Genomic DNA, 72,089 nt, shown 5'->3' on the forward strand with positions numbered 1-72,089 from the left:
CAACGTGACTTAATTGTTCAGTAAAGTTCATAATATTATGTTTTATAAAATTTTGTCTTTATTGTTTTAACGTATTTATCTTTATCAGCATCATGATGGAGTCTACCGCCACAACACGCAATCATTAGCACTAAAAGTTTGCTAAAATTTGTACTTAAAATTGAAAAGGTTAGATATGATGAATTGTAGCTCACTTGGTAGTGGCTCTTGTTTCTTAGTGGGAGGTCTTGGGTTCAATCCCAAGCAAGGTGTAGTTCGGAATTTGGTGTAATTTAGAAGATGTAAGATTTGCCATTCAAAAAAAAAAAAAGATATGATTAATTTATTTATGATGACAACTTTATTTTTTGGGATTTATATTTCGATTGCTATAACGAGTGAGTGTTAGTATTAGACGGATATCGTAATTAACCGAAAATTACGAAAATTACTACTCTTCGTCGGATTCCACCAATAGGTGGGGTAAATCTATTCTTCCGAGATGCTCAACGAGATCATGTCTTAGTCTCCAATGCGTATCTTCATCCATAAACTCGTTTAACACACTGTCATCGAGAGCGGGCTCAACTGGAGGATCCCGAATGTGTACCGGTGCTATCGCGTTTCCATCGTCTTTTAAAATCATGTTTGTTTAAAACTGGTTGGGTTTATATAGTTTAATTGTATAAAAATCATCTTTTAATATTAACGACTATATAGCTGTTACATTCAAACCTTCCACCCACCAACGGTCATATTACAACGCGGTGAAGAGTCCCCGCTTTTTGATGATGTCGTGCGGTGAAGAGGAACGACGGTGATGTTCTCCGCGTGGTGAAGGGGTTTACCGCCCTTCACCCCGCACCCGTCCCGTTCACCCTTACCCAACATTAACCATTGTTTAATCTTCACGACGTGATGCCTATCAAGATACTTGTGGCTATCACAGTTTCGATTGCCTAATGGCGAGATTTAGGAGCAACGTTGCTCCATATAGTTTTTTATTAACACCAATGCTTCGAATAAGTTTCTAAGGTTGTCGTCTCTTCAAAACGTTGTTTGCGCTTGGATATATTGTCGATGATTTGATAAGTTGGTAACCACACCAAACTTTGTAATAAAGCTAAAATCTTGTCATAATAAAAGGTTCCTACTATTTCACACCTCAAAAAATCTTATTTTTACACCCCTACACCTATACGACCCATATAGAGTTATACAAGTCGTATGGGAGAATGTTGCACAAAAAATGTTAGAGAATGTTTTTTGTCACCATCTATACGAGCCGTATAACATTATACGACCCGTATAGAATGTTATACGATCCAACCCATATAATGTTATACTACCAATATAATGTTATATGACCCATGTAGAATATTATATGACCCAATATTTTATCCATCTATATTAGTCGTATAGCATTATAAGAGTCGTATAACATTATATGACCTAATATTTTTCTGATTAAAATATTATATACGAGTTGTATAACCTTATACAACCTGTATAAAGAGTATGAAAAAAGGATTTAAGTATCTCATTTTAGAGCATTCACATCTATTCCACCAAATTGTGTGTAATATAAAGAGTATAAAAAGTAGATGTGAGTGAAGGAGAGAGAAAATGTTACTGTTCATCTGTATATTTGAGGGGTGTTGGTGCAGTTGCATTTTCAGCAGATACTTGACTGAAGATCGATTGCATCTGCATTTTCAGCATTCGATAACAACGGACAAGGGGGAATTTGTTGGTGTTGTTTTTGTTTTTGTGTCTGATGCTGTTCGAATAGATTAGATTACATTTTATGCTGATTATGTAATAGTTAGTGAAACGGTCAAACGAATGTGTTTAGACCCTTTCGTTTGTCAAACGAAAGGGTTATTCGTTTCACCGTGTGCGTTTGCAAGTGACCTTCCAGATGAAAGTGGATTTCCATGGGAAGGTGGTGTGACTATAAATACCACCCTTAGGTCATTTGCAAGCTTGTAAGGTTTTAGATTTGGGGGAGAGATCACCACTTGATCTCTCCCAGTTTCCATGATGTATCCTCTTTCGGTATTGTTAGGATGGTTTATTATGTGTCGGTTTGTAATGTTATGTTCAGTACAAGAAAGTTGTTTATCAATATCTCTAATATTCCGTCTTTGAACAAATCTCACACTAATCATTGTTATTGTTTTCGATCCGAAACATGAACTTTCAAGGGGACACTAGTTACTCCCTGTAATTTTTTAATATATTTTGATAGTGGTTGTGAATGGAGGAGAGAGAGAAGGAAATGATAAATCTATAAAAAATATTATTTAATTTAAAAGAAGATACAAAATACATTGTATTTTAATGTAATTAAGGGTGAAAAAATGGTAGAATGGATGTGAATGCTCTTATCAAAGGCTTCCACTATTTCGTGTACAAATTTGGATGGGATCAAAATGTGAGATTTTCATGTAATCTTTCTTTAATCTCACATGTTTCAAGTCATCAAACATATGTATTTAATTTAAGATTGAATTTCAAATTTTTTCCTTTATTTTTATACCACTTTTCAGGCGGTTTCCTTTATCTTTAAAATCGACGAGTTTTACACTTTATGTTTTCAAATCTTGCACGTTATGTCCTTTTGGCCTAACGCAATTATTTTTTTTCTTTTAAATCTGATCACTTAAGGGCAATTTAGTCTTTTTACCAATTACTTTAAAAACATGTTAATAAATAAAACAAAAACAAATTTAAAGTATGTTTGTGTTTAAATAAATCATAAATCCTTGACTTTTTTTCAAACCCTATCGTGGTCCCTTCTCTAACCAGATGACCATGGTGAAGACCATTAAAATAATCTTAAACTGCAACAACAAAGCATCCACATTATCAGCAACCATTAATTCCTCTCCTTCTCAACCATTTGTCCACCACCCCCACCTGCCACCACCACCCACCCCTTACAACTAGCCACCACCACCTCACCATCACAACCCCTCTTTCTCGCTACATATCTCTCTTAACCCCTTTCCACCACCACCAACAACCGACAACATCAACCATCAAGAACCACCACTGTCTCTACAAACCAGCACCTCCCCTGTATCTACTTATCTCTCTACCCCTCTCCACCACCACCATCAACCATAAAAAACTACCACTGTCTCCACCAACTACCACTACCCACCACTGATCCACCTGCCGCCATTGATGTAGACGCACCAACCACAATCATCCCCGGTGAACAAAAACAAAACATGAAACCCTAAAACCATTATCTCCGACCACCTTTATATTCGGTTTTGGGTTCTTTGAAACGGGAACGAGCAGTCGGTTTTTTATTTTTTTCAATTTGCGGATCGGTGTTTGTGAGCCTGTAAATTGATGATGATTTTTTTAGGGTAAATTACTTTTTGAGTCCCTGTGTTTTAGTGGTTTTAACTAGTTGAGTCCAAAAGCAAAAAGTTTAACGACCTGAGTCCCTATAAGCATTTTCATTAACCATTTGAGTAATTTTAAGTCCAAATTTTAACCTTTTGAGTCCAATTTTTTGGACTCAAATCGTTATAAAATGAACAAAATTGGACTCAAAACGTTATAAAATAAATGGCTAGGGACTCAGGGCGTTAAACTTTTTGATTTTGGACTCAAGGGGTTAAAACCACTAAAACACAGGGACTCAAAAAGTAATTTACTCTTTTTTTTTTTAATTTGTAGATCTATGTGAATGTAAGTGATGTTTATGTCTTGGATTATATGATGAGATGCCAAATTGAGTGTGAAATTTAGGGTTTTAACGGGGATGTTAATACGAATTTATTTATTAATCGAAGTAATTTTTATGTTAGTCAGATTTGTGGTGGTGTTAGAAGGAAGTGATGGTGGAAGGAGGTAGTCATGTAGAGGATGAGCAGAGAGATAAATAGTGGGTTTTTGTTTAGAGAGAGAAAGACAGAGAGAGATAAATGATATATAATATTTCATTTTGTTTGACATGAGTTTTTAAAGAAAAGGGTAAAATGACGATTCTACCCTCACGTGCATTGCACATGACCGGATTTAACAGAAAACGCTAACTAGGTTAGGGCTAAAGGACATAACATGTAGGATTTTAAAATATTAAGTACAAAACTCATCAATTTTAAAGATAAAGGACACTGCCTCAAAAATGGTATAAAGATAAAGGACAAAATTTGAAATTCGCTCTTAATTTAATTTATGAACAAAACGGGTATGATATCGGGTCGGGAGTCCACAGTTTAGGACCACCACATCCCTATCAAATTAAAGCCGCTTATTTCTTTCTTCATAACTCGTGGTAACTAACCATTGGTCCATGCACCCATCACAAATCAAACTATACATGTCGATATCACCACCATAAAGATTTTGTTTCCCCATCAACGTCTCAGATTCCATCTTCAACTTCATATTTCTACGTCATAACGACTTGTATATAGCTTCCTGTGATAGTGACGGGATGCTGCCCGTCCCCACAAGTATAATAATATCCCAACTTCAACACCGTCAACTAGCGGTGGAGGTCAAGGAAGACGGCATCGAATGGAGATACAACAGCCTAAACTCATCACCACTGCTGCCTCAAGCATAATTTCTCTACCGGAAAACAATAGAAAGCGACGAAAAGTCGAAACTAGTATATAAAAACCGCACGAAAACGAAGTACAACCATGTTGTACATCAAAGAGTTTTCGAGATGATGTTTTGGAGAAGGAGAGTTCCAAATTCGGTTTGAATGTTGTGTGTGGAAGGAGGAGGGATCTAGAAGATGTTGTTTCGGTAAAACCGTCGTTTTGTAAAACGAATGCTTCGATTTACTTTGATCTACACTTTTATGGTGTGTTCGACGGCCATGGCTGCTCTCATGTAACATCCAAAACCATTATATATATTATTGTTTTACTCTATAATGTTGTTTGCGCTTGGATATGTTGTCAAAGATTTGATAAGTTGGTAACCACACCACTGGTAGAAAAGCTAAAACTTCTTACACCAGTTTTCGTAGGAAATGCGTCATAAAACTGGTTTTCCTACGCATTTATGACAAACACCTGATGTAGGAAAACACCTGGTAGGAAACTTCGTTTTCAACGCATTTCCGACGCAACTTCCTACACATTTCCTACAAAACTACTACGTCGCAAATTGCTACGAATCTCTTACAATATATTTAATTATTAGCTTTTAGGATTTATTTTTTTTATCTACACATTTCAAAAAAAAAAAAAAACAAAAGTAACAAATTTTAATGCAACATTATTTGTAACCAAGTTCCGACAAATAAATTAGAAGTATTGTTACAAATTTCCGACACAAAAAACAAAAATTAAAAATAAAAATCACATACTTTTGTAACTGTTTTCCGAGTATTTTCACATTGTAATAAAGCTAAAATCTTGTCAAAATAAAAGGTTCCTACTATTTTCACACCTCAAAAGATATTATTTTTACACTCCAACACCTATACGACCGGTATTGAGTTGTACAAGTCGTATGGGAGAATGTTGTACAAAAAATGATAGAGAATGTTTTTTATCTCCTTTAATACGATCCGTATAACATTACATGACCCGTATAGTAGGGATGAGCATTTGGTACTGGGTATCGATACCATACCGGTACCGGGACCGAATTTCCCGTACCTACTTTTTGGCATTTTCGGTATCGGTACCGGTAAAATACCAAATTTTACCTTCAAATACCGGTACCGTACCGTACAGAATATATCGGTACCGGTACCCAGTTTTGACGGTTTTCGGTATCGGTATTTTCTGTACTGGTACCGGTTCAGTACGGTACCAGTACCACGCTCATCCCTACCGTATAGAATGTTATACAACTCAACTCCATATAATGTTATACGACCCATATAATGTTATATGACCCGTGTAGAATATTATACGACCCAATATTTTATCCATATATATTAGTCGTATAGCATTAGAAGAGCCATATAACATAATAAGACCTTGTATTTTTCTGATTAAAATATTATATACGAGTTGTATAACCTTATACAACCATTATAAAGAGTATGAAAAAGGATTTAAGGATCTCCTTTTAGAGCATTCACATCCATTAGACCAAATTGTGTGAGTGAAGTTTTTATAATATAAAGAGTATAAAAAGTGGTTATGAGTGGAGGAGAGAGAAAAAATAATGATAAATATATTAAAAAATATTATTTAATTGAAAATGAGATAGAAAATGTATAATAGAACCTCTAAAATTTAATACTCGATAAATTAATAACCTCGATAAAATTAATAATTTGTCCGGTCCCAACTTGAGATCAGTACAAAATTGGAACCCAATCGATAAAATAATAAGATAATATTTTTTTTAAATCCCAAGGTAAATATGTTGGTCCTAGCGAAACTATAAATAAATAACTACTAAAATAATCCAAAATTCTAGGATCATTTAGTAAAAAATAAAAAATGAATCTATAGTCAGTTTTTTTTTTGGGGGGGGGGGGGGGACTTCAAACCTATGTACATTGAACTTGACAAGTTCATTAATGTGTGAATGTACATGGGAATTTTGAACGATAGATTTTGATGTAATCTTTCTTCATTCATCATGGTTTCAAATCATCCAATATCTGGCCGGGAGTCCATAGTTTAGGAGCACCAAATCCCTATCAAATAAAAGCCGCTTATTTCTTTTTTTTTCACAACTCATGGTAACTTCCTATTGGTCCACGTACCAATCAAAAATCAAACTATACACGTGGACCCTTACGATATTACCACCATAAAGATTTTATTTCCCCATCAACGGCTCAGATTCCATCTTCAACTTCATATTTCTAGTCATAACGACTGTACATCTTTGATGCAGTAGCTTCCCGTGATAGTGACGGGCAACTGCTTGTCCCCACAACTCTTCTAGCAAGTATAATAATATGCCCTCTTCTCCATCTCCTTAAGTGTTTTATTTCTGATCTCATCTTCTCCTCATACCGCTTTCACCTTACAATTTTATTGAATAAAAACTTCAAAAGTTTGTGAAAATAATCGATAGATTTATCAATGGTAGGCATGTGCTGTGGTGAGACGACGTCGTATAGAGATTCAACATCGTCAAATAGCGAGCCTAGCGGTGGTGGTCAAGGAAGACGACGTCGTATGGAGATACAACAGCTTAAACTCATCGCCACTGCTGCCTCAAGTACAAAGTCGGAGCAAGTCGGTTGTTCTACAACAACCGTAACTACATCCAAGAGTTTTCGAGATGATGTTTTGGAAAAGGAGAGTTCCATTTCCAAATTTGGTTAGACTGTTGTGTGTGGAAGGAGGGATCTAGAAGATGCTAGTTCGGTAGAACCTCTATAATTTAATACTCGATAAATTAATAACCTCGTAAAATTAATAATTTGTCCGGTCCCAAATTAGTATCAGTAGAGAATTAAAGAATTGGACCCCAATCGATAAAATAATAAGATAATATATATGTTTTGAAATCCCACTGTAAATATGTTGGTCCGAGCGAAACTATAAATTAATAATTACTAAAATATTCCAAAATTCTAGGATTATTTAGTAAAAATTGAATCTATAGTCACTTATTTTATTTTTGTGAACCTCAAATCTATGTGAACTTGACAAGTTCATTAATGTGTGAATGTACATGGGAATTTTGAAGGTCCTTGTTTCTGTTTTATTCAAATAGGTTAAGTGAGCGGACATAGAAATTTTGAAGATCGATGCATTAATTTGAGAGTTGCTCACGAATATAAGCCAACTCTTTAAATTAATAATTTATTAATTTATTGATATAATAATATGTTGCTAAATTAATAAAATATCCTGGTCTCAATATCATTAGTTTATAGAGATTTTACTGTAGTGTATTTTAGTGTGAAAAAATGATGGAATGGATGTGAATGTTCTTATCAAAGGCTTCCACTATTTCATGTACAAAGTTAAATGGGATCAAAACGTTAGATTTTTATGTAATTTTTCTTCATTCATTGTATCTCACATGGTTTCAAATCATTCAAAATAAGATAATAACTTTTTTGAAATCCCACTATAAATATGTTGGTCCCAGCGAAACTATAAATTAATAATTACTAAAATATTACAAAATTCTAGGATTATTTGTAAAAATTGAATCTATAGTCACTTATTTTATTTTTGTGAACTTCAAATCTATGTGAACTTGACAAGTTCATTAATGTGTGAATGTACATGGGAATTTTGAAGGCCCTTTTTTCTGTTTTATTCAAATAGGTTAAATGAGCGGACATGGAAATTTTGAAGGTCGATGCATTAATTTGAGAGTTGCTCACGAATATAAGCCAACTCTTTAAATTAATAATTTATTAATTTATTGATAATAATATGTCGCTAAATTAATAAAATATCCCGGTCCCAATATTATTAATTTATAGAGATTTTACTGTAGTGTATTTTAGTGTGAAAAAATGATGGAATGGATGTGAATACTCTTATCAAAGTCTTCCACTATTTCATGTACAAAGTTAAATGGGATCAAAACGTTAGATTTTTATGTAATCTTTCTTCATTCATTGTATCTCACATTGTTTCAAATCATCCAATATCTGGTCGGGAGTCCACGGTTTAGGAGTACCACATCCATATCAAATAAAAGCCGCTTATTTCTTTTTTTCACAACTCGTGGTAACTTCCCATTGGTCCACGTACCCATCACAAATAAAACTATACACGTGTACCCTTACGATATCATCACCATAAAATATTTTATTTCCCGGCTCAGATTCCATCTTCAACTTCAGATTTCTACGTCATAATGACTGTACATCTCTAATGCAGCAGCTTCCCGTGATAGTGACGGGCAGCTGCCCGTCCCCACAAGTATAATAATATCCTTTCTTCAACACCGTCAACTAGCGGTGGTGGTCAAGGAAGACGAGGTCGTATGGAGATACAACAGCTTAAACTCATCGCCACTGCTGCCTCAAGTATAATTTATCTACCGGAAAACAATAGAAAGCGACAAAAAGTTGAAACTAGTATATCAAAACCGCACGAAAACTAGTATATCAAAGAGTTTTCGAGATGACGTTTTGGAGAAGGAGAGTTCCAGATTCGGTTTAACTGTTGGATGTGGAATGAGGAGGGATCTAGAAGATGTTGTTTCGGTAAACCGTCGTTTTGTAAAACGAATGCTTCGATTTGCTCTGATCTACACATGTACGGTGTGTTCGACGACCATGGCTCCTCTCATGTAACATCCAAAACCATTATATATATATTATTGTTTTACTTTATAATGTTGTTTGCGCTTGGATATATTGTCGAAGATTTGACAAGTTGGTAACCACACAACTACTAGAAAATCTGAAAGTTTTTACACCATTTTTCATAGGAAATGCGTCATAAAACTGGTTTTCCTACGCATTTATAACAAACGCCTGATGTAGGAAAACACCTCGTTGGAAACTTTGTTTTCAACGCATTTCCTACGCAACTTCCTACACATTTCCTACAAAACTATTACGTCGCAAATTGCTACGAATCTCCTACAATATATTTAATTATTAGCTTTTAGGAGTTTTTTTAGCTACACATTTCCGAAAAAAACAAAAAAGTAACAAATTTTAATGTGACCCACTTCCAAAAAATAAATTAGAAGTGTTGTTACAGATTTCCGACACAAAAAACAAAAATTAAAAACAAAACTCACATAATTTTTTAACAGTTTTCCGAGTATTTTCACATTGTAATAAAGCTAAAATTTTGTCATAGTAAAAGGTTCCTACTGTTTTCACACCTCAAAAAATATTATTTTTACACCCCTACACCTATATGACCCGTATAAATTTGTACAAGTCGTATGGGAGAATGTTGCACAAAAAATATCAGAATGTTTTTTGTCTCAATCTATACGGGCCGTATAACATTATACGACCCGTATAGTAGGGATGAGCTTTTGTTACTGTGTACCGCTACCGTACCGGTACCGAATTTTTTCGGTACCGGTACCGATACTGATTTTTTTTCGTACCGGTACCCACTTTTTGGCATTTTCGTATCGGTACCGGTTCGGTACGGTACCGGTAAAATACCGAATTTTACCTTCAAATGCCATTACCGTACCGGTACCATATCGGACTAAATATATCGGTAACGGTACCAATTTTTGATGAATTTCGGTATCTGTATTTTTGGTACCGGTTCAGTACAGTACCGGTACCACCCCATCCCTACCGTATAGAATGCTATACGCCTCAACCCCATATAATGTTATATGACCCGTGTAAATTATTATACGACCCAATATTTTGTCTATCTATATTAGCCGTATAGCATTTGAAGGTCGTATAACATTGTACGACCTAATATTTTTCTGATTAAAATATTATATACGAGCTGTATAATCTTATACAACCTGTATAAAGAGTATGAAAAAAGGATTTTAGGATCTCCTTTTAGAGCATTCACATCCATTCCACCAAATTGTGTGAATGAAGTTTTTATAATATAAAGATTATAAAAAGTGGTTGTGAGTTGATAAGAGAACTAAATGTTATTGTTCATCTGTGTATTTGAGAGGACATTGTTCATCCCCTATAATTCTTTTTAATATATTTTGGTAGTGGTTGTGACTTTTGAGTGGAAAAGAGATAAAAGGTAATGATAAATGTATAAAAAATATTATTTAATTGAAAAGGATATAGAAAATGTACAGTAGAACCTCTATAATTTAATACTCGATAAATTAATAACCTCGATAAAATTAATAATTTGTCCGGTCCTAACTTGGGGCCGGTACAAATTTGGACCCCAATCGATAAAATGATAAGATAATGGTTTTTTTTTTGAAATCCCAATGTAAATATATTGGTACCATCGAAACTATAAATTAATAATTACTAAAATATTACAAAATTCTAGAATTATTTAGTAAAAAATAATCTATAGTCACTTGTTTTTTTGTGAACTTGTGTAAATGTACATGAGAATTTTGAAGGTTCTTATTTCTGTTTTATTAAAATAGGTAAAGTGAACGAACATGGACATTTTGAAGGTGAATGCATTAACTTGAGAGTTGCTCACGAATATAAGCCAACTTTTTAAATTAAAAATTTATTAATTTCTCGATATAATAATATCTCACTAAACTAATAAAATATCCCGGTCCTAGTATTATTAATTTATAGAGATTTTATTGTAGTGTATTTTGGTATAATTTAGTGTGAAAAATGGTTGAATGGATGTGAATGCTGTTATCAAAGGCTTCCACTATTTAATGTACAAATTTGGATGGGATCAAAACGTTAGATTTTTATGTAATCTTTCTTCATTTATTGTATCTCATATGGTTTCAAATCATCCAATATCCGGTTGGGAGTCCACAGTTTTGGAGCACCACATCCCTATCAAATAAAAGCCGCTTATTTCTTTTTTTACAACTTGTGGTAACTTCTCATTGGTCCACATACCCATCACAAATCAAACTATACACGTGTACCCTTACGATATCACCACCATAAAATATTTTTTTCCCCATCAACGGCTCAGATTCCATCTTCAAATTCAGATTTCTTGTCATAACGACTGTACATATCTGATGCTGTAGCTTCCCAAGATAGTGAGGGCAGCTGCCCATCCCCAGAACTCTTCTAGCAAGTATAATAATATCCCCTCTTCTCCATCTCCTTAAGTATTTTATTTATGATCTCATCTTCTCCTCGACCGCTTTCACCTTACAATTTTATTGAATAAAAACTTCAAAAGTTTGTGAAAATAATCGATAGATTTATCAATGGCAGGCATGTGTTGTGGTGAGACGACGTCATATAGAGATTCAACACCGTCAACTACCGAGCCTAGCGGTGGTGGTCGAGGAAGACGACGTCGTATGGCGATACAACAGCTTAAAAGCATCGCCACTACTGCCTCAAGTACAAAGACGGGGCAAGTCGGTTGTTCTACAGCAACCGTAACTACATCAAAGAGTTTTCGAGATGATGTTTTGGAGAAGGAGAGTTCCAGATTCGGTTTGACTATTGTGTGTGGAAGAAGGAGGGATCTAGAAGATGCTGTTTCGGTAAAACCGTCGTTTTGTAAAATGATTTGCTCTGATCTACACTTTTACGGTGTATTCGATGGCCATGGCTGCTCTCATGTAACATCCAAAACCATTATATAATATTTAAACTATTGTTTTACTCCTTAGCGGCTATATGCTGAATTACTTATGTTAGGTGGCGACGAAGTGCAAAGACCGGATGCACGAGATAGTAAAAGAGGAAGTTGAGAATTGTGAGGACTGGAAAGAGATGATGATGAAGAGTTTTGCACGGATGGATAAGGATGTCAGTGAATGGAGCAAGTGTGCATCATCTTGCTCAGATTGTAGATGCCAGCTTCAAACACCACAGTCTAATGCTGTTGGATCTACTGCGGTTGTTGCGATTATGGCTCCGGATAAGATTGTTGTTTCTAACTGTGGTGATTCGCGTGCTGTGTCGGAATGGTGTTGCGATTCCGTTATCCACAGACCATAAGGTACTGTTTGTTATTCGTATGGATTTTGATCTCGGATAACTTTCAGTTGGTAACATCCCATTGGTCCCCGTACCCATCACAAATCAAACTATACACGTGTACCCTTACGATATCACCACCATAAAAGATTTTATTTCCCCATCAACGGCTCAGATTCCATCTCCAACTTTAGATTTCTACGTCATAACGACTGTACATTTCTGATACACCAGCTTCCCGTGATAGTGACGGGCAGCTGCCCGTCTCCGAAAGTATAATAATATCCACTCTTCAACACCATCAACTAGCGGTGGTGTTCAAGGAAGACGACGTCGCATGGAGATACAACAGCTTAAACTCATCGCCATTACTGCCTCAAGCATAATTTCTCTACTAGAAAACAACAGAAAGCGACGAAAAGTCGAAACTGGTATATCAAAATGCACGAAAACGAGGTACAACCATGTTTTACATCAAAGAGTTTTCGAGATGATGTGTTGGAGAAGGAGAGTTCCGGATTCTGTTTAACTGTTGTGTGGAAGGAGGAGGGATCTAGAAGATGTTTCGGTAAAACCGCCGTTTTGTAAAATGAATGCTTCGATTTGCTCTAATCTACACTTTTACGGTGTGTTCGACGGCCATGGCTGCTCTCATGTAACATCCAAAACCATTATATATATTATTGTTTTACTCTATAATGTTGTTTGCGCTTGGATATATTGTCGAAGAGTTGGTAACCACACCACTACTAGAAAATCAGAAAGTTCTTACACCATTTTTCATGCGTCATAAAACTGGCTTTCCTACGCATTTATGACAAACACCTGATGTAGGAAAACACGTTGTAGGAAACTTCGTTTTCAACGCATTTCCTACGCAACTTCCTACACATTTCCTACAAAACTACTACGTCGCAAATTGCTACGAATCTCCTACAATATATTTAATTATTAGCTTTTAGGATTTATTTTTTTAGCTACACATTTCTAGAAAAAAAAACTAAAAAGTAACAAATTTTAATTCAACATTATTTGTGACCCACTTCCGACAAATAAATTAGAAGTGTTGTTACAAATTTCCGACACAAAAAACAAAAATCACATAATTTTGTAACAGTTTCCGAGTATTTTCACATTGTAATAAAGCTAAAATCTTTTCATAATAAAAGGTTCCTACTATTTTCACACCTCAAAAAATATTATTTTTACACCCCTGCACCTATACGACCCGATAGAGTTATACAAGTCGTATGGGAGAATGTTGCACAAAAAATGTCAAAATGTTTTTTTGTCTCCATCTATACGAGTCGTATAACATTATACGACCGTTATAGTAGGGATGAACATTTGGTATTGGGAACCGATACCGTACCAGTACCAGTACCGAATTTCGCGTACTGAATTTTTTCGGTACCAGTACCGGTACCCACCTTTTGGCATTTTCGTATCGGTACCGGTTCGGTACGGTACCGGTAAAATACCGAACTTTACCTTCAAATACCGTTATCGTACCGGTCCCGTACCAATACCGGTACCGTACTGTACCGTACCAAATATATCGCTGTCGGCATTTTCGGTACCGGTACCACGCTCATCCCTATCGTATAGAATGCTATACGACTTAACCCCATATAATGTTATACGATCAATATAATGTTATATGACCCGTGTAGAATATTATACGACCCAATATTTTATCTATCTATATTAGCCGTATAGTATTAGAAGAGCCGTATAACATTGTACGACCTAATATTTTTCTGATTAAAATACTATATACGAGCTGTATAACCTTATACAACCTGTATAAAGAGTATGAAAAAAGGATTTAAGGATATCCTTTTAGAGCATTCACATCCATTCCACCAAATTGTGTGAGTGGAGTTTTTATAATATTAAGAGTATAAAAAGCGGTTGTGAGTGGATAAGAGAGAAAATGTTATTGTTCATCTGTATATTTGAGAGGATACTGGTCACACTCTATAATTTTTTTAATATATTTTGGTAGTGGTTGTGAGTGGAGGAGAGATAAAAGGTAAGATAAATGTATAAAAATATTATTTAATTGAAAAGGAGATAGAAAATGTACAGTAAAACCTCTATAATTTAATACTCGATAAATTAATAAACTCGATAAAATTAATAATCTGTCCGGTCCCAACTTGGGATCAGTACAAAATTGGACCCCAATCGATAAAATAATAAGCTAATAATTTTTTTGAAATCCCAATGTAAATATGTTGGTCCCAACGAAACTATAAATTAATAATTACTAAAATATTCCAAAATTTTAGGATTATTTAATAAAAAAATGAATCTATAGTTAATTGTTTTTTTGTGAACTTCAAATCTATGTATACTGAACTTGACAAGTTTATTAATGTGTGAATGCACATGAGAATTTTGAAGGTCCTTATTTCTGTTTTATTCAAATAGGTAAAGTGAACGGACATGGAAACTTTGAAGGTCGATGCATTAATTTGAGAGTTGCTCACGAATATAAGCTAACTCTTTAAATTAATAATTTATTTATTTATTTGTTGATATAATAATATCTCGCTAAATTAATAAAATATCCTGGTCCCAATATTATTAATTTATAGAGATTTTACTGTATTGTATTTTAGTGTAATTTAGTGCGAAAAAATGGTGGAATAGATGTGAATGCTTGTATCAAAGGCTTCCACTATTTCATGCATGGTTGCAAAAGTCGCTAGGCGCTCCCTAGTCGGTCGACCGGGGAGTTGAGAGTACTCGGCCTAGGCGGAGAGTACACGGGGAGTACTCGAACATGCCAAATTATAAAGAAATTAGTTTTCGGGAATTAAATATATGTCAAATAACATAAATTTACTATATTTATAACAAAATACGTGAAATTGATATTCATTCTTTATTATGATAGGCATAGAAATTATGTTTTATTTTATTTTAAGTTAAACTCGGCCTAAGTTGACTTACTAGATCCGATTTTGGCCGATGTTGACCGCATTTGATCGATTCCGAGTAATTAGTCGGAGTTGAAGAAAGTCGCCTCGGCAACCTACCTTGTAGCGACTACTCGGGAAGTACTCGGCCTTGGAGACCTTGTTTTACGCCCATGATTTCATGTACAAATTTGGATGGGATCAAAACGTTAGATTTTTATGTAATCTTTCTACATTCATTGTATCTTACATGGTTTCAAATCATCCAATATCTGGTCGGGAGTCCACAGTTTAGGAGCACCACATCCCTATCAAATAAAACCCGCTTATTTCTTTTTTCACAACTCCGTGGTAATTTTCCATTGGTCCACGTACCCATCACAAATCAAATTATACATGTGTACCCTTAGGATATCATCACCATAAAGATTTTATTTCCCCATCAACGGCTCAGATTCGATCTTCAGCTTTAGATTTCTAGTCATAACGACTGTACATCTCTCATGCAGTAGCTTCCCGTGACAGTGACGGGCAGCTGCCCTTCCCTACAACTCTTCTAGCAAGTATAATAATATCCCCTCTTCTCCATCTCCTTAAGTATTTTATTTCTGATCTCATCTTCTCCTCCTACCGCTTTCACCTTACAATTTTATTGAATAAAAACTTCAAAAGTTTGTGAAAATAATCGATAGATTTATCAATGGCAGGCATGTGTTGTGGTGAGACGACGTCATATAGAGATTCAACACCGTCAACTACCGAGCCTAGCGGTGGTGGTCGAGGAAGACGACGTCGTATGGCGATACAACAGCTTAAAAGCATCGCCACTACTGCCTCAAGTACAAAGACGGGGCAAGTCGGTTGTTCTACAGCAACCGTAACTACATCAAAGAGTTTTCGAGATGATGTTTTGGAGAAGGAGAGTTCCAGATTCGGTTTGACTATTGTGTGTGGAAGAAGGAGGGATCTAGAAGATGCTGTTTCGGTAAAACCGTCGTTTTGTAAAATGATTTGCTCTGATCTACACTTTTACGGTGTATTCGATGGCCATGGCTGCTCTCATGTAACATCCAAAACCATTATATATAATATTGTTTTACTCTATAATATATGCTGAATTACTTACTTTTAGGTGGCAAGGAAGTGCAAAGACCGGATGTACGAGATAGTGAAAGAGGAAGTTGAGAATTGTGAGGACTGGAAAGAGATGATGATGAAGAGTTTTGCACGGATGGATAAGGACGTAAGTGAATGGAGCAAGTGTGCATCATCCTGCTCAGATTGTAGATGCCAGCTTCAAACTCCACAGTCTGATGCTGTTGGATCTACTGCGGTTGTTGCGGTTGTGGCTCCGGAAAAGATTGTTGTTTCTAACTGTGGTGATTCGCGTGCTGTGCTTTGTCGGAATGGTGTTGCGATTCCCTTATCCACGGATCATAAGGTACCGGCTTGTTGTTTGTTATTCGTATGGATTTTGATCTCGGACAACTTTCAGTTGGTTAGGAATCTGATTGAATAATTGATTGCAGCCTGATCGACCGGATGAACTTAAACGAATTGAAGATGCGGGTGGCCGTGTTATATATTGGGATGGAGCTAGGGTTCTTGGTGTTTTAGCTATGTCTAGAGCAATTGGTATGTTCTTGTTACTCATAATCATATCTTATACCAGTTTCACTAGATCCAGAATCAATCAACGGAAAATCACAAAAATAGACATGTAAGACTTATTGGTATGGTTCTTGGTGTTTTAGCTATGCCTAGAGCAATTGGTATGTTCTTGCAACTGCAAGGTTTGAGGGATTTTAGGTGGAAAAAAGATTTGCTTTTAAGAAAAAAAAAAACAGTTCCAAATAACACTACCAGCTAACGCTTAGCCACGGTAACGTCTAATCAAACCAATACACATGTGAAGACCAACTAAACCAGTTACGGTTTGGCCCTCATTTTTAAAGTCGAATTCGTCTAGTTTGGTGATTTTCCTTTAAATCCGGATTCAATGTGATTCGACTAACTAGTTGTTCATATTAATCATCAGGCGACGATTATTTAAAACCGTATGTGATACCAGAACCAGAAGTAACCGTAACAGAACGGACGGATGACGACGAGTGCCTTATCATCGCAAGTGACGGCCTTTGGGACGTGGTATCAAACGACGTCGCATGCCGTGTGGCTCGCATGTGCCTGAGGTCGGAGGAGGTTCCATCGCCGCCGCAGTCTGATGGTAGTCCATTCAATGTGGCCCGTGGTGAGAGCTCCGATAAGGCGTGTTCGGATGCGTCGATGCTGTTAACGAAGTTAGCGTTGGCTAGACGGAGCTCGGATAACGTTAGTGTATTGGTGGTTGATCTTAGGAGGGATATATAACCACCGTTACAATATTTTGAGTTCGTTTTAGAAGTCTCTAATCCGGTTTTTGTTGTTTTGGTACCATTGATGTATTGTTTTTTAACTATCTATAATTAGTAGCCGAGGGAAGAGTGGCTACAAGTTTCACACGGTAGTTGCATATACTCATAAAATAATGAGTAAATATTAAATAACATGTACATATGCTATATTGCTACATATGAGTTCAAGTGTAATTCTTTAGACGTTATTATCGTTTATCTTTATATTGAAGAAAAGAACATATTTATCGTATAGATATCCTCCGACGAGGGCCGTTTAAACCGTTCATCACTCGCTCGACGTTCGTTCGAAAATTGCTCGGAAAATGCTCGTTTCGATTTGACATTTGGCTATAAACGAGTCGTTCTGCTCGGTTCGATTTGTAAACGAGCCAAGCATGAGCAACGAAAGAGACATCTCAATAGGAATCGGCTCGTGTTTTACATCGATTATTGAAAACCATTAAAACAAATACTGGTTTTGGTCTCGATAATATTGCAACTAGTATCGATGTTGTTCGATGAAACCAGTATGGTACCGACACTCGTATAGTTTACGATACCGAAAAATACTTTACTTTAAATACAGTTACTTTTCCAACAAATTTTATATCGAAATGTTGAATAAATAATTAATCAATCACAATAACGTATTCAACTTTTTTTTGTTAAACATACACAAGTTATTAGAATTAAATCAACTTAAATAAAAAAATTAAATGTGGGTGGTGAATTAAAAGTTAAAAAAATGATATTGTCTCTACAATTAATGTATATTGGTTCGGATGGTTACGGTAGTTTATGATATCAACACCGGGTATAGCAATCAAGAGAGAACCAGAAAAATAAAGTCACGATATACCCATAAGGATATCAACATGTATTTTTTGTCAATCAAGAACCATCAAAGAAAAGTATTCCGGTTTTGGTTTCGATGACACCTACCGGCACTTGCTATAACTTATGCTATAAAAAAACGACTTTGTTTTAATAAAAGTTATATCGGAATGTCAAGGAATAAAAAAATAAACAAAAACGTATATAAAATTTATAATTTAAATAAAAAGTTAAGGAACGAGAAAAATATCAGGGAAAAAGCAAACTAAAAACTAAATCTGTTAGAAACGCAAATTATACATACTATAACGTGTGAAATTGAAAGTTAAAAAAATATACAAAATGTCAAAGCATGTATGTATAATATGCATCAAAACTTGTAAAAGGTGAATAGTTTTTTTATTTTTATTTTTGAGAGGTAACCTTTTTTACTTTTAGTCAAGTATAAAGGCCATACATAAATGTTATGATCTTAAGATCTATAAATATAGTTTTTAAAAGCCTTAGTTTTGTTATTCAAAAAAGAAGATAGCGACACACCTTGTTATGCGTTTGACATCTATCTTGATGTAATTTCCAATTTTTAATTATATCTTTTGAAGAGGAAATTAACAATGATATCACCTTATAGTTTGTTATTGAATTCATGGTAAATGATGGGTATTGGATCTAAACAAAAATTGAACTTCAACTATTTATAATATAACTCATTGTCAAGTGTAATCTCTTTAGAAAGTTCTACATCTCTATCTAGTCAACAATTGACTCATTTTTACACCAATGAAAATGTTATAAATCGTTTTATAACGACATAAATAAAGGGTGTATCTATTTGCACACCCATTTGCCTATTGGTACACCAAAAAGGTATTTTTTTGTCCTATATGCACATCCTGCAGTGTCGAGCTGTGGCCAAAGCACGGCGTTTTGGTCCGGTCAACCAGACAAAGACTGACGGGTGTCTGACGGGTCTGTTGACCGGACCAAAACGCCGAGTTTTGGCCGCGTTTTGGTCCTCTCAACCAGACAAAAGACTGACACCCGGTCTGGTTGACAGGACCAAAACGCGGCCAAAGCTCGACGTTTTGGTCCGGTCAACAGACCCGTCAGTCTTTGTCTGGTTGACCGAACCAAAACGCCATGCTTTAGCCACAGCTCGACATTGCAGGGTATGCATATAGGACAAAAAACACCTTTTTGGGTTGGCTATCTACACACTTGGTGTGTAGATAGTTTGAGCCTAAATAAAAGCTAGAAGCATAACCAATTTGATTTTGATTTTCTTCACCATCACCTAAACTCTTGTGTGACACTATGACCTAGATTCCTCATCAGCTCCGTTGATCTTCTCTCCGTCATTCATCCATTTACCAATTTGGTTCCATTTTTAGTCAAGAAGCGGAAAATGCCATTGAAAGCATGCCAATATAGATCTTGATTTCCTTATGAATATGTGATCCAAGAACGAATAGAAAATTTGTAGGGGTGTTCACCGGTTCGGTTTATTGTTTATTTGGTTTTCAAAATTTTGTACCCCAAACCAAACCAAAATTTTGTGTTCAGTGACGTAGCGTTTAAGGGACCGGGGGTGCCCCCCCCCCCCCCCCCCCCCCGAATATTTCGGTTAGAAGTGTAATATTTCCGTTTTTCCTCCTAAACTTTTAAAAATATATAGGTCTGCCCCCGCCAATTATTTTGTGACGCCCATTCGTACATGGGTTTAAAAACGCATATTATAGACGTACGGACATTTAACAAAAGTTGTTCCCCTTCATTAACATGTACATATCCAACATTTACAAACGAACATAGTTACTTAAAAGTTTACTAACTATTTTCAGAATGACACAGACTACAGTTACATAATAGGTATTTATAGAACAAGATTAGGGTTTCCTACTTGGTCAACAAGTTAACTAAGTGGGCCTAATAACTAGTGCCGGCTAACCCTAACTAAGGCAGGCTAACCCTAATTAGAGCCGTCTACCCTAAAGCCTACGAACCCAACAATCTCCCACTCGAAGGCTTTGCATAGTCCACACAGTGCATCCAAGAAACCCATCACCAGTAACTTCAGTAATCTTTACGTTCAGGTCTTCCCAGCCTCCAGTTCCAAGAACAAGCTAAGACTTCAGTCACATCCAAGCCACCTAGTTGCAACCACACCTCTCATCAAGTAACTGAGAGACCAGTTGAAGCTCCCACAAGCTCCAACCCAATAGTCTTATCAGACCCATTCTCTATCTCAACCGGCTTGCACGATCCACCAGCTCCAGAGATACAGAGATACACCGAGAATTAATACCACTCTCCACATTTTGCAAACTATTTCCAGAAGAGCTTTTTTCTTCCGTCGGAATTTTCGTCTTGAAAACCCAACGGTTCTTTGTGATTGTACCCGGAACACGACCCATGCTCCCACTATCACCAAATCCCCTGACTGGCTTAAACTTAGACCCCCGACCACATTCAACTGACATCCCCAAAGCACCAGGATTCATGTTCGCAAATTGAACCCTCTTCCGCTTACTAGATTCAGTGAACCAGACTTTATGTTGTACAGGGACGGCTACTCCCTCAACAGGTATCTCAACTAGATACAACGATCCTCGTCTCCTCCCACAGGCAACAACAAGATTTCCATCAATCACCTTCCACTTCCCACCACCAAACTTAACATCTAGTCCCTGTTTATCCAGTTGACTAACATAAATAAGTTTCTTCGTTAAACCTGGAATTACCCTGACGTTCTTTAAGTTCCATGTAGTACCCAGTGGAGTCTTCAGATTGACATCTCCCATACTCGTAACATTAAGAACATGACCGTTAGCTAATCTTACCTTTCCAAAGTCTCCTTTTTTCAGATTCACCATCGTCTCCCCGCTGTGCATGGCGTGAAACGAAGAACCAGAATCCATAGCCCAAGAATCTATAGACTCTTCACAGCAAACCAGTACGTCACCGTCAGATTCATCTGACACAACACTGTTTACATGCTGCTTACTATCCTCTTTCTTAGGATCAGGACACTCGTTTTTAACATGCCCCTTTTCACCACAGTTCCAGCACCTCACATTCTTCCCAGCTTTAGACAAGCTTTTCCCACGACTCCCACTGCTTCTGTTTTTACCTCTTCCCCTGCTAACACTGAGCATACCAGAAGTAGATCCTCCACTAGTGTTCCTCCGGCGAACGTCTTCACCCAAAACACTATCCCGGACCTGATCAAACTTCAATTTTCCAGCTCCAGCAGTTTCAGTGACCGTTGTCACAAATCCTGACCAACTATCAGGTAAGGAAGATAACAAAACCACAGCCTGAGTGTCATCATCCAACTTCATGCCCACAGTTGCTAACCTGGACAAAATTGAATTGACCTCGTTAATGTGATCAGTAACTGAACTGCCTTTGTTCATTCTCATACTAAATAGTTCTCTCATCAAGAACACCCTATTACCGGCAGAAGGCTTCTCATACATATTTGACAGAGTTTCTAACATATCACGAGCAGTTGTTTCTTTCATGATATTAAATGCAACGCTCCTCGTCAAAGCCAATGTAATTTTACCTCTTGCCTTTTTGTCCTTTGAGTTCCAAATTGCCTCGGTAGCTTTATCCATTCCAGCAGGTTTTTCTTCCAGTACCACATCCAAATCGCATTCACCAAGCAACGCCTCTATTTGCATTCTCCACCAAGCAAAATCAGTACCGTTGAACTTCTCGATTCAGAACTTCAATAAACCAGAAACCCGAAGTACCCGAACCAAGCAACATCTTCAGCCATAGCAAACGAGAAAAACCAGAAAAAACCACAAGGAACCAAGCAACCGAAACCCGAGCAACTTTCAATAAACCAGAAACCCGAAGTACCCGAACCAGCGACTTCTCTTGCAAACCCGAGCGTAAAATCAGCGAATAACTAGGTTCAAGAACCGAAACCCTAATCGCCAAACACCCCAAAACCACCAGATCTGCAACAGCAAACCCTACGGCGCAAACCCTAGACCTTACGAGCCGTAACCAGAGAATAGGTACGGGCCGTAAACAAGTCAGCGGCGACGGCAACAACAGTAGATCAAGATCTCTCGTCCAGCTCTCTCCTTCTCCTGCGATAACCGTGTGAACCGTGTATTTTACTGAACCTTTGGCTCTGATACCACTTGTTAGGGGTATCGAATCAGAGTAGGCTCGAGCGGAAGCGGAACAAACACACACACAATAGCAGAAAATAAAGAACACGAGAATTTACATGGTTCGGTCAAGGTGAGCTACGTCCACGGGTTGCAACTAGGTGGCTTAGATGTGACTGAAGTCTTAGCTTGTTCTTGGAACTGGAGGCTGGGAAGACTTGAACGTAAAGATTACTGAAGTTACTGGTGATGGGTTTCTTGGATGCACTTTGTGGACTATGCAAAGCCTCCGAGTGGGAGATTGTTGGTTCCTAGGCTTTAGGGTAGCCGGCCCTAATTAGGGTTAGCCTGCCTTAGTTAGGGTTAGTCGGCCCTAGTTATTAGGCCCACTTAGTTAACTTGTTGACCAAGTAGGAAACCCTAATCTTGTTCTATAAATACCTATTATGTAACTGTAGTCTGTGTCATTCTGAAAACAGTTGTGGGGGCATCTAATAAAAGTAAAACCCTAGTTGCAACCCGTGGACGTAGGTCACCTTGACCGAACCACGTAAATTCTCGTGTTCTTTATTTTCTGCTATTGTGTGTGTTTGTTCCGCTTCCGCTCGAGCCTACTCTGATTCGATACCCCTAACATCGACAACATACTAACATGATAAGTTTTAAACACAATCTTACAATCGTATGACTATACTTAACATAAGTACAAAATGTTTTTGACCCGTTTGAACATGAAAACGCGGAAACGTGATATACGAGTGAGGTGTTCGTTCCATGCTTAGCGCCACCTAACACGATGATTTACTTACAACCATACCGAACAATTTAGTTATATCATATTTAACTAACCTAGAATTTAGAACCTTCTGTCAAACGTGATAATAATCCCTTCATTAACATTCATTCAATCATACTTTTAACGGGTCTTGATGTCGAATCCCTTCAATCTTCTATTTCCGGTTCGACACCAATTCCCGATTCATACATATGTCATTCTTACTTATTCGACCCGTAAGCATGAATCGAACTTCCATGTATTTTCATTTAACACAATACAAATTTATATGTACTTAACATAAACATTGTAAATTATTAGTATTTGTAAGTATAAGAACTTACCTCGATCGTGTGAACCTTGTGACTTCTTATCGCTTGATTCTTCTTCTTTCACACCCACTTAGCAAGTTCATACTTAGTTTCTCATTCTTGAATATCCAAACATTCATCTCTTTCTTTTAATATTAATGATTGATATTCAACAAGGGATTATCATAACAATAATAATCTATCTTTCAAGCATTTCATCAAATACTTGATGGGTGATCATCCAAGTCCTCTAACAAAGTGCCTATTTTTCTATGGTATTTACCACCTATTCGATTACTAACTCATTTCATTCAATCACAATAATAAACTAATCATCTTAGATCTTTATAACATGATTTTCATCAAGTAATTAACCTTATATCATCGAAACTCTAGATAATTTGAATCCAAAAAATACACATAATTCATAAATATGCATATATTTATTTGTACACAATATTACATCTTTTATTCATAACTTTACCATATCTATCTAGAATTAGTAGTTTTACCCCGTCTCTACTTTTGATTCTTGATAATGTCACATACAATTAACCATGAGTAAATCCAGTAGTGTTAAAAACAAACCTGCCTTGGATAGTGACTGACCTTGGCTTATATTAATTGTAATTGCAAAAACGACAGATAATAGAAATGGAGATATGTGGATATATGATCACAATGCAACATAACAAAATTAGGTGTTGATAGTAAAAACGACCGCTGCTTACACACACTCCTAGACTGGTCCGCATACTTTTTTGGTAGCCTGATTAAAATCTCATACACAAATATATCAATATCAGAAAGATACAATAATAAAAATAATAATGGTTGCAATTATACATAATACAAATAGCAGTGATAATAATGATATTAATAAAAAATAATACTTTTTGTCATATATATATATTAATAGTTATATTAAGAAAAATAATATTTATGTGTAACAACATTAAATATAAATAGAAAGTATAACAACATTAATAAAATGTAATGGTATTTTATCTTTCTCAATGTTTTCATAATACTTGATTTCTCTTATTAATTAATTAGCTCAAACCTTAAAGATAGTCATCCTATTAATTTGAATTTGAAAATTAAGATTTGGATAAAAATATTAAGTAGGGATATAGTCATCGTATTAATTTGAATTTAAAAATTAAGATTTGGATAAAAATATTAAGTAGGGATTATTTTTTTTACCCAAATTTAAGGATTTGTTTTTTGAATTTAGGATTAACTATGAAACTGAAAGGATCATGTTTTAGGCGGGAAAATAGAATTCTAAATAGCCTCTATGATTGTCATGTGTCTCAAAATTTGTTTATTTTATTATATGTATAGATTTCTTTTATTTTTCCGATTATTAATAATTATCTAATATTTCATTGGTTCTACCACATGTAATACATGTGTTTTTAACCTAACAATAAATAAAAAAAACAAATTAAAATTTTAATAAGTAAATAGTACATCGAATTCATCATTTAAATACATATCTTGACGATTGTATGTGTTAATTGATTAGATTATATTTATTTAACTTGTGCAATATATAAGGTATTTTAAAGATATAACTATATTGCTTATTATTTAAAACTAGAAAACTGACCCACGCGCGATGCGCTGAGGGTAATGAAATTGGTGTGCAATGATTAGATTTACACCCGTTGTGTTTAAGCTTATCATACTTCTTTCGTCATCAAAATCCGAGTAACAACTATAACTACAACGTTATGTAAATAATTGTGTACGCTATTAAACACGTTATATAAATAATTGTGTACACTAATAAACACAGGTTGATGACAGATAAATACAATAACTGCTTCTTTCAGAAGCATCTAAAGTCTGAGTAACACTTGTTTCATCTATAGTTTTAAAGTAGAGCGAGTATGATGTCGGGTTCCTTGGAACCTGGTCTTGGCATGTTTTATTCTGATGGAACCAAAAGGCGACACACTGCCTCTTGGCTGCATACTATGTCGTCGAAGGTTAATGTTTAGAATAGCTAGCTCTCTCAACTGTTGCCTTCTGTACATATCCTGAGGTTTGTCCTGTAATTCGAAGTACTGTGTTTATAAATAGTTGAAACCAACCACATCATCTTTATGGGTTGGTCAGCCGGTAAGATATCTATACACCACCTCTATTCCATCTTTTTGAAATTTCCACCAACACTTTCAAGTTCTTACTTTTAATATTACTGAGACATGGAGGAGAGTTCTATTATTGATTCGATACATGTTTTTTGAAGTTAGATGATTGAAAACATTAATACTCTACTAAATATGCAAGAACTAAAGACTTGTTTTGTTTTCATGCTATAAATGGTGGCCTTAATTGTCAGGATAAGAAAACACTTTAGACTCACCGTAAACCCCTTAAATTTCCCCAACAATAACTTCCCGAATCGCAACATAACACCTCAAGATCAGCAACAAATGATGGATTCACGGTCATCTATATAGCAACTCCACCACCCACAACCGCCACCAAAACCACTACCATCACCACCACCATCACAATCGAAACGAAACGAAAAAAAACAAAAAAATATATACAAAAATGGAAGTTTAAAACCAAGTAGGCTCAGAACCGCGGTCGGATTCGCTTGCTTATCATCATAGCCATACATCTCACAAGCGGAGGTTAAAAGAAACAAAACAACATCTCAACCATGAAGAACAGATTAATAGCATAAAGCAAGCTATAGAAAGACATCAACACCTCAGATGAGCGAAGCCTTATCATCATCAGGCCAAACCCAAGAGATTAAAGTTTTTTTACACCCAAAAGCAGCCTAGGTTTTGAGTTTTAAAGCCCCGGAAACAAATGTCTCAGCCATGTAGACATACCATCTCCGTCACCATAGATGGCTCAAAAACTATTGACAACAGTGCCAACATAATCAGTCATGAAATCCCCAAAAACAGGACAATACTCCGCACCATAACCACAAGTTTTACTAACCTTACAAAAAAACCCATAAAACCATGATATGCACAAAGTTATTCTTCCCTCTCTAGACATAACACATAGTCGCCGGCAACGTTTTTAAGAGAGAAACGACACGAATTTTGTCACAGGAAGAAGCAAGGGTTTTAAAGAACAAAAGAGACGAAACCGCCACCTGAGACGGCAGGAACCGCTGGCAATAGTAACAAAACCCTCAAAGGAAACCCAATTTCTTCTTCTCTCTTAATATCAGACAGTCGCCGGCAACTTTTTTTAGAGAGAGAAAGAGTTATTTGTAGAGTGAATAAGAGAAAACTACTATTGTGAGAGGGATAACATTAAATGGGAAAGAAAACCAGCCCACAGGTTTTACAAACTCTTCAGATACCACTGTACAACCCTCGTATGCAAAAAATACAACTCGCATAGCACATCTATGTTGTTAATTTATAATATATAAATATTCTAAAAAGCATTGTACAAACAATATTACATAACATACAAGATACATTAGCACAAAACACAACCTATGCAAAGTGTACAACTCTCAAACCATCAAAATGTTGCAAATTATACTATTATATAATTAAATTTATGCAACCCGTGTATAACTTGGGGTTCTAAGCTAGTAATAATAAGAAGAAAAAACTTATGGTGCATCAAATAAATATCGGATGGTTTCAGAAAAAAGAATATAACATATTAATTGACACTTGAGGAAAAAATAATAAAAAAAACTTACGGTGCATCAAATTCAGATGGTTTTAGAAAAGGAGTTAATATTCACACACCCTTCTCCTCTATCTCTCTCTATACATACATAGATATATAAATATATAGAGAGAGAGTGATAGAGTGAAAAAAGATGTGTGAATAAGATTTAGGGGTGTAAAAATAGTAGAAGCTTTTCAGAAAATAGAATATAAAATATAAAAATAAGAAGGGTGTTAATACTCACACATCCCTCTCCTCTATCTCTCTCTATATATACATATATATATAGAGAGAGATTGAGTGAAAATGGTGTGTGAATAAGAATTTAAGGATTTGGTAATAGAATAAATCAAATAAGAAATATTATATAGTCCGTAATGATTAAAGAATAAACGCGGGAGATGTATGTGAGTCGGTGTGTATGGAAAGAGATGCATGATCCATAGATATATAAAAAGAGAGATAGAGTGAAAAGGGTGTGTGAATAAGAATTTAAGGATGTGGTAATAGAATAACCAAATAAGAAATATTATATAATTAGTAATAAGGAATAAACGGGGGAGATGTATGTCTGTGCTTTGTGTGTGAGAGAGAAAATTGGGGGCCAAATTGAAAAACAAGAAAATCAAAGGTAAAAAATTTATTATTATTATTAGTTATTATTTTATTATTATTGTTTTTAAACAAAAAAATAAGGTTTAGGCTATTTACACATGCCTTTGGTCTATTCACACACTCCAAAACGCTCGCTTTGGCCAAATAGCGATTCCCTCGTAAGAAATCTGGAACAACGGACTCCTCAGAGTATTCACCGAAAAGGTAGTTGCTAAACCACGACATCGTAATTACTGAAAAATGCTCTATTCAACAGAATTTTCACAGTTCAAAACAAAAAAAAAAACCCAACAGAACCTCAACTTCAATTTTTTGAAATGGATGAAAATTTTTTTGAATACGAAGTAGAATGCATGGCCTGCTTATTAAATGCAACTGAAATGGGGGTCGTAACGCTGCGCTTTAGCCAAAGCACGGCGCTTAGGGTTGAAACGTGACACTTTCTGCAACATCGTACAAAATATAACATCGCATCAAGTCTCATCACCCTTGGGCGCTTTGGGGTACAGAACAGGGACCTCGTACATCGTCACATCACCTTTTATCGAAAGCAAGCCTAAACGCCCGCTTTAACCAAAGCGGGGCACTTTGGGAGTGTTGAAATAAGGTTTGGGTGTGTGAATTTATTGAAAGTAGAAACATGTTAGGAGAGAGATGCATGATCCACGTCTATGTGTCGTGTTACCAGTTTTTGATATTTCCAGACGCCGTCGATTAAATGGGCCCACATGTTTTTTTTGACCGGCAAAAAGGAGCAAGAAGCTAAAAGAAAGTACAATACAACTCTTACAAAGAAACTTAAAGCGTACGAAGTAGACTAACAAACAACCTTCTACATTACACCAGAAAAGACTCCAACTCGAAATAGGCCCACATGTTTAATGCTCCTATACACTCTTTTTGTATTTTTATTCCAAATTCAACTCTTATACACTCTTTTTGTATTTTTATTCCAAACTGTTATATAATATTTGAAAACCTTTGCATCTAAACAAAATAAAATATCAACCTTGTAGTTATCTTAGTTTAGCAGTACACTAAATTTTATACTTGTTTTCAGAAACCACTTTGTAGTACATAGTTTTTTTTGTATAGTATTTTTAATTGATTTTGAGTATACAATATATTATAGTATCTTTTATTTAAAGTCTAGTAAGTGAAACGGTGGCTTGGGCTAAAAAATCGAATACGAAGTTGCTAATATTCAAAATCGATTTTGAAAAAGCTTATGACACTATTAGTTGGAAATTCCTCTTTCGAATGATGGAGAAGATGAATTTCTCGCAGAAATGGATCGCCTGGATTAAAGGATGCCTGATTTCGGGTATGGGATCGGTTCTTGTGAACGGGTCGCCTACAAAGGAATTCAAATATAAGAGAGAGTTAAGGCAAGGAGACCCGCTTTCCCCTTTTCTTTTTATTATTGCTATGGAGATTATAAGTATGTTTATGAAAAGGGCGTGTAATTTGGGTCTATTTCATGGGTGCCAGCTTCCAAATGGAGGTCCGACCATTTCCCATCTTTGCTACGCGGATGATGTCCTTTTATCGGCGTTTGGATGGAACACAATATTATGACTTTAAACCGTCTTTTGAGGTGGCTTAGTCTTGTTTCAGGCCTTAAAGTAAACCGAAGTAAAAGTAAATTATACGATATTGGAGTCACCCACTCTAAGGTGGCTCGTTTAGCGCGGGTGGCCAACTGTGAAACAGATTCTCTCCCTTTTATGCATTTGGGCATCTCTATCAGAGTTAAGTTAATATGAAAAGAGCGAAATATCGGAAACCGGTGCTGGATAGGTTCATGTCTAAACTTTCTAAAAGGAAAGCTAGATACCTCTCTTTTGCGGGGCGTATGACGCTAGCTAAGTCGGTTCTAGGAAGTCTCCCTTCCTATTTTCTCTCCTTGTTTGCCTCTCCTAAATGTGTCATTAACAAACTTTGTGCATTTGGACTCGGTGCATTTGGTGGAATATATTGGCTTGGGTGCGAATCAGATTCCCTGCCGATATAACCAATCTTAAAAATCAGTTTTTCTACTTTAAAAAGTTGCCCGGGAGGAAAAATTTGGAAACGGATTGTTTATACGATTGCAATGGCGACCGTATGGAGGATTTGGAGAGCAAGAAACGAGAAGGTGTTTGAAGACCACTTCATTCCTATTAACAGGTCAGTGAAGCAGATTAAAGAGGATGCATTCCTTTGGATTTGCAACCGTTCGAACCTCAAGACGCCTAATTGGGAGAACTGGAAGGATTTTGATATTATTAATATGTTGTAGTCGGTTGTATTGTTTTTTCTTTTTGTTTTCCTTTGTTTTCTTCCTCAGCTTCTTGTTGGCTCTTTATATATATATATAGGGGCTGGTTATCGTACAAATGCGCTTATCGTACATTACGTACGCTACAATCTCAGCCGTCAGATCATCTTCCCGCATTGAAAATCGCATGTTGTTTTTTTGTAACAATTTCGCATGTTGGTTTTTTAACATGCGATTTCATCAAAATTACCACATGCGAAATTGTTACAAAAAACAACAAGCTATTTCATCAAAATTATCACATGCGAAATTGTTACAAAAAAACAACCTGCTATTTCATCAAAATTATCACATGCGAAATTATTAAAAAAAAACAACATGCGATTTTCATGCGGGAAGATGATCTGACGGCTGAGATTATAGCGTACGTAATGTACGATAAGGGAATTTGTACAGTACCCTTTACCTATATATATATAAAGTGTGTTTGCCGTTAAAAAAAATATCTTTTATTTAATTATATTATCTTGCTTTAAATATTGTATTATGATTATACAATCATATGTTTAAATTACGGCATAACCATTTAATGGTTTCCACGCAACATGCTTTTGTGTTTCGAATTACTATCATGAAGCGTGGAAGAATCCCACAAGTGTAAATTATTTTGTTTTGTTTTATAAGATTTTGAGTACTATAAGACTAATATTTTCTAAGCGATGAATGAATGACATGAATATTAGTAATAAAAAAATGGTGAGACTTGATTCGAATATGACAACAATGTTTTGATGAGACAATTATACTTATTGGCTTGAGCTATTCACTAAAACATTGTATGTAATTTGTAGGCGGTGCTAAGCACGAGTTGTCCATTACCCAACACTAACCATTGTTTAATCTTTACGACGTGGTGCATATCAAGAAACTTGTAGCTATCATAGTTTCGATTGCCTAATGGCGAGATATAGGAGCAACGTTCCAGATAGATTTAAATTAACACCAATGCTTCGAATAAGTTTCTAAGGTTGTCATCTCTTCAAAACGTTGTTTGTGCTTGGATATATTGTCGAAGATTTGATAAGTTGGTAACCACACCAAACATTGTAATAAAGCTAAAACCTTGTCATAAAAAGGTTCCTACTATTTTCACACTTCAAAAAATATTATTTTTACACCCTACACCTATACGACCGGTATAGAGTTATTAAAGTCGTATGGGAGAATGTTGCATAAAAAATGTCAGAGAATGTTTTAGTCTCCATCTATACGAACCGTATAACATTATACGACCCGTATAGAATGCTATACGACCCAACCCCATATAATGTTATACGACCAATATAATGTTATATGACCTGTTTAGAATATTATACGACTCGATATTTTATCCATCTATATTAGCCAGCTGTATAGCATTATAAGAGCCGTATAACATTATACGACTTAATACTTTTCTGATTAAAATATTATATACAGGTTGTATAACCTTATACAACCTGTATAGAGAGTATGAGAAAAAAGATTTAAGGATCTCCTTTTAAGCATATACATCCATTCCATCAAATTGTGTGAGTGGAGTTTTTATAATATAAAAAGTGTTGTGAGTGGAGGAGAGATAAAATGTTACTATTCATCTGTAGATTTGAGGGGACACTGTTCACCCCTATAACTTTTTAATATATTTTGATAGTGGTTGTGAGTGAAGCAGAGAGAAAAGGTAATGATAAATGTATAAAAAATATTATTTAATTGAAAAGAAGATAGAAAATATAGTGTATTCTAGTGTGATTTAGGATGAAAAAAAGGGTAGAACGGATGTGAATGTTGTTATCAAAGGCTTCCACTATTTCATGTACAAATTTGGATTTGGATGGGATGAAAATGTTAGATTTTTATGTAATGTTCATTGTATCTCACATGGTTACAAATCATCAAACATTCAAACATATCTTCTTGTTTTTTTCTTCACAAGTCGTGGTAACTTCCCATTGATCCACGTACCCATCACAAATCAAGCTATACATGTCAATATCACCACCATAAAGATTTTATTTCCCCATCAACTTCTCAGATTCCTTCGTCAACTTCATATTTCTACGTCATAATTAATGATTGTACATCGTAGATGCAGCAGCTTCCCATGCTAGTATAAATAAAAGGCTTCCACTATTCCTTCCACTATTCACACATCCTCTCTTCAACACTGTCAACTAGCGAGAATAGCCTAGCTGTGGTGGTCAAGAAAGACGACGTCTTATGGAGATACAACAGCTTACACTCATCGCCACTGTTGCCTCAAGCATAATTTCTCTACCGGAAAACAACAATTCAAAACCGCACCAAAACGAAGTACAACCAAAGACGGCTACAACAACCGTAACTACATCGAAAAAGAGTTTTCGAGATGATGTTTTGGAGAAGGAGAGTTCCAGATTCGGTTTGACTGTTGTGTGTGGAAGAAGGAGGGATCTAGAAGATGCTGTTTCGGTAAAGCCGTCGTTTTGTAAAACGATTTGCTCTTATCTACACTTTTACGGTGTATTCGACGGCCATGGCTGCTCTCATGTAACATCCAAAACCATTATATATAATAATATTTAAACTACTATTGTTTAGCTGCTATATGCTGAATTACTACTTACTTTTAGGTGGCGACCAAGTGCAAAGACCGGATGCACGAGATAGTGAAAGAGGAAGTTGAGAACTGTGAGGAAGCAATTTTGTGGAAAGAGATGATGATGAAGAGTTTTGCTCGGATTGATAAGGACGTAAGTGAATGGAGCAAGAGTGCATCATCCTGCTCAGATTGTAGATGCCACCTTCAAATTCCACAGTGTGATGCCGCTGGATCTACTGCGGTTGTTGCGGTTGTGGCTCCGGATAAGATTGTAGTTTCTAACTGTGGCGATTCGCGTGCTGTGCTTTGTCGGGATGGTGTTGCGATTCCGTTATCAACAGATCATAAGGTACCGGCTTGTTGTTTGTTATTCGTATGGATTTTGATCTCGGATAACTTTCAGTTGGTTAGGAATCTGATTGAATAATTGATTGCAGCCTGATCGACCGGATGAACTTAAACGAATCGAAAATGCTGGTGGTCGTGTTATACATTGGGATGGAGTTATGAGGGTTCTTGGTGTTTTAGCTATGTCTAGGGCAATTGGTATGTTCTTGTAATCATAATCATATCTTATATGAGTTTCACTAGATCCAGGAAAATAGACATGTACAACTTATCTTTTATACAATAGACATTGACTTTCACAATTTTTTTAATAAACATTGAAAACCAAAGAATCAAGCAGTTTCAAATACTCATGAACTATTGGTCTGGTGGTACGATGTCTCACCTCATTATTTATGAGGTGCTGAGTTCAAATCCTTGCGAGTGCAAGGATTGAGGGATTTTAGGTGGAAAAAAGATTTGCTTTTAAAAAAAAAAACAGTTCCAAGTAACACTACCGGCTAACGCTTAGCCATGGTAACGTCTAATCAAACCAATACACGTGTGAAGACCAGCTAAACCAGTTACGGTTTGGCCCTCGTTTTTAAAGTCGAACGTGTCTAGTTTGGTGATTTTCCTTTAGATCCGGATTCAATGTGATTCAACGACTAACTTGTTGTTCATGTTAATCATCAGGCGACGATTATTTAAAACCGTATGTGATACCAGAACCGGAAGTAACCGTAACAGAACGGACGGATGACGACGAGTGCCTTATCATCGCAAGTGACGGCCTTTGGGACGTGGTATCAAACGACGTCGTATGCCATGTGGCTCGCATGTGCCTAAGGTCGGAGGAGGTTCCATTGCCGCCGCGATCTGATGGTAGTCCGTTCAATGTGGCCCGTGGTGAGAGCTCCGATAAGGCGTGTTCGGATGCGTCGATGCTGTTAACGAAGTTAGCGTTGGCTAGACGGAGCTCGGATAACGTTAGTGTATTGGTGGTTGATCTTAGGAGGGATATATAACCACCGTTACAATATTTTGAATTCGTTTTAGAAGTCTCTAATCCGGTTTTTGTTGTTTTGGTACCACTGATGTATCGTTTTTTAACTATCTATAAATAGTAGCTGAGGGAAGAGTGGCTACAAGTTTCACGCTAGTTGCATTGCATATACTCATAAAATAATGAGTAAATATTAAATAACATGTATATATGCTACATATGATTTCAAGTGTGATTCTTTAGACATTATTGTCGTTTATCTTTATATTGAAGAAAATAACATATCTATCGTATAGATATCCTCTAATTAGTTCGTTCAAACCGTCCGTTGCTCGCTAGATGTTTGTTTGAAAATTGATCCGAAAATGCTTGTTCGATTTGACATTCGATTATAAACGAGCAGCTCTGCTCGGTTCGGTTTGTAAACGAGCCAAGCATGAGCGAAGGTTCGCTTGGCTCGGTTCGGATCAAAATATTATTTTTAAATAGTATATATATACATATACACACACATATATGAACTTTTATATACACATATATATACACAAATATGAGTTATACATACACACACAACTATATATATAGAGACACAACACATACATATATACTTAAATATAAATTAAATTTATAGCTATATAATCATCGCCGATAAATAACAGTCTTCTCATCGTCTCAATGTTTCATGTCATTACCCTAAGTCGATGTCTCAACGTCATTGTTCGTGCAATATAATCATTTTGTCGTCGGCCACAACATTGTTATTCAAAGAAAAACATTATGCCATGAAATGTGCCTGTTTTTAAAGAAATAAAAACTTGAGACCCAACATTGTCACTATCTCTCTTAGCAAATTTAAATCGGGCGACACGGTTGTCCAAATCGCTCGAACTTTACTCGACGCTCGCTCGGAATATTTACTGCTCAGAAAATGCTCGCTTGGTTTGAGGCTTGGTTTTAAATGAGTCGCTCCGTTCGGTTCAGTTTGTAAACGAGCCAAGCACGAGAAAAAGTCCGCTCGGTTCGGCTCGACTCGTAAACAACCCTACCTCCAATTCACTAAAAAATGTTGATAAATTTGGTTTCAACTTATTTAAACTATCAGGATTTCCTCGCGTCACAGAGGGTGTTTGGCTGATATCGGTTCAATTTTTTTGTTAAACTGTCGATAATCGATATAGCAACCGAAAGAGACATCTCAATAGGAATCGGCTCGTGTTTTACAACGATTATTGAAAACCATTAAAACCAATATCAGTTTTGGTCTCGATAACATTGCAACTGGTACCGATGTTATTCGATGAAATCAGTACGATATCAACACTCCTTTACGAAACCGAAAAATACTTTACTCTATATACAATTAAGCTTCCAACACATTTTATATCGAAATGTTGAATAAAGAATTAATCATAACAACGTATTCAACTTTTTTTACGTTAAACGTACATAAGTTATTTGAATTAAATCAACTTAAATAAAATTTTAAATGTGGGTGGTGAATTGAAAGTAAAAAAAAATGATATTGTCTCTACAATTAATGTATATTAGTTCTGTTTGTTACGGGAGTTTATGATATCGACACTGAGTAAAGCAATTAAAAGAGAAGCAAAAAAATAAAATCGTGATATGCCCAAAAGGATATTAACATGTATTTTTTGTCAATCGAGAACCATCAAAGAAAAGTATTCCGGTTGTGGTTTCAATAACACCTATCGAAGCTTGCTACAACTTATGCTATAAAAAACGACTTTTTTCAATAAAAGTTAGAGTAAAATGCCAGGATAGTCCCTGTGGTTTGCTAAAATTTCACCCTTAGTCTCCAACTTTTTAAAATTACACTCATGCTCCCTGCGGTTTGACTACTTGTTACTCGGATAGTCCCTGAAATGGATGGAGGTTAGTTTTCTCAGTTAAGTGAGTGTAAAATGACTAAATTACCCTTACTATTAATATAAAAATAAAACATTAAAAGAAATATAAAATCTTTTATAAGTTAAATTCAAAAGGGCCCACCAAACTCCCTCACCCAATCTGCTCTTCTTCAACCTTGTTTATGAGACCCACCCAAAACCATCACCATCTTCATTCTCTTCCACCTTCCACCATCACTTCTCCGGTCAGCGGTCACCACCTCAGGCCACTATTGTTCTCAAGTTTAATTGGAATCCTTAAATTATGCACTGAATCAAACTAATTTGTTCTCAATATATACAACGAAATGATGAATAATCGATGCCTTTATTTTCAAAATCACAAAAGATGACAAAAACCCCACTCCTCCATTTCAAAATCGTTGACTTATGCATTGAATCAAAAGAAACCGACCCACTGCATCCATTTTTAAAATCACAAAAACCTTACTTTCATTACATAAACAGACCGGATCGAGCATCTCCGAACATCGTCACCAATATGTAGTCTTATTGACGCTACATACCGGATCGAACGGCGTTAGTCCGATGGGGAAGCTCACCTGATCGTCGGAGTTGTTGCCGGAAAACCTAACCATGTAAGATTAAATATATTATGTTTAATATTTAATCTATAGCCATCTTAATCATTTACATTATAGAGATCAAAATATATTAGAACCTATTATTTAATTAGTTGGTAATTGTTGATGGACCATATTACCCTTAGTAACTAATTAGGTTTCCTCCTGGGTGCTTATATAAGGAGAGTTATGTGGAGGTTTATGGGTTACTCAGTTACACAATTCATACACCCCATTAGCCATAACATCATCACGAAACCTCCTCTCCTAACCGATACCCTTTTCGGTTTCTAAGTCCCCATCATCAGTTAGCACCCTAAGGAGGAACCAGATCACCTTGACAAAGATGTCGAACTCCATGTCGTCTTCTCTCACTGGATTCTCCTCTGCACTGTCTGCGGTGACAGGTATGATTTATATTGTTTTCCTTCATGAACAAACAGAACTGAACCAACATGTGGTATCAGAGCATATGTTGATTAGTCGGTTCTGTTTTTTTGTATCCGAAATCTGGAATAAATCTGGAAAACAGAATTATAAAACCATAATATTTTTCGTCATCATCATCCGAAATATCATCTCGGATCTGAATTATGTCATCTCGGATCTGAATCATGAATCATGGATCTCGGATGAATATGTTCATGAAGTTTTACTGTTCCGAAATCAATATGTTTAAATGTGTAATAATATTTCAGAGATTTCGGATGTATGTTTGAGTAATTTTTATTTAGGGTTCATAATGTTCTTAGTCAAAATTCGAATTTTCCTTTATGATTTGGATTATTAAGTGTTTTTCCTGGTTTTGATCTATTTTGTCCTCTAAAGTTTTTAGAAAACTGTTTAAAAGATAAACAGATTATGATTTACGAAATACTTGATAAAATTAGATCATTTTAAAACAGGAAATAATATCACAAAATCCCTTAATTTCGAATTTTCAGTTATGTCATCACAATTAACAGCTATAACAGGAAGTTTCGAGATCATCAGGTTGCGACTCGCAACCATGAGGTTGCTACTCGCAACCATAACGTCATCACTCGCAACCATGAGGTTGCTACTCGCAACCATTACGTCATCACTCGAGACCATGAAGTTGCGACTCGCAACCATAACGTGATTAGTCGAGATCGTAGTTGCGACTCGCAACCATAACGTCATTAGTCGAGTTCGATCCGCGCTAACGGGTGGTTTGCTATTAAATGATTGGTTTTTGTAATTATTTAGTTAATTAATGAGGATCAAATAATGTTTTACAAAACTAAAATGGCTTTACTTGAATGAGCTTCTGATGCATCATTTCTGGCCAAAGCTGACTTGATGCATCTACTTATCATCCAAGTATTACGAAAGCTATGTTGTGTGTGCATCATAAGCATGAATGTCTTAATTTCTGGCCAAAGCTGATCTAATTCATTCATAGATGGCATACTCAACAAGTGCATAACTAAAGTGTTTGTCTCAATTTCTGGCCAAAGCTGATTTGTTACAACCACTTTGCACATATGCTTAAATGATTACACTTCTGGCCAAAGCTGTTTTGTCTTCGTTTAAGTAGAACTTTAAGTAGTCTATTATTTTGATGTTAGTAATAGACATATCACAACCTCTTCACATAATGATCCTTATATTAATGATCCTCAATTAATTTTGTGATCATTTTGTCTGCCTTATTCTTAGTGCCCATAATTTTACTCACTATAATTTTCTTCTATAAATCTATATCTCATCCACTCTAATTCCTAAGCATAAAATGTTTTGCTTTATTTAAAGTTTCTATAAGAACTAGCTCTTAAATTAAATCATTGATTATCTCTTAAGACACGATAACCTTATTGCTCTCTTCTGATAAGGCACTACAGAAGAAAAGTAGAGCATGATGATTAGGATAAATCGAACATGATGTCTCTTATGATAATCAAGAACTCTCTAATATAATTGCTATCACTAAAGTTATTCCAGATTAAGTTTTTCCTAAGACTAATCTATAATTGTGGAATAATTACAAGAACTCCTAAGGTGCATGTCTTCATTTAACTAATTATAAATTATATGGTTAAGTGGTATATGTGAATATATTATAATGTACAATACCATGACCCATAAAGTTAAGGGCTTACGCATGGAAATAAGTACATTTTCCAGTACATTACATACTAAGTCTTCATTTGTACAATTTGATGCATTATAAATCAGCTATAACACTCAAAAGTACCAAAGTATAACGAGTGTGTTGATAAGCAACATATGTACATAGAAATAAATGTTTGAAACTGGAAAATAAGATGTTATTCACCTAACAACCACTAAAAACTTAAGAGAGGATTGTTCTAAAGTCCATAGACAAATTACAAGTGCTAATCCCAACGTTAAGGTTCTTCAAGGGAAAATCTCACTGCATAATTATGTCATTAGACTAGGCATAAGCAACGAGACTATCCATTATTCTAAAGAACAGTTGGATAAATTAATTAGATAGTAACTTACTAATGATATTTAAGTCTGATAATTTTAATATTCCAACTAACACATGATTAGTTAACTTTAGTTCCATACGTTTCCTTACCAGAACTCGACAAATAACTAACATGAGAGTTAGTGACAAAATTAAATGTTAAGACTATAAGAACCATAATGAACAGTCTTCCAACAACGCCTTTCGATACCTTATATATTCTGATTAATCAGAATATAGTATCATAATTAAGCAATGTTATGAAGGTTGTGAGGTTTGCATAGTCAACATAAAGTCACACTTATCTTAAATTCTCATCTTATTTGTTCTAAATATCTGGATAGAAACATTACTGTGATGAAACTAGACGATACCTTACTTTTTCACAACTTTTGTCATCATGCAAATGAGAATTTGACAAAAGGAAAATGAGACTTATAAATTTCATCCATTAGAACCAAAATTCATGAGAAATCATAACATGGTTAATGAGGATGATTTTTTCATCTAATCTCATTTTCAGTGATTCTAAATCATGACGTTACAGCCCTAAATATTACTTGGCTTAAGGAATAAGTATGGGTCCATCATAAGTCATTCATTGACATTCGTGGAACTTATTCCAAATGGAATATTCAGACATAATTCATTTATCATTTGAAAGACTATCAACTTGTATCTAAATTTTTGTCGCATATGGCCTACGGTCTTAGAAGAACTCTATTCATATATGTAGTTAATCAGATTTCTATTAAATATGTCCTTAAAGTTTCTTATGATATCTGGACATTAAAGAAATCAAATAAAGTCTAACGTATATGTGATAGGTTCCCACGTCACGTAGCTCATTGAAACTTCTCTTGTAGCATTCTAGAGATATTAAAGATCAGTGGGAGCATTAAGTGTCTTAATAATAACTTGCAATAGTTGCAAGAGATGGGGGATTGAAAATTTTAAATTTCCACCTCTTGTACAAGACATCGCTCCATCACGACACTGTTCTATCAAACCTTATCTCCTTAAATCTAATGCTACTCTTACAAAAGTTTCATTGTTGCTTAATTGTGGGCGCACTTAGATTTCTTACCTAAACTAACATAATCCTCAACAAGAGAAACTACAACGACTAACGTCATTAACTTGTTTCTCTATTAGATTTTGTTGGTCGTTACATATTGACCCTATGCATGCTGAGTTCCTAAAGATTTCTAAGCTCGGTGGGAGCAGTCAAAGTCCTTATCATGATTTGCAAGGAATACAAGAGGCGGTGGGAAGAGTGTCATTAAATTCACTCCGAATTTAACTCCGATTACACCTCTTGTACACTATACTGCACCAACTCTTACAAACTTAGAATGGAAATGATAGCAACCTAACCAAGAGCTAATCCATAAAATTGAAACTTCTAATGAACCCAATAATCAACTCAGGAGGTCATCTAGGTTTAAAAGCCTACTAACTTTGATGATTACATAACCTCCCTAATTGAAGTTGAAATGGATTTTGGAAATGTTTACTGATCCTATCTCTTCAAATTAAGCCATTAGTGTAAATCAATCATTTGAATGGAATAAAACAGTTTTCTACTAAAACTGACTTTGTGTGTTCTTATAACGTTTGGGATTTGATTAAGTTACCTAAGAGTGTTCATGACTAAACCAAATCCTAATATAAGCGTTAAGACACTCAAAAGCATGATTGATTGTCAAAGGTTGTACTCAGGAAGAGATAAGTTATTAAAGACTCTTTATTGCATATCTAACAAAAGATTTCTTTGAGGATCATCACTGTTCTAGTAGCTTATAATAGTTTTAAGCTACATTAGATGAACATTAAAACGATTTTCCCTAATAAATGGCTGACACATTTACATGTTCATTAGATAACAACCTAAAGTTTCAAACTGAAGGTTAAAGAACACTTTATTTGTAAGCCAATAATATCCATGTATGGGTTAATGCAAACATCATAATGTGATGAAAAGCTAACGTAATTATTTTCATCAAGAATCAAGTGGATTAATGTACCTACCTCAAGATGAGTGGGAGCAACTAAAATAAACTTGTCTATATAGATGACATTCTTTGACAAGCATATGTTACATAAATCAAAGCATTGTTAACACAAACTTTGATATAATAAAACTCAGAGATATCTCTTACGTGATTGATATCATAACACACTGAGATAGACCCAATGGGATATTAGTTTCGTTCCATAAGTTTAACATTAAATGGGTCCTTACATATGTAACAATCAATATTGCTCTCCTTTAGAGGATAATAGGATAAATGAGATTATTTATTTACGCTTCATTAATTAGAAGCCTTATGTAAGTTTAAGTCTATACTCGTTTAGATATTACTCATATTGCAACACACTAGATATGTCTAGATTAATGTGTAGCATCTAATGGAGTATTACAATATCTTTAAAAGAAACGAGAGACTACAATTTAAAGAAGAAGTGAGAATTAAAACCGGTTTATTACTCTAACTTTGAGATATTTAAAGATTATAAAATGCAGTTTCGGGTATATCTTTATGTCAGCAGACAAAACCTATTTCATGGAGGAGTCATAATGCACTGATATTAAACAACCTAAGTTATAACGACATAACATGGTCACTAAATGTTGTTGGAAATTTAATCAGTGGACTCATAAGTTTATTAACTCCATATAATGTTTTGAAGAATTAGTGTGATAAAGTCAGCTACCATAACTTCTTGAACAGTAACAGTTCAAGAGGTGCTGCATTAAGTTTCGATACGCAATTAATTATTCGTTTATGAACGAATTGAGGAAACTAAGTTTTGTATCGAATACATTCATGATATGCTTAAGGATCCTATAACTGAAGGGCTATTACCCATAAGTCTTATTAAGAGAGCTCATAGACGGGTATTAATTAATAGCCGTGCGCAATTGCATATCGTACTATGAATGATTAAGTATTAGTTAATTTTCCTCAAGTTTGATTTTGTATGTCTGTTAGAATATGTTCAACCGGTATAATGGCATATAGACAAATAAAAGTTACAAATCAAACAAAGGGCTTACGCGTATTTTGATCATGATGATTAGGTTTTAAATTAAGGCTATAGTATGATTAATGGGGGTCCTGAGTCGCATAATGATTCAACGGCTGTATTTTTCTGCTATAGTACTTGTTTAAGGCTAAAATGAGTGTTAACTCCTGATCAGGCTTAGCTAATACTCATAGTAAATGATTACTCGGCTAAGTGGGAGAATGTAAGATTAAATATATTATGTTTAATATTTAATCTATAGCCATCTTAATCATTTACATTATAGAGATCAAAATATATTAGAACCTATTATTTAATTAGTTGGTAATTGTTGATGGACCATATTACCCTTAGTAACTAATTAGGTTTCCTCCTGGGTGCTTATATAAGGAGAGTTATGTGGAGGTTTATGGGTTACTCAGTTACACAATTCATACACCCCATTAGCCATAACATCATCACGAAACCTCCTCTCCTAACCGATACCCTTTTCGGTTTCTAAGTCCCCATCATCAGTTAGCACCCTAAGGAGGAACCAGATCACCTTGACAAAGATGTCGAACTCCATGTCGTCTTCTCTCACTGGATTCTCCTCTGCACTGTCTGCGGTGACAGGTATGATTTATATTGTTTTCCTTCATGAATAAACAGAACTGAACCAACAAACCAAAGAGAAGTTGAAGTTGCAGGTGGACATATGGTGAAGAGATTGGATTTGTTAAGGTAGAGTTATCCTGTATCTTCTATTTTTCTCAGATCTAGGCTCATTGTTTATAAACTGGATGAAGTAGAATGGTGTGCGGCGACATAATCTGGTTAGGTTAGGAAGAAGAAGGGTGTGGTGGTGGGTGGATTGGTGAAGAAGAAGTGTATGGATATCCCCTTATAACATACATTTCGTTTTTTAATTAAAATATGGATCCCACCTTTTTATATATTCAACTATTTTTTATTATGATTTTAAATTAAGGGGTAGTTTAGTCATTTTACACCCACTTAATTGAGAAAACTAACCTTCATTCACTTCAGGGACTATCCGAGTAACAAGTAGTCAAACCACAGGGAGCATGAATGTAATTTTAGAAAGCTGGGGACTAAGGGTGAAATTTTAGCAAACCACAGGGACTATCCGGGTATTTTACTCTAAAAGTTATATCGGAATTACAAGGAATTAAAAAAATAAACACAAACGTATATAAAGTTTATTATTTAAATAAAAAGTTAACGAACGAGAAAAATACCAGAGAAAAAGTAAATTAAAAACTAAATCAGTTAGAAACGCGTATTATACGGACTATAACGTGTGAAATTGAAAGTTGAAAAAATATACAAAATGTCAAAGCATGTATGTATAATATGCATCAAAACTTGTAAAAGGTGAATATTTTTTTTTGTGTAAGAGGTAGCCTTTTTTTTTTACTTTTAGTCAAGTGTAAAGGTCAGCATAAATGTTTTGATCTCAAGATTTATGGATATAATTTTCAAAAAACTTAGTTTTGTTATTTAAAAAAAAGGAGGTAGCGACGCAACTTGTTATCCGTTTAACCTCTATCTTGATGTAGTTTCCAATTTTTAATTATTTTTTTTTGAAGAGGAAATTAACAATGAAATTACCCTATAGTTTGTTATTGGATTCATGGTAAATGATGGTTATTGGATATAAACAAAATTGAACTTCGACTATCTAAAATATAACTCATTGTCAAGTGTAATCTCTCTAGAACGTTACTACATCTCTATCTAGTCAACAATTGACTCATTTTTACGCCAATCAAAATGTTGTAAACTGTTTTGTAACGACATAAATGAAAGCTAGAAGCATAACCAATTTGGTTTCGATTTTCTTCACTATCAACTAAACTCTTGTATGACACTATGACCTAGATTCCTCATCGGCTTCCTTGACCTTCTCTCTGTCACTCGTCCATTTACCAATTTGGTTCCATTTTTAGTCAAGAAGCGGAAAATGCCATTGAAAGCATGCCAATATAGATCTTGATTTCCTTATGAATATGTGATCCAAGAACGAATTGAAAACCCGTGGGGGTGTTCATCGGTATATTGTTTATTTGGTTTTCAAAATTTTGTACCCCAAACCAAACCAAATTAGAAATATGCAAACCAAACCAAATCAAACCAACTTCAATTCGGTTTGGCTTCGGATAGAAACCAAATAAACCGATTTCAACCAAATTTAACTGAATTGTACATAAGTACTTTTTTCCTAATTTATATTTATGTTTGTGTTCCGGTTTCCGAACATTAAGTCAGCAACTAATTTAAACCTAGCAATATATAAATAAAAGAAAGTTTCATAGCAAAATAATACAAACACGTCCATAAAATATTCATACCCACAACCACAAAGTTACAACTTCAAAACATATATCATACAAACTATAAATAATCAACAAGTCTAATGCCACTGATACTTTATGAAATATGGTAAATGGCTCGATGCCTCTGCTCATTGTATTGATCACTATATAATAAGATTACAATGCTACAAATATGGTAAATGTACAACTGGATGGAGAGATATCAGGGATCTCGATATAATTATAATATATACGCTATTACACCCCCGCAGTCGAAGCGAGAGGTGGCCGAATGCCGAGACTGGAGCGGAAGTCGTCGAAGAGTACCCGAGGTAGACCCTTTGTGAAGATGTCAGCTATCTGGTATCTTGAGGGCACATGCAGAATACGAACCTGACCACGTTGAACTTGTTCTCGGACAAAGTGAATGTCGAGTTCAACGTGTTTGGTTCGTTGATGTTGAACGGGATTGCCCGATAGGTAGATGGCGCTTACGTTATCACAGTATACGAGTGTCGCACGAGATAGCGGTTGCTGTAGTTCTAAGAGTAGGTTTCGAAGCCAACAAATCTCGGCTACTACATTCGCAACGCCGCGATATTCAGCCTCGGCACTAGAGCGAGAGATTGTAGCTTGACGTTTTGATGACCATGAAATCAGGTTATCCCCATAGTACACACAAAAACCACTAGTAGAACGTCGTGTGTCCGGGAACCCCGCCCAATCCGCATCAGTGTACGCCATTAACGACGGGTCTACAGAGTAACCAATGGTTAAACCGTAAGAAATAGTTCCCTGTATATACCGGATAATTCTTTTGAGGGCATGCCAATGTGCCATCGTTGGTGCATGCATGTGCATGCATATTTGTTGAACCGCGTAACATATATCCGGGCGGGTGAACGTGAGGTACTGTAGTGCGCCCGCGAGGCTTCGATAAAGTGTCGGATTGTCAAAGGGCTCCCCGGATGCGCTAAGTTTCGTATGTATATCAACAGGCGTTGTGACCGGATTGCACGATTTCATTCCGGCACGGTCTATGATGTCCCGTGCATACGCATGTTGCGATAGGAACATAGTGTTGTTGTGTTTCTGAACCGCGATACCAAGAAAAAAACTTAGGGGACCGAGATCTTTCATTGCGAATTCACTAGCAAGATGGGCCATGAGTTGGTGACGAAGTTGGTCAGACGATGTAACTAGCAAGATGTCATCGACATATAGAAGAAGAAATGCCGTGTCTCGACCATAGTGAAGCGTAAACAAGGAAGCATCACATTTACTTTGACGAAATCCCAAAGTTAAAACATAGTCAGTGAACTTTTGATACCACGCCCTCGGCGCTTGCTTTAGACCGTATAGAGACTTTTTGAGACGGTAAACGTGATCCGGAAGATTCTTGTTCCGAAATCCCATTGGTTGATACATGTATACCGTTTCGTGAAGATGACCATGTAAGAAGGCGTTCGTAACATTAAGCTGATGAACCGACCAAGACTTGGAAAGTGCTATTGATAGTACCGTGCGAATAGTGGCCGGCTTCACTACCGGACTAAAGGTGTCTCCACAATCGACACCTACCTATTGCAAACGACCATCACACACCAAACATGCCTTATAACGTTCCAAAGTGCCATCGGATTTGAACTTGTGTTTAAATAACCCCATACTGCATATAATGTTCATCCGTGGGTGGCGCGGTACGAGCTCCCAAGTGTCATTTTTAATAAGGGCATTATATTCGTTGGTCATAGCTCCGTGCCATTCCGGTATAGACAAAGCAACAATGGGGTTTTTGGGTATTGGTATTATGGTGGTGGAAGTGTTAAGATTAAGTGGTTGCTTGCGTTTGACAATAGCGTCCATTGCGCGTGTACGCATGGTTCGAGTAGGTTGAGTGGCAGTCGTGACCGGAGGTGGCGGAGGTGGTGTTGTCGGTGAGGATGGGTTGTGTGTCTGTTGTTGAGTGGAGTGGACTGGTGGATAAGGGATTGTAGAGGGGATGGGCAGAGGAGAGGTGATGGGGTTGGTTGGGCTGGTGTGGGATTGTAGAGGGGTTGTAGGTGTGTGGGCTGTGGGAGATAGCGGATGAGTAAGGGGTGGGCCCGGTTCTAGTGGGGTGTGGGTTGGCGAGTTTTGTTGGGCCGAGGGTGGTGTGGAGGGGTGTTGTTGAGCCGGGGTGGGTTGTGAGGATGGGGTTTCGTAGTTTGGTTGTGGAGTGTGAACCAAAGGCCAAAGATGGGAGGGGAATGCATCTGTTAGGAAGTCATAGGATGGTGAAGGGTGAATGGTATTAGCAAACGGAAATGTTGTTTCATCGAAGGCAACGTGTCGGGAGATTATTATTTGTCGGGTGCTAAGGTTGAAGCATTTGTAACCACGGTGTGTTGGTGGGTATCCTAAGAAGACACATGGATGAGACCGGTGATCTAACTTATGGATGGTGGTAGAGGGTATGAGGGGGTAACAAAGGCACCCGAATACACGTAGGTGGTCGTAGGAAGGGGTTCGGTTGTATAATTTTTCTATTGGGGTCTTGTTGGTTTTATTTGGTAGTATGTTTAGAAGATAGGTTACGGTTTCTAAGGCATGGTGCCAAAATGTGTTCGGTAGAGATGTTTGAGCAAGGATGGTCCGAAGCATATTATTAATAGTTCGGATTTTACGTTCGGCCTTGCCGTTTTGGCTAGAAGTGTGAGGGCAAGAAAGACGAAACAACATTCCATTTTCATTAAAAAAAGGTTTGAAATGCAGAATTTACGTATTCTTTACCATTGTCACATTGAAATGTTTTGATACGTGTTTCAAATTGCGTTTCAATTTGTTTAGATAGATGACAAAAAATAGAGTAGACTTGTGACCTTTTGGAAATGGGGTAAGTCCAAAGAAAGTCGGTCAGATCATCTAAAAATAAGATGTAGTACCGATGACCGGCCGTGCTTAGGATTGGTGATGTCCACAAGTCACTATGTACGATGTCAAAAGGTTTAGACGTATGAGTATGAGAAGCATGAAAAGGTAAACGTACACTTTTACCAAACACACATGAGCGACAAAATATGTTTATTCAAAGTTTCAACATTAATAGAACAAGAATGTTTTAAACAATTCAAAGTAGGGCGGCCTGGATGACCAAGGCGTTGGTGCCATAGTTGAGACGCAATTGCAGCGAATGTGGATGGTGTGGTGGTGTCTGATCCGAGAACCAGTGGATAGAGATCACCGTTGCTGTTGCACCGGAGGATAGGAGTCCAGGTCTTGTAGTCCTTCACAAGAAAACCAAACGGGTCAAATTTAACAGAAACGGAATTGTCGGTGGTAAACCGACGAACCAAAATTAAATTTTTGAGTAGTTTGGGTGCAAAAAGGACATTTTTTAGGATAAGTGGGGGGAAAGGTGGTGGTAAGGTTTGTGTGCTTTGTCCAATAACCGGGATGGTTGAACCATCACCGACAATAATATTTTGATTTATGCCATTATTAAAAGAAGGTTTTAGGATACCTTGCCCATGCGACATGTTGCCAGTGGCGCCGGTGTCCATATAGAGAGTCGGATCCGGCTGAGATATTGACATGTTATATAGAGCCTGCTCGATATCCGTTGGCATACAGGCTGTGTTGTACGCCTGATTAGGCCTGGGCCCAAGGAGACCGTTGCCACCAGTAGTGTTGTTGGGCCTAGCAGGCGTTGTCATGTAAGGACATGGTGGCGAAGGCCAGGACTGCCACGGCTGCTGAGGTGTTGGGCCAACCCAGTTTTGTTGTGTAGTTGGGCCATTCCACTATTGGTGGGAGTTGGGTGGAGCCCAGTTAGTGAACTGATTTGGCCAAGGGGACCAAGATTGTCCTGTATTGTTATTGTTTTGTCGTCCACCACGACCCCACTGACCGCGTCCCCTGCCCCTACTGCGCCTGCCTCCACGACCATGGTGTCGGTCATTACCCTGTTCGTTGCATAAGTCATTCGATGTAGGGTTGGTTGGAGCGTTCGTATGTAGTGCGGTACCTGCTGTTCGGGCGGCTTGTAGGGCGGTCTCAGCTTTGCGGCTTTCCACGAGGACCAATTTCGATCGTGCCACGTAAAAGGTTGGTAATGGTTCTTGTTGCTGAAGAATCGTAGCGATGCCTTCGTATTGTTCGTTAAGGCCGGAGATCAGCTGGAGGACCAGGCTATCATTATCCACGGGTGCGCCGACATTAGCTAGCTGGTCGGCCAAAACTTAGAGTTCTTGGCAGTAAGCGGAGACTGAAGGAAAGGCGTCAAGACGGGTATTGGAAAATTTATGACGGAGATGGATTGCACGAGAGCTTTTATATTCTTGAAAGATGTTTTCAAGAGTCGCCCATGCATCGTGTGCAGTCGTGTTCGGTTTTAGAATGGTATGGAGAAGATCATTCGAGATCGTGTCGTAGATCCATTGTAAAACAATGGCGTCTAGGCGTTCCCACGAGTCTTCTTTGGTTGGTTTTGGTGCAGTATCTTTGTCGACTGTTTTGGAAGCAGATGTGGCGGGAAGAGGTTTGGGAGATAGGTGATCGATCACCATGTATGCTCGGCACTGATTCTTGAATAGCTCGCTCCAGGACGAGTATTGGCCAGACTCCATTTCTAGGGTTATTGGGATTAGGCTCTTAATGTTGTTGACAGTTGTGGTGGGATGGAGTTTGGATTCCATGAGGACAGGATGTAGGAGAAGAGGGAGATATTGAAGATGTGAAGTGAAGATGAAGAGGGGAGATGGATATCGGCTGCTAGGGTTATGCCTAGTGCTCTGATACCATGATACTTTATGAGATATGTAAATGGCTCGATGCCTCTGCTCATTGTATTGATCACTATATAATAAGATTACAATGCTACAAATATGGTAAATGTATAACTGGATGGAGAGATATCAGGGATCTCAATATAATTATAATATATACGCTATTAGCCCCAAATATAAATAATCTTCAAACATTTAGTATTATGGGCTAATAAATTGTGTATAGTTTAATAAATATTATTATTTTTATTAAATAATAACTAATTAAATAAACGGTTTATTCGGTTAGCTAAATAAACCAAATGAAAAAATATGTTGAACCAAAAACCATATTCACAATTCAGTTTCGGTTAGAAACCAACCCAAACACCAAATTCGTTATTCAGATCGGTTTATTTGGTTACAGTTACGATTCAATTTATGATTTTCATTTAGTTTCGGTTTTTCTGAACACCCCTAATCATAGGTGGTTGTGGTCAGTAGGGAAGGTACACTAGTACTTTAGATCATATTTGTTATATTTTCCGAAGTCACTTTCGTTAAAGTTCATGAAAATCTTGAAATCTTCACATGTGTCGACATACTTGAAGTCTATTTGCAAATCTTGATTTAGAATTCTGAAGCCGGTATGCATGGGATCTCAATTTGAATTGTGGTTTTAGAAAGTTGATTTACGTAATGAAAGACAACAACGATGTAACAAGTGGAAAGGGCAGGGGTATTTATTTAACTTTTTGATGTGTAAGGGTAAATTGGTTATTTAATATATTTAACTAATGATGACTAGGGTGTCTTGCCATACTCTTGTTGTTTTAACAACTAATTTTTTTAACAATGTTATAATAAGAATCAAACTTTTGATAATAATCTCTAAAAATAAATGATGATACAAGCAAAATGTTTGTATCATATAAACCATCCTTGTAAGTTGTATGTGATGGTTCATAGTACTTTCTTAGTAAGCATGATAAATTGTTAATGGAGGGTTGTCCTTGATGACATTTTGAGACCATGCACAAATAAAAAAGGATTCATAAAAAAGACAACTAATTGGTTAAAATAAATCAAAGTCACTAACCTTGATCTAATCACAGACAAATTTATCGCAAACAAATTCAAAGTAATTAACCTTAAAATTAAGGGTTATTGGATTTTATCGCCCCCAACTATCGATATTTGGCCGCTGTCACCCTCAACTAACACTTTGACACCCGGCACCCTCAACTTGACTCTTAGTTTGTGCTGGCACCACTCAGTTAAATCTTTACTAACTAAGTTTGTTTCTGATTCTATGTGGCACAGACTTGATGAGATGGACAGGATGACATGGCGATTACTTCTTTTAGACAATACGTAAGACCATGTGTAGTGGTAATGCCCCTACCCTTGGGCGTTTTGCGTCATGTGGCAGCCCAGTCAGCAATGGGGCATTATGGGGTGTTTTCTAAAATGGGTGTAGTAGGGATGTGGGCATTGTGGGGAATTATGTTTGTAATAAAATTAAATAAAAAAAAACATCAAAAAATCTTATTGGTTTTACAAAAGGAAGATGAAGGTGATTGGACCAAAGGAATGAAGCTGGGTGTGGAAAAAAGCACGCCAAAGCATTTTGGGCAAAAAAAAACGCCCCCGGGGTGGTGTGCGGGCGTGGTGGGGCATTTTTGAGGCAAAAAACGCTCAAATACTGCCCCACTACGGATGGTCTAATGGTTAATGCCTTTTAAGGGGTTTTGTTTTCATCACATCAGCATCATAACGCCCTTCTAAAATGTGTAACACTTAATACCATTTAATGCCCTTTTAATCATTAATTTCTATTATTTTTTTCTTTTCATTTGTCATTATACTAAAAATGTGCATCCATCTTCATGCCCTATAACACTCAGAGGCGGTGTTAGAGACGTTATCAACCCCTTAACGCCCCTATACTGCCCTCTATTTGTTGTTTCAATATTACGCATTTACCAAATTAATGGAAGAAAGAATGAAAGTTTGTATTCCGTATTTGTAGCTATTACGTACTTGCCAATGAAACCTATGGTAATTAGTATATGTTTTCATTGATTTACGTAAGTGTATAATCCAATACTATAATCTGTTCTATATAGTGTTATGTCATTTGAACATATCGAATATAATTCCATTCCTTCCTGTTCTTATCACAAAATCATATTCTAAGATAAAATTCTTTCTCGATGAACGGTATAATAAACCATGGGTTAGGTGAAACGTGCTTCTTCTTTTACTTGTCATACCCATCCGTGAAAGAATAAAATCACAGCATTTCATATTGTCCCCATATGAAAATCAATATTATCAAAAGTTTTTATTAAAAAAAGGTTAAAAAACACATTCATAAAAAAAATCTGAAAATGTCTTTTTAATAAATAAAAAATGTTTTTAATATAAATAGGGTGGGGTTCTAGAGTGAACACTAATGTATTTGTGAACTAAGTGAACAAATCCTGGTCATTGATTTACATCATCAAATCGTAATTTTCATCATCAAATCATGTTCATTGATTTACACTTGTGTATTGATAATCAAATGCTAGTATTAGTTCACTAGTGTTCACAAACAAGGAGTTATTCACAAATGAACCTAACCCTAATAAAAAAAGGGCTTTTTAAAAAGTCAAAAAAATAAAACACTTTCTTCATAAAGTTCAAAAATCACTTTTAAAAACACTTTCAAAGAGTAGTACTTTAATTTTTGTATAAAATGCCCGCGATTTAAAGTTAAGTAAGAGTGATGTTTATAGTTCTGTGCTCGTTTTACCGGAGCTTTTGACGGGCAAGAGACCCGTGGCTATGTGTAAACCAAAGGATAGTCGGATTTGACTTCATGGATGATGCAAATAGAGCGTGAAAACCGGGAGGATGAGATTTTCGACTTGTTGAATTTTGACGAAGAAAACAATAAGGAGATGTTGTGGGTTCTTAAGATTGTTTGTGTTGCTTAAATGAGTCTCCAAAGTTACGACCATCAAGTTAACAGTTGCTTGTTTGGCTGCCTCATGGTAATCTTCAAACTTAGGTTGGGGCTTTTTTTTTTTTTTTTTTTTTTTTTTTTTTGAGCTAGATTCCGCTTTGGGCCGATTTGGAACAGACTGATTGAATTATGGGCTGCAAATATCTTTTGTGTTAGAATCCTCTTTGGGCTGTCATTATATTTAATTTGATATTTGGGCTAAATCATTCCTTTCACAACCAACTTGGATGATCCAAGTATGAACTATGAGGTATCTAACTAGAGGTGGGCAAAAAAACTGGTTATTAACCAGTTAAAGTAAAAAAGTTGAAATGAACCGGTTAACCGAACCAATTATGGAAATTAACCGGTTTGTGCACCTCTATAACTAACACCCTCAAACCAGGGAAGAATACTCATGCATGTTTATGGGTATATTGCTTCTTTTCTACAACACGACATGCTTATTGACTCGATTATAACATCAGATCAAAGAGCGCAATTTGATCAGAGTTCATGGCTTTATATACACACCCGTTCGCAGGTTTGTTGGTATATTGCTTGTTGACACTTGTATAATTTGTAACACTTGTTAAACATAAAAGATTCAAAATAAATGAGCAAGCTCATTGAGCTACGAGTTGGCTCGAGTTGAATATGAGCTCAGTTTCCCATACAGACTTGTCAAAGTTAACCAGAAAGTGAAATGAAAAAATCTTACTCGTGGTTTGCAATTTTAAAAGTTTCTATATATAATACCTATTATTAGTATTTATGTCATGTATTTTGCAATAAAGAACTAAGTTTGTCTACATGATCAAGTGGCAAGGATGACACCAAAACCAACCAAATGACCAATGTGAATGATTGGCTACAATCATCACCTTCTTAGTACAAGTTCATAAAAGACCGGAAACCGTACTATCGGGTCCATTACGATGTACCTTTCCGCCTAGCCAAACTAATGTTAAACCACTTGATTCGGGCTCATGGGTCCCATGAGGATACCACCACAAGTCAAGTCATTCTACAAGTCTTGTCGTATAAGATTGGATGGTCCATCTCAACATAATTTTGGTAGTTCATGATCCACAACGTGGTAGAGTTGTAACCGTTGGCCCAATTTCCTTTCCAACATTCATGGTCTTGGGTGTTTCCTTTTTTTTTTTTTTTTTTTTTTGATGGTTTATTTAACAAGCCAACAAATGAAAATGTTTGATTATCAATCTATAATCTATATCTATAATACTATATAAATAAAGCATTTCCCATGGATATAATAGTAATTTTCAGCCCTAACTTTAAGATGGCATATAAAAAGTCAGTTAAAATCTCTAATATTTTACCTTTTTCTTCCCATTATACCCCTCTTAACCTTCTTTCATCACTTCTGACCTTTGATTAAACTGAAACCGTCTAAATTGATAATCACCTTCTTCAATGTGCAATTCAATTCATACCTTTAATTCTTCAACCCCTCCGACTTCACTTGATAGGGTTAGAACAGATTTAGAGGAAAAGAAGCTAAAGAGAAAGATAATTTCACCAAATCTGTTACTATTATTCCTTCATACGTTTAACATAAATAGATATGCAAGTTACAATCATACCCCTTGCATAATAGAAAATAACAAAAATACCCTCAAACTAGAAATCAAAGTTTAGATACTAAAAACATAAATAAATAACGTAACAATACTCCCTCCTTAACCCACTTTTTGTCCTCAAAAAGTGATTCAAGGAACCTTGTCTTCATCCTCTTCCGTTGCTTGTTTTTCATCATCTACCACTTCAAGTATGTAGAGTTGTTTTTTCTTACACTTGTGCCCCGGAACAAACCTTTCGGTACACCAGAAACATTCCCCCTTTGCCCTTTTTTGCTCAAGTTCATCACTCGTCAAACGCCTCGATCTAAGGATTCCTGGTGTAGAACTTGATGGCTCGGTTGTTGGACTCGGCAGCAAGGGTAGTTTTGAACCATTAACGGGAGGTGTTATTTTGACATCTTCGGGTTGCAGCTCATCCTCCACAGCGTTGAAACGCTTCATCAAGCATGTGTTGTTCATAGTTTGAATTCTTGCTAACCCATACGCCTCACGTAGTGTTTGAGGCTTGAACATCTTTACCGGCCCTTTTATTTCCGGCTTCAAACCCTTCAAATATAGGCTAACAGCATAAGGTTCGCTAATGGTAACCTTGTTAAGCAAGCGATCAAAACCTGAATTATATTCTTGTAGACCCTTGGCGTTATCAGTAAGTTGAACGAGAGATGCAATCTCTTCCATAGGGTCTTCAAACATTGCATCAGAAAAACGGGCAGAGATCGAACATAGTCCGCCCATGGGACCTCGGCAACTGTGGCATTACGGGTCTTCAAGTAGGCACGGTGCCATTGGAGGGCCACACCTTCCAAGTGAACCGCAGCACAACGTAATTTCGAGTCATCAGGAGTGTCATCCATCGAAAAAAAATGTTCGCAGCGATAGACCCACCCCTCAACATCGTCCCCCGAAAATTTAGGGAAGTCGATCTTACCGATACGGAATGGTTTGGATGTTCGTGAGTCACCATCTGGGCCGGAGAAGGACCCGAAGGAACTGCCTGACGATTGAACTCCCTTGTCACGGACAGCCTTCAAGATTTCTTCCTGTTGCTTCGATGATTGCTCCTGTTGTTTCATCAAAGCGGCTAAGGCAGTTTGGATATCAGCGATCGCCTTATCGTGGGATTTGAGGGTGTTGTCGACTTCTTGGTTGCGGGTCATGGCGACGGCGGCAAGGTGTTCCGATGAGGAGTCGAAACGGCTCTGATACCCTTGATAGGGTTAGAACAGATTTAGAGGAAAAGAAGCTAAAGAGAAAGATAATTTCACCAAATCTGTTACTATTATTCCTTCATACGTTTAACATAAATAGATATGCAAGTTACAATCATACCCCTTGCATAATAGAAAATAACAAAAATACCCTCAAACTAGAAATCAAAGTTTAGATACTAAAAACATAAATAAATAACGTAACATCACTTAAATCCAACCTAATTGACACCCCGTACTCCTTCTCCACCCTGAACCCCAATCGCCGTCGGACACCTCTTATGCCGCACACAGTAATCATCACCGGTAGGTCGCCGCCCTGAACCACCACCCTTCTACGTCGCCGTCTTCAGGTATGTCTCCGTCTCTTCTTTCTCTCTCTACCGATGTTCCGAGACACCCATCGTCCTTGCTCGGTTGCTCCTGTGACAACACAAAACCACCCACACACCCAATTTTACCGATTTCTCCCCTGTCGCTACACCGAACCTTCCGAATTCTACAATTTGTTTAACCTAACCAAGGATAAATTACAATTACATCATAGAAATAATGGTTAAATATTGGATATTGGATGGTTTTTTATATTGGTTTCAATCTGAAACGAACATGATTAAGGTGAAATTGCATTACACTGAATGGGTTTTGAGTTGCATCTAATCTGGTCATTTAATTTAATTACGGCACCAGAAAGATAAATAACCCATCTTCAAAAGGCATGTTTTTTCCTTTCAGTTTTATTGATTTTTGTGAAATTGTTGTAATTTTGGGTGTTGATTGAACTGGGGATATTGCAGATGGGAAGAATAGTGATGCTACTAGGTCCAAGCATTCGGTGACGGAGCAACATAGAAGGAACAAGATTAATGAAATGTATGTGTTTGTTTTATCATAATTATTGTTTTTGTATTTAATTATTTAAGTTTATACCTTGTGTGGAGTATATTTAGTTTGTTATAGTAATATACTAGGTTAGTTCCCCGTGTGTTACACGGGTTGAACAATTTAAACTATATAGTATAAATATTTCCTGTAAATGCAAAACAAAGACAGAGACATTTACATACCATATTGACATAAATGAGTTAATATAAATGTAACTCATCAACTCGTACATATTAATTAATGTCGTAGAGTTCGATAAGACGGCTCTAATGTCGGTTAAATGAGGTCAATCGGAATCTATTTGATACCCTTTGTACGACTTCTTATTTTTTGAATCTTTGTATTTGATTCTAAACCTATTATTAATATTACTGATAATAATTTTTGTTATATATAGCAATAATATATTATATATATATATCAATAATATATTTAGTCTAACATATTAATATTATTATGAATTTCGAAACTTGTTTAGCTAGGATTTAAAATTCTATTGAAGTTTTAGTTTAACAATATGTTATTGAATTAATAATAAGAATTTGTATTAGATTAGATTAAATATTATTATTATTTGTATTAGATTAGATTAAATATTATTATTATAAGTATTATTAATAATTTTAATCAATTAAATGAGAGAATGACAAGTGTCCCAAAACATGTTTCTTTTATTATATAGTATAGATACCCAGTTTAATAATATGTTTTTGGTCATTGGTGGATTTTAGTTTGTGATTTGATGAAATTAGTTTGATTATAGTGGAAACGCTCGAAATGAAATGAAAGGGATATATGTAGCAGGGTTAAAGTAATCATCAGATGAAGGTATGAAAGATGTGAAATTAATCCATATGAAACGTGATCGGTTTTTCCTGTCATGGTTCTGTTTACATGGCTGTTAGTTTTATTCGGGTTAGTTTGATTTAAAAGTTCATTTTAGGACCTGTAAGTTATTTCACTTCTACCAGAATATAAAAAATAGCATTTGCATTGAATGTGGTGTGTAAATTTGGGTTTTGCAGTAAAAAACCAAGAAGGCGTACCCGTTCTTCTCATACAGGTCATTCACAAAGTACCGCAAAACGGGTGCATCCAGACAAAGCAAGCACATCGACATAGTCCTAGACCAATGCTTCTATCAGGTTAATGATAGCCAATCCATAACGGATCCGGTTGGAGTGCAAAAAAAAATAAAAATCCAAGTCCGTAGACCCGCAACCCGGCCCGAATGGAGCATGCATGGCTCAACCTAACTCTGTCATCTTTTCAAGACATGGCAATGCATACCACGTTCTCATGTTAATCCTATTTTTTTAATTTAATTTGCATCCTTTACATAGTTGTACTCTTTGCATTGTGACTAGTACTTTTAGTTCCCATTTCCCCTAAAGAATAGGACATAGTTAGTGGTTAGTTTTTTTTGTGTTTCTTTCCTTTAAGTATGTGTTCGACATTAATGAAAAACAGTTTTGTTGATGATGAAATTTTCTTGTGTTAATTATCTCATGTGTGTGGGTTAATTAATTCGTCTATGCTAGCTCAACCGTGGCGCGTTGGGTGGTGAACTTAGACACGATATCTTAGCCGGAGTGGTGTATCTGTATCTTCGGTTGGACATCGCAGCCCTACCGTTTCGTTTGGTGGTGAATCTGTATCCAAACGAACCGTAGAACTATCTTTCATTTTACCGTTTGATTTGAACCGGTGATTCGGGGTCTTACTCCTATCAGACGGGTTACATAGTTTTGGTTGGGTTACATAGTTTTGGTTGTTATTCAGGTTATTGTAGGAAACTTTGTTCCTGCAAGTCAGAAACAAACAACATGGTTAATATTTCAATTTTCTTTTAGTTTTGTTATCCTTCTGAAGTATGATTTTTTTGTTAGACCACCCGTAGTGGGCGGTGTCCGGCGTTTCCCGTGGGCGTGTTTGGGCGTTTTTTTCGCAAAAAACCCCCACCGGCGTGGTTTAAATCACGCTTAAAAGGAAAATTGTTGGCCAATCAGATTTATCCCTTTTTCTCTTGGCCAATCCCCTTTTTTGGTTAGTTTTTTTTATTTAATTCTCTACACCCTATTTTAACATAATACCCACATCCCCACTACACCCATTTTAGACAAACGCCCAATAATGCCCCTTGCTGACTGGACTGCCACATGACGGAAAACGCCTAAGGGTGGGGGCATTATTCACCCTTACCACTACGCATGGCCTTACGATGTTTTGCCTTTAAGTAAGAGGACTCTGTCAGTGTGCCCAAAGTAGTCCATAATACTTACTTAGTTCAAAAAGAATCATACGACTATGTCTAAGACTGAATTGTTTAGATTCATCTCATGTATGTCCTCATCCATCGTCTTTTGTATCACATGGAAGAAACATTGTTACATGTTGAAGGTACTTGCGGAGCTCTTTTGAAGCATTTGAACCAGATATCATCAAACAGGTGGCTCATAATCAAAATATTTTTTATTTTGATAATATTTCTCATCATATTCCTATTCTTCTTGGCATAATCAATACGTTGTCATTATACCCGACCCATAGATAGGTCAGGAAACGAGCCGGTTGAGTTTGTCCAAAAGTTTTAACAATTATTAATGTCCCAATTGTGATGAAAGTATATTTGCAACATGCTAGGTACTTTTTCTTTTCGGCTATAACTTGTTAAAGATAAGGAGTTAATTACTGTTTTCGTCCCTGTGGTTTGTCAAAAATCACTATTTCAGTCCATTAGTTTAAAAATTGCGATTTCAGTCCATGTGGTTTCACTTTCGTAACCATTTTAGTCCACATCGTAACCATTTCAGTCCCTGTACTTACAGAATAAATGGATTGAAATGGTTACGAAAGTGAAACCACAGGGACTGAAATCGCAATTTTTAAACTAATGGACTGAAATAGTAATTTTTGACAAACCACAGGGGCAAAAACAGTAATTAACTCTAAAAAAATTTAAATGTATTTGAGGTTTTTCTAAACCAACTTTTGCTATAACCAAAAATTTCAGACCCATTTTCGGCTTTTAATCAGTATATTTTTCGGCTTTTTTGTCTGACAGGAACAAAATGCCTCTGCAGACTGCAAGAGTTCCTAAAATAGTTGATGAAAATGGGTCAAACAAGGGTCTGCTCACCCTTTTTCAGTCCCATGTAAATCACTTTCGCTGTCTCATGGTTCTCAAGTATATGATTTACATTAAATAAATTCATGTATGAAAATCAGTTGTGTGGTTCGTAATAGACATCATAATTAAATTTAATATGAGCCGGGACACCCGCCGTAACGCGCGGGCATTCCCACTAGTTTTTATGTATGAACAGAAGTTTATATTTAACCTATAATGATATTGAATTTCTTTTTCGCTTTAATTAGTTAATTGAAATACTAAGTTTGGATTAATGATTCTAGTTGTTATTATATTCCATATATTCTCATTCTCATTCTCAACATATACAAAATACAACTTGAGGGAATAGTTCCAGGCAGCTTGTCTGGCACTTCCCTATTGGACCAGCCTATTTACTATTTTAATTTTATTCTCAGTTTAAAATTAAACTTTCGTCCTTTGTTTAAAATTACGTTTTTGCCCTTAGCTAAAAATAAAATTATAATTTTTCCCCTAGCTTAAAATTACGCTTTTGCCATCGGTTTAAAAACTCACTTTTAGTTTTATTCCCAGTTTAAAATTACGTTTTCGCCATCCGTTTAAATTACATTTTGGCCCCAAGTTCAAAATTTGCTCAAAATAAAATTATAATTTTCCCCTAGCGTAAAATTACGCTTTTGCCCTCGGTTCAAAAACTCACTTTTAATTTTGGTCCGAGTTTAAAATTACGATTTCGCCCTCTGTTTAAAATTACGTTTTTGCCCCAAGTTCAAAATTTGCCTGACAATTCCCTATTGGACCAGCCTATTTTTAATTTAATTTTATTCCCAGTTTAAAATTACGCTTTCGTCCTTTGTTTAAAATTACGTTTTTACCCCCAGCTAAAAATAAATTTATAATTTTGACGCTAGCTTAAAATTACCCGCTGTTGGTTCAAAAACTCACTTTTAATTTTATTCACAGTTTAAAATTACGGTTTCGCCCTCCGTTTAAAATTACGGTTTTGCCCCAAGCTCAAAATAAAATGTTGTTTTCCCTCTAGCTCAAAATTACGATTTTGCCCTCAGCTCAAAATTACACTTTTGCCCACAGTTCAAAATGAAATTATGTTTCTCCCCTGGCTCAAATATGATTTTAAAATTATGATTTCGCCTTCAATTTAAAATATAATTACGATTTTGCCCTCTGTACAGACATACATGTTATGAGAAAAAATATTCGGCTTATTGCCCCGCAACACGGACGGGCAAAAACTAGCTCATATTATCTATCTATCTTAAAACACAAAGTCGGTGGGCTCGACTTTGTGTTTTGCACCCTACGTTCTTTCTCTTTTGTACTTTCATCTCCACAGTTGTAGCGAAGTATAGTTGAGTGACAATGGGGGTGCTGTAACCCTAGATCTCCATGTTTCTCTGCGCTGCTTCATCTTTCCGATTTATTTTCATTGTTACCCCAATCAAAATCTGCAGACATGTTGCTTTCTCGGGTAATCATCAATTATTATCAATCCATGTCCGACGATTCAAGATCCGACGGCCGCTCTGTTGCTCGACCAATCGATGCGCGCTTAGGTAACGAAACACCCTTCAATTACTCTTCCTATTGAATTGTTTCTACGAATTGATGCTTACAAGCGCTTTGTATGAGTTCAGTTTTCCCCAAAAAAACACCCTAATATGAAAAATCCCTTTTCAGACCAGACGACAACCCTAAAATTGAGGTCGTCATATTGAAGCTTTGTTGTTTTGATCGTTGCGGCTAGGGGTGCAAACGAGCCGAGCTACTCGCGACCTACTCGAGCTTGGCTCGAAAAAAAGCTCGAACGAGCCGAGCTTAAACGAGCTCGAGCTCGAGCCCGAGCCTAAAAACAAGCTCGTTTAGTAAACGAGCCCGAGCCCGAGCTTTGCTTATCGAGCTCGAGCCGGCTCGCGAGCCTAATCGAGCTTTCTATTTATATATTTTTTATTAATATATTAAACATATATTTATATAATAATAATTACCATTTATATAAATATAAAAAATAACTAAATTATATGTATAATAATAATTATAATTAATATAAATTAATAAAAAAAATACTAAACGAGTCGAGCCCGAGCCGAGCTCGAGCTTGAAAAATTACCTTCGAGCCGAGCTCGAGCTTCAGAAATAAAACTCGAATCGAGCCGAGCTCGAGCTCGAGCTTTCATATGTTAAACGAGCTCGAGCTCGAGCCTGGTCGAGCTCGGGCTCGGCTCGGCTCGGCTCGTTTGCACCCCTAGTTGCGGCGCTCAAAACTTCATTTCATCTTTGATTCTTAACTATGCATCAAGATCGCCTCACGACCTCTACTACCATCGGTGTTCATATTTCCCACCAACATAGGTATTTTTTTGTTCGACTTGTGACTTTACTTGCCTGACTACGTGCTTCTTGATTTGCTCTTCTTTTATTTCATTTGTGTCGCTCTTGGTCATCAGTTGATTAAGACTATAGCCACTATATTGGTTGAGACTTACTTGAACTTCACCGCAGGAAAGAAGAAATGTGTATTAAATTAATTCCAAATCATTAAAAGGGGTCCACTGAATCGCATAACCTGAAAGACAATAGATAACTCAGTCTTGTAGTAACATGTTAATTCATCAGAAAAATGGAATTGAAATTAACATGTGCTTTGTTAGATCTGTTTCCACTATGCAACGGAAGATGGTGGGATTGTGATGCCATTGGTTTTGGTTGTCTCTTCTTCATTTTGGGTTAAATTTGTTTAGGGAAATAGGCTGCTTAGTGACTACGTTTATGTCATACGATAATATTTGCTTCACATGTCATTTTATTCGATTTTTGTTAGTACTAGGTTTTTTTTTTCGAACCTCTTTCAAAATGTATGTTTACCCCTTTACTCTTTTTACCGCCGTTGGATATTTATTGCAATGTTATTTTTAATTGTCATGTTATTTGTTTAGTTAGGGTGCTTGCCTTAATAAGCTTTTTGTCGTAACTAAATTCACGTCATTTTTTTCTTTTGCACGAAACATTTTTTTCTTTCAATTTTCGGGTCCCTTTACGGGAGTTTCTTCATAAGGTTATTTTCAACGTTTGCCTTTTGATGGATTCCGACATAAGTTTAAAAAAAAAAACCAAATTCGTATATCAATGATCCAATTTTTTTTAATAAACTGATTTAGAAGCATGAAGCGCTGAAAATACTCTCTACAGACTTTTGACCCAACCCATTCATTCCATTTCAACAAACTTTACTTTTCTTTTATCCAATTATCAATCAGATTATCGGAGACCAACTAAAATGGAATTACTAACCTTTGCTTACAGTTGACATATATACACACTTTGCTATTGTTATGCATGTGTTTATCTTATTGTGAATTCGCATGAGAAACATGTGTGCTGCAGATCAGATCTGCAATTTTATTTTAATTATGTAAAAACTATTACCATAATAAAAAAGAAGAAACCATTTCTTCATTTCGTTTTCTCAGTTTTAAAAAAATAAGTAACTTTTTTGTTTGTCTAATGAGAATAGGCGACCCGTCCACACTGAAAACAAGAAAAAACTTGTGAGGTCTTGGGAAAGGCAAGCCAATGAAGCTATAAAATGTAGTTAATTTCAGGCAAGACCCCACTATATTAGGTACTTTTGTATTGAGAATGTCACTTTCAAGCATCTTAAAGCGAGTAAGATGTCACTTTGAAGCTCCCATTTTTAACAGTATGAGCATCACTTCATATGTAGATAGATCTTTGTTATTTGGCATGTATAGTGCATGTACACAAACTTATATTTCATATGCTTTAGACAGCTTCAATGGAGATCACTATAAAAGCACATATGCATACATGCATAATGTAGAGGCACTTTTGTAGCAATTTCCATAGTTTTGCTTGAACGACACCTATTGGTTTCCATATGATGCAGTCCTTATAACAGATTAGTCCCCGACGCATCGCGTGGGTTGTAAAACCCTAGTATATGTATTAATTTGTAACATAACCGAGAAACAGTACGTTGACGGTAACGGCGTTTGGAAAACTCAAGACCCACATTGCAGCCGACACCTCTCATCCTCTGCCTCCTCTCTCGAGCTCCGGCAACCGGTGCCGTATTTCCGGCGACGGACCGGCTAGCTCCGGTTTCTTCTTCGGCCGCACACCAACCTCCAACCTCCTGTCCTTCTCCTACCCCCTCACACCGCCCACACAACACCCCCCCTTCTCGGGTAAACGATCGGCCACCACCCTCGGGTGGTGGCGCACGACGACAAGAATACGGCAGCAAGGGATGGAACGAGATGAGAGAGAGATCGGCGAGAGAAAGGGGAGGCCGACAACCTCCCCCGTGGCGGCGCAAAGGCCGACAGGCGGTGAATCCTCCTCCGGCGACCCAGATTTCGGCAATCGACGGCTGGGGTGCGGGAATTCCGCATCAGATTTAGATGCACAAGGTTTCCGGTGGAATTCCGGCGACAAAGCGGCGTTGACACGCTGGTACGGGGTGGTTTCGACGACTGACGACAAGGATTTAGTAAGTTTCTTTCATTTTCTTTTCTCTCGGGTAAACTTGTCAGCTTTACAAGTGCTAACCTAGCTTCCCCTGCATTTTGGTTTTGTTGGTGTTGGCGCGGGTGGCTGACAACGGCGGTGACCGGAGGTCGACGACGACATATAACTGCCGGAATTTAACGGCAGTGATAGTGGTGGCTATTGTTAGGGTGTTTGGTTCAATACGGTTCCTGCGCGGATTCGTTCCGGTTCGGGTCAAGCGGGTCAGGTCAAAAGTGATCGATCAACACATTTCGGTTTATGTTCGGGTCAGACACAGTCAACGCGAACAACTTTCGTTCAACTTCAGTCAACAAAAGTAAACAGTCAAACTGCGGGTCAACAGCAGTCAACGTCGGTCAAAGCCAGACCCGGTAAAAATTTAAACGAAGCGAATTTTAATTTCGTTCTTTCTACATATTACACTTTACGCGAATCGAGCTCAGATACTTTTAGCGAATATTTATGTTTTATTTTGGCATAATGTATGAAATATACAAACACTCACAGATAGTAAGCTGTTTAGCCAGCCAGGGTGTTTGGATGTGCATTTTCAAAGTGATTATTGTTGTAACATGAATAATCATATTCAAAAAGTAAGCTATTTAGAGTAAATAAACACTTTGCCAACTGTCTCAAAAATCAGGTTCTTTTATGTCTTTCACCGGTTGTACTTCAATCAAGTAAAGGGATCTAAAAATCACATCTTTATTTACTAGAAACATGAAACTTGTAAGTAATTTCAACATATTGTTGCGTTTTGAAATTATCGACACTGTAGTTGTCGGGTTCGTCCAAAAACAGAGGAAACTTTGTCCATTTTTCGTTAAAAACCCGTACTACGAAACGTAATTATATCCTAAAAACGACACTTGACGAAGGTCAAGCTTTCTTAAAAAAATAAAGGTAATTATATCCTAAAAACGTAATTATAACTTCAGGTCTTCATGACTTATCTAGGGTTACAAGTGTTGCTTCTTTCTTTGTTAGTCGTACATTTAATAGTTTACGCGGCTGGTAATAACACTAGTTATACATATATTAAAAAACAAAGGCAATGACCAGTGAACGATGGCATTTTAGTAATTTACAAGCCGCAGAACATAAAACCCTACTGCACTCTGATACCCGTTCAACCCATTCCAAGAAACAAATCGTCAGAGAAAAAGAGAGCCGGAGAATCCAGAGCGACAGAGATGGTTGTTGGCGACGGCAGACGCGGCTGAGGCCATTCTGTGCTCCGACGATGGGTACGTGAAAAAGCAGTTACGTGAAGGAACATCATCGCCGGCCAAGGCCTTACACCGGCGGGAACATCAACGGTGGTAGCTAGGGTTTAAACACTGGCGGCTTTGAAGGTCGGCTGGTGGGTTCAAGAACTCATTCACAATGGTAACCCACTTGCCGGCCGATGAAGACGATGGTAGTGGATTCGAGACCAGGGACCGGCTAACTGATCTAGAGTTCCGATAAGGGTCGGTTAGGGTTCCGGCAACTCCGATGTAGTGCATGTCTCCAAACTGGTCAGATTTTTAAACTTGAAGGAGATCCATTATATTGCCATGTTCTTTTAGATAAACTAATTTAATCATGTAACATAGTGTATATTTATTTGTAAATTTACAGAAGTTAAGCATTCTATAATCCATGTACAAAAAACTCTGTGTTAGTTGTATATGTATTATTAATCTGATGACAAATTGGATGTTTTTATAAAGGGATTCGAATCATTCGGGGTGACTTGGGGGTTTTTGGGCGTTTTTCCCCAAAACAACGCCCCACGACGCTGTGTAACCGCCCCCATGGGCGTTATTTTCAAAAAATTGGGTTGGGGCGTGTTTAAAAAAGCGTTGGTGCATGTATCCTTTTTCAAATTATGATCAATGACATTTATGGATGGTTTTTCTTTTTATTTAATTCTATTACATAATGCCCCACATCCCCACTATACCCATTTTAGAAAAAAACGCAACTAGACTGTCACATGACGCAAAACGCCCAAGGGTGGGGGCATTATTGGTGTCTACCGCTACACATGGTCAGTAAGTTGGCCAGTGATATTGGGTTAAGTTTAGTAAATTTACAACTTATTAGCAAATTAATTTGTATGTTAAGTGGTAATCACTAATCGTAGACTTCTTTTAATTTATTTTTTTCAAGTTTGGGGATAGGGCGGAGGAGATGGAATTTCTCTGTGGGTTTTAATGATTGCTTTTAAGACGTTACAAAATTCTGCAATTCGAATGCATGCCAAAGGGCTTTCAAACAAGTAAGTGTTTCTCACATTTGGATGTGTATTTTGAATAATGAGATATTCAATTGTAATCAGTTTTAGCTTCAGCTCAATCAGGTCAGATTTAGGTTTTTAATTTAGGCCCAATTCTTCATACATTATCCAATAATCGACTTTAATTTATGTTTAATTTATGTTTTTATGTGTTAAGTGTGTTTTTAATCATGTTTTTGTGTTTATTATTGATTAACAAGCAGAATATGTCATATTGATGTGTACAAATATTTTTTTATTTATAATTTTTATTTTGAGCGCTTCGTATACGTGAAGCTCTCGCTTCGCTCTTACAACATCTTGGAACCAAAACGCTTCGGAGCGCCTCACGCTTTTTTAAACCAAGGTCAACCTAACTCAACCTTGCCCAGCCCGTTTCGACATAGTACGCGAAATACAGATTTTGACCCAACCTATTGTGGCCAGTTACCTGAACTGGACGTTTACCAATATGGTTTTCGACCAACCCATCCTATCATGTTTCCTACCAGTACCAAAATTACAGTAGTTTGTGACCCATTACCCGACCCGTTGGTTTAGCATCTCAACTTATATTATATGATTGCTATTACATTTTGTGTATTTTAGTTGCCCTCGCTCGACAATGACTTTATTTTCACATTTTCAGACTTTTCAGTATATCCACCTTTTGCATCTCTACCAATTCCATTATCTTTGGCAACTAATTCAAATATGGAGCCCAAATTCCAGTTGAAGAATAGAAGAATACAATGCTTTGTATTTTGATATTTTCTAAGAAAGAAATAGTAGTACTAATGTGATGATGAAAAAGTATTAAATCTATTCATGGTTGTGATTACCTGGTTAGATCAACCCGACTCATCCTATTCGAGAGATTTAAGGGTGTGTTGACGACAATAGAACCAATATGTAATTTTTTTTGCTTTTGATTGTTGCGGGTTTTAATAATGAAAATGATGAAGCCTCTCCTTGATTGGATGCTCGCTAAATAACTCGGCTCATTGTCTAATTAACTTGACTTACCCCGCGCGTTATGTCTAATTAACCCGACTTACCATGCGCAACGCGCGTGGCGGAATAACCCTAGTTCTGTTTAAAGGAGACTCTATTTGAAGGTGACTATGTATTAATTACGTATTTATACACATATCATGGGCATGTTTGGGAGTGCTTAGACCATGGGGTATGATGGGGCGTGGGTTGGGGACATGGTGCGACACGTGGACTATGGGGCACCCAAGACCAAAAGCCAATTTCAAAGGGGTATGGTGGGGCGTGGCTTGGCTAGGTGTATTAAAATAAAAAAAAAATCTAAAATTTAAACATGTCCCGTTATACCCTAGCCAACAAGCCAATAAGAGCCGGCCACATAAGATCGCTAGCATGCCCCACGCCCGGCCTTAAGCTCCCGCCCAAGGGGCCACGTCCAAACCCAAGCCCACCGGGGGTGGTGACTTGGGCGTTTCTCTCCAACTAGGGGTGCTAAACGGGTCGTGTTCGCGGGTTGGCGGGTTCAACCCGACCTGAACCCGAAAATTTTACACCAACCCGAACCCGACCCGAACCAGAAAATCGTATCATACATAAGAACCCGAACACGACCCAAAGTTTCGTGGGTTAACCCGAACACGACCCGTTCAATCCGAATTTTTTATTTTTTTCTAAAATTAATATATTAAAATTAAAATTTACTTATAAAACACAAGTGTATATAATAATATCATATTTATATTATAAAATCTATGTTAATTTCTCTTTTTAAGTTATAATCATTGCATAAAATACACACCCCATTTAATTTATGACATAAAATATATTGTAAAAAAATATATTATAGTATAAATGTGTTAAACGGGTCAACCCACCAACCCGACCAGGTTGACCCGAACCCGACCCGTTAACCTAAACGAGTTCGCGGGTTTAACCTGAAACTGACCCGAACACGTTTAGACTAAACCTAAACCCGCGAATTTCGTGTTAGGTTCGTGTCGGGTTTTCGGGTCGTGTCAGAAATTCACGTCCCTATCTCCAACCCACGCCCCAACTCCCGCCGCATACCCGATAGTCTTATAAAACTTCTTATTGACTTTTTGGAATAGGTTGATTCCAAAAATAATTAAAAATAATAATTAAAAATAACAATTTGAAATAGGTTGATTCGACCCTTAAATTTTGTATGAGATTTTTAAAAATTATATATTATAAATAATTAATATAATAATTAAAAAACACATAATATAAAAATCAAAATGAGAATGTTAAAAAAATATATATTATAAATAATTAATATAATAATTAAAAAAACACATAATATAAGAATCAAAGCATGTTACTATGTTTCCACATTTGATCCGTTCATGTTTTAACCATAATTTATCGATTAAATCAATAGGAGATAAGATATAACAAATACTTTGATCCGTTCATGTTTAACCATAATTTATCGATTAAATCAGTACGAGTGAAAATTGACATGGTTATATTCAATATAAACTTTTTTCATAGTTGAGTGATATATAACATGAAACACAACAAATATATATATATATATATATATTTATTTATGATTGAAAGCGAAACTAACAGCATTATTAAGAAAATGGTTTAGTAGAATCCCATTAACAAAAATGGTCCATTACTCCCCCCTTCCCCCCCCCCCCCGTTATGTTCATAGACAAAGGACCAATTGTGGGGTTATAAGTCCATGTGCATGATGTATGCTGTCTCTTGATTGTTTATATCACTTAGCTGTTTATTACCATAATTAGCACTTTGATTGCAACTCATACCCAAAACCCCCCACTCTGTTTCAACATAAAATACACAAAACATACAATAATAGATATAATGTGTAAAATAATTTTATGCAAAAAGACTCCTTTATTTTCATTATAATTCATCACAAATTAATAATAGCTTGTTTGTTAGTAAGAAAAGAACAATGAATGAAAATGAAAGACGATTGTGAAATTACGTAAAATCTATAATTGGAGCCTTTAGAACATTTATATTTTTTTGCTTCTCCCGTATATAAAGATTATTTATATTCTAAACAGCCTACCCTCGTTGTTGTTGGTACCACTGCCACTATTGCCACATCCACTATATTAAATATTAAATAATTTTACAAATCAAACATATTACAATCAGAAATTACTATGGTTTTGTCATATTATAGGCCTATCAAGTTCCATTTATTTTGACATCAGTTGATTCCATTATTCTTCGGATATCATTTATTATAAAATCTTCAATTTATCAAAACACACATCTATAAATCAAAAGCACATCATTTCTAATTATTCTTTTTGTGAGTGCATACAGGGCCGTCTCTGAAAATCTTCAAAAATTTGTGAGCCTTATATGAAGATGAAATACGGGCCCCTAAAATATAAACTTTTAGAAAATACATAGAGTTGAAAGAAAAAAAAAACAAAATAAGATTTTTTTCATAAAAAATGGAACACACAACTAGTTGTAGATTGAATAATATTTTGATTTAAGAGTAAATTACAAGTTTTGTCCTTTATGTATGTACTACATTACATGCGGTGTCCTTTAACTTCAAAATTGACTGGTTTTGTCCTCAACGTTTCAAAAATCATGCACGTTATGTTATTTAGACCAAACCCAGTTAAATTTTTTTTTGTTAAAGTTGGTCATGTGCCTTACACATAAGGATACTTTTGTCATTTTGTCTCCTTAGGGACTATTAAGTAAATAGCTTTTAACAAGGGACTAATTATATAAAACTAAAAATAAAAAATAAAAATAAACATTAACTCTTTCTCTCTCACTTTTATATATCTCTCATCTCTCTCTAAACTGAACCCACACCACTATCTCTCTTCTTCACACTATCTCTCACTTTTTACTTTGCTACTGAAGATCCCACTAATCCCCAATTCCAGCTCCTGGTTCCATTCTCCCACAGTCATCCAGAGGTAAAATTAGCACTTTATTTGTTATTAATTTTGACCTAATTCTTCTTACTGAATCGATTCTAACTGAAATTAACACTTAATTCGTCATTTGTATGCTGTTAATTTTGACCGACTTTTGACTGTTTTTTGTTACTAGTATCTGGAGGTGATATGACGCTTGATTTTGACGAATTAAGTGTTAACTCCACCGGACCACCGCCGCACCCACCCCTTCACCCGCCGCCGCCTCTAACCCACCACAATCAACCACCCACCACCGTACGCCCATCACCGCTAAACCCACCATCGCACCTACCACTGTAACCTCCTACCACCGCTGTACCCGCCATCACCATCGCACCCACCACAATCAACCACCCACCCACCCACCACCGTACACCTCCCATCACCGCTAAACCTACAAACACCGTTGCACCCACCACAATCACCACCCAGGTTTTTAGAGAGAGAAATAAACCGCAGAGTTTTTTCTAGAGAGAGAGTGGAGAACGGTTTAGAGAGAGGGAGATAGCAAAAGAGTGTTTTGTAGAGAGAGAGAGGGGGAGAGAGAGTGCAAAAATTTTGTTACTAATATCTTTTTTTTTTTTTTTTTTTTTACCCCTAACTTATTTACTTAATAGTTCCTACGAAGGCGAAATGACAAAAGTGCCCTCATGTGCAAGACACATGACCAACTTTAACCAAAAATTATAATTGGGTTTGGCCTAAAGGACACAACGTGCAGGATTTTGAAACGTTAAGAACAAAACCAGTTAATTTTGAAGTTAAAGGGCGCCGCTTGCAATTTGGTACATAACAAAACTTATAATTTACTCTTGATTGTAACACAAAATCAGTCAATCATTTGCATTTAATGCATAGCTAATAAACATTAAGTAAGACTACAAGGTATGGTGATGGTCTATTCTTGGAGGATGATCCGCCACGTAGATGACACGTCATAGTCCTCCCAAGGATGGATCATCCTCCAAAACTAGAGGGCATGGGAGGATGGTCCTAGTCATAGTCCTCCACCACTTTTATGTTTTTTTATTTTTTTTAATCTTCAACTTTTATTTAACATTTACCAAATAAAGTAATAAAATATTTTCATTAATATTAAAAAACATTACATAAACTTAAAAAAAATTAAACTTAAAGAAATAAATTTAAAACGAAACATAAATGAAATTAATTATAAAAACATTTTCAAATCTATATAAAACATAAGGAAAAAAATTAAATAACATTTTTATATTTTTTTAATCTTCTACATTTTGTTTAACATTTAACAAATAAAATAACAAAATATTTTCATTAATATTAAAAACAAATTACATACTTAAAATAAAAACATAAACTTAAAAAATTTAATCTTTTATCGTTTAAGTAGTCCTCTTTCCAGCTAGCTCTCCCAAAGTACAAGTGGTCCTCTTTCCCTAACCCCACCTAACCCTTTTCTTCACATGATCTCAATCCCATCCCACATACACATTTCACTTTCTTGATTCTTGTGAGAGAAAGTTTTAGAGAGAGAAGTTTTCTTGATCTTTTTCTTCATTTTTCTTGATCTTTTTCTTCATACATCTCCGACCACCATAATCAGCCACTTTCACCACATGATCGCCAAGAACTTGACCATTTTTTGGTATGTTTTTTTTTTATTATTATTATTCAAGATTTCACCTTTTTAGTTTCTTGGTATGTTTCATTGTTTCTTTATTATTCAAGATTTCATCTTTTTAGTTCTGGGTATGTTTCTTTATTATTCAATTTAATCTTTTTAGTTCTGGGTATATTTCTTTATTATTGAAAATTTAATCTTTTATCGTTTAAGATTTCATATTACATTGGTCCCCACATTTTTTTGGCATCTAGTGTCCGTCGCAAACGTCCACTACTTGCCGGAGAGGACGGTGACGTGGGGGGGCGAGATGGTGTAGATACCGGCGCCGGACCTCGACGGTATGGGGACGTCCCCCATACCGCATAGTCTAAGGGGTGTGATAAATATACCCATCACAAAGATTAATATACCCAAAAGTCAAATTTAATAATGATTTTGTAATAATTAACTACTTTATTATATTATTTTATTATAAAGTAAAAAGTAATGATTATGTTTTATTATAAAGTCAAAAAGTAATGATTATGTTTTTAT

The 72,089-nt window shown here is 36.3% G+C and overlaps 4 protein-coding genes and 2 long non-coding RNA genes across 7 annotated transcripts; 5 read left to right on the top strand and 1 right to left on the bottom strand.

Moving 5' to 3' along the window:
* Positions 1-11,739: 11,739 nt before the first annotated feature.
* On the top strand, positions 11,740-12,484 carry LOC110867050 (protein phosphatase 2C 37). Its single transcript, XM_022116196.1, has 2 exons — positions 11,740-12,102; positions 12,182-12,484. Exons 1-2 carry the CDS (start codon positions 11,740-11,742, stop codon positions 12,482-12,484), a joined length of 666 nt encoding a protein of 221 aa, XP_021971888.1.
* Positions 12,485-16,136: 3,652 nt separating this feature from the next.
* LOC110867051 (protein phosphatase 2C 37) lies at positions 16,137-17,760 on the top strand. Its single transcript, XM_022116197.2, has 4 exons — positions 16,137-16,453; positions 16,523-16,831; positions 16,920-17,025; positions 17,429-17,760. Exons 1-4 carry the CDS (start codon positions 16,187-16,189, stop codon positions 17,758-17,760), a joined length of 1,014 nt encoding a protein of 337 aa, XP_021971889.2. The 5' UTR covers positions 16,137-16,186.
* Positions 17,761-32,645: 14,885 nt separating this feature from the next.
* On the top strand, positions 32,646-34,361 carry LOC110867052 (protein phosphatase 2C 37). Its single transcript, XM_022116198.2, has 4 exons — positions 32,646-32,954; positions 33,038-33,355; positions 33,444-33,552; positions 34,030-34,361. Exons 1-4 carry the CDS (start codon positions 32,646-32,648, stop codon positions 34,359-34,361), a joined length of 1,068 nt encoding a protein of 355 aa, XP_021971890.1.
* Positions 34,362-44,897: 10,536 nt separating this feature from the next.
* Positions 44,898-46,055, bottom strand: LOC118480293 (uncharacterized mitochondrial protein AtMg00810-like). The gene has a single exon (XM_035975066.1). It carries the CDS (start codon positions 46,053-46,055, stop codon positions 44,898-44,900), a length of 1,158 nt encoding a protein of 385 aa, XP_035830959.1.
* A 9,345-nt stretch (positions 46,056-55,400) lies between these two features.
* Positions 55,401-57,909, top strand: LOC110868862. Of its 2 annotated transcripts, none has more exons than XR_002552842.2 (4): positions 55,401-55,544; positions 55,989-56,064; positions 57,102-57,221; positions 57,842-57,909. It is a non-coding gene; the product is annotated as an uncharacterized LOC110868862 (long non-coding RNA). The 2 variants fall into 2 exon arrangements; XR_002552841.2 differs by having other exon boundaries at positions 57,859-57,909.
* A 2,644-nt stretch (positions 57,910-60,553) lies between these two features.
* Positions 60,554-63,064, top strand: LOC110868863. Its single transcript, XR_002552843.2, has 2 exons — positions 60,554-60,762; positions 62,721-63,064. It is a non-coding gene; the product is annotated as an uncharacterized LOC110868863 (long non-coding RNA).
* The last annotated feature ends 9,025 nt before the right edge of the window (positions 63,065-72,089 follow it).

This window comes from Helianthus annuus, chromosome 7 (assembly GCF_002127325.2).
Source record: "Helianthus annuus cultivar XRQ/B chromosome 7, HanXRQr2.0-SUNRISE, whole genome shotgun sequence".
NCBI lineage: Eukaryota > Viridiplantae > Streptophyta > Magnoliopsida > Asterales > Asteraceae > Helianthus > Helianthus annuus.

Coding starts and splice junctions, on each gene's coding strand:
- LOC110867050 (XM_022116196.1), top strand. CDS start 11,740: ATGGCAGGCATGTGTTGTGGTGAGACGACGTCATATAGAGATTCAACA. Junction 12,103..12,181: donor ATGGCCATGGCTGCTCTCAT/GTAACATCCAAA, acceptor TACTTATGTTAG/GTGGCGACGAAGTGCAAAGA.
- LOC110867051 (XM_022116197.2), top strand. CDS start 16,187: ATGGCGATACAACAGCTTAAAAGCATCGCCACTACTGCCTCAAGTACA. Junction 16,454..16,522: donor ATGGCCATGGCTGCTCTCAT/GTAACATCCAAA, acceptor ACTTACTTTTAG/GTGGCAAGGAAGTGCAAAGA. Junction 17,026..17,428: donor AGCTATGTCTAGAGCAATTG/GTATGTTCTTGT, acceptor ATTAATCATCAG/GCGACGATTATTTAAAACCG.
- LOC110867052 (XM_022116198.2), top strand. CDS start 32,646: ATGGAGATACAACAGCTTACACTCATCGCCACTGTTGCCTCAAGCATA. Junction 32,955..33,037: donor ACGGCCATGGCTGCTCTCAT/GTAACATCCAAA, acceptor ACTTACTTTTAG/GTGGCGACCAAGTGCAAAGA. Junction 33,356..33,443: donor CGTTATCAACAGATCATAAG/GTACCGGCTTGT, acceptor AATTGATTGCAG/CCTGATCGACCGGATGAACT.
- LOC118480293 (XM_035975066.1), bottom strand. CDS start 46,055: ATGGGATTTCGGAACAAGAATCTTCCGGATCACGTTTACCGTCTCAAA.